Source organism: Malaclemys terrapin, chromosome 13 (assembly GCF_027887155.1).
Source record: "Malaclemys terrapin pileata isolate rMalTer1 chromosome 13, rMalTer1.hap1, whole genome shotgun sequence".
Classification (NCBI taxonomy): Eukaryota; Metazoa; Chordata; order Testudines; family Emydidae; genus Malaclemys; species Malaclemys terrapin.
The window spans coordinates 41,183,423-41,239,589 of NC_071517.1; the positions used below are offsets into that span (position 1 = coordinate 41,183,423).

A 56,167-nucleotide genomic window follows, 5' to 3' on the forward strand; every position below is an offset into this window, starting at 1 on the left:
CCACAGTCTAAGCACATGTGGGGTCTCTCTCCTTTGTGGATTCTCTGATGTGAAACAAAGGCTGACCTCAGTATGAAACTTTTTCCACAAATTAAGCAGTTATGGGATCTGTCTCCTGTGTCGATTGCCTGATGTCTAACAAGATGTGACCTCTGTATGAAACTTTTTCCACTGTCTGAGCAATAATGGGGTCTCTCTCCTGTATGGATCCTCTGATGTGTTATAAGATTTGATTTGTTTGTGAAACTTTTCCCACAGTCCAAACACTTATGGGATCTCTCTCCTATGTGGATAGCCTGATGTCTGACAACGTATGACTTCCATATAAAACTTTTTCCACAGTCTAAACATTTATGGAGTCTCCCTCCTATGTGGCTTATCAGTGCTACCTTCCAATTCAAGTAGTTCTTGCCCTCCAGGCATTGATAGGGTTTCTGTCCTGTGTGGTTTCTCCCATGGTTATTAAAATATGAGCAGTTATTGAAGTTTTCCCCATGAAGTGATTTGTCTCCAGTATGAATTGTCTGAGGCATAACAAGCTGTGGTCTCAGAACGAATGCTTTTCCATAACCAAGGCATTCATAGCATTTTTCTTCCTTCCGGGTTGTCTGCCGGGCTGTGGGATCCCTGTATCCTTCCCCACAGCTAATAGATTAATCAATTTGCTCCCTTGAGTGGTTTCCCAGAAGCCTCTCTAACCTCTGCCAATTTTCCCACTCTTCTCCCTGTTCCAAGCATTGGGAAAAATTCCCTTCAGCTCTTCCCACAAAGGTCCCCTCTGGTTCCACTTCCCCTGCTGGGAGAGAGACAATCCAGTCAGGAGTCATTGTGCCTGGGAGAAAGAAAGAGGAATAGCATGGAGGGAAAACCCAACATATTAAAGCTGAATTTGAAATTAAGGTTTTATAATAGGATTCTACCTCCACATCCCACCCAAAAATTCACAGAGAAGAAACATTGGGAAGGAAACTCCTGCAGGTAACAGGACAGGTGGAAAGCAATGTCAGTCATATCTGCTGACTACAGCCCTGCCCTGGGTGAGATGAGGAAGAACTGAGGGCACTTACTGATACCACATTTGTGGGATTCTCCACTTTTTCCTTCATTCACTAGATGGTTTGTGTGTCAGTCCTCACCTGTGCAGGCACCTCTCAGGATCTCTGTTTCCTCACAGGCCTAATGATTGGGCACTCATGGCTCTTCCCCTCATTCCAGGTGGGAGATAAGTTCAGGTTTGGGAAGGGGGAATCCTGTGCAGGAAGTGAAATCAGACCAGATCAGGGTGTGTGGAGGATTGAGAGAGTGTCTGTTAGAAAGGACATTCCATGGGTGGAACCTGTCCCTGTGCTCTGCTGGCAGAACATGGAATTGAAGAGGATGGGAACATGGTAACTGAGCCACCTTTGGGGAGGCAGACGTCTGGGGAGGTGGGGGGAATTGTGACGCCCTCACTAGGAGTTCCTAGGATCTGTGCTCTCTGGGGGCCCTGCTGACGCATACCCAGCTCTGGAGTTAAACCCCTGCCCATTTCTAAACCGGCAGAGCCCAGAGCCCTCCACATGGCTGGAGCTGTTACCAAGGAGGGAAGTGAACAGGGATTGTGTGTGTGAATGAGAAACAACACAGACAGGACAATACAGGGCTTCTCCGCCTGGAAAGCGAGGAGGGTCAGATTGGGATGATTCAGTATATCTGGTAGGTTTTGACACCCTGTTCTCACTGGAGAGTGTATGGAGATGCAAGTCTCTTTCACACAGCAGCTGTGCATTACGGAGCCCATTCCCCTCCAATCTAACTGACCAGGGAAGAACCTGACCAGTCTCAGACATGCAGACCCCAGGACTCCACACCCTATCCAATTCCCCCTGTCCCCTGACTGCCCCGACCCCTATTGAAACCCCCCCCTTTTCAGGCCCCCCGAGATTCCCACACCTATCGAACCACCCCCTGCTCCCTGCCCCTGGAAACCCTGCCCCTTATCCAACCCCCACCCCTGACCGCTTACTGTGCTGGTCAGAGCACCAGGACTAGTAGCTGTGCAATCCGGCTGGAGCCAGCCACACCACCACGCAGTCTAGAGCACTGGCGGCATGGCAAGTTGAGGCTGTGGAGAAGGGGGGACAGCAGGGGAGGGGCCAGGGGCTAGCCTCCCTGGCCAGGAGCTCAAGGGCTGGGCAGGACGGTCCCGTGGGCCAGATGTGGCCCACGGGCATAGTTTGCCCACCTCTGCACTAGTCACAGGGAAAAATAAGCAAAACAGAGAAGCTCTGGGAGGGCCAGAAAAGCAGAAATCCCCCCACACCCTGCTCAGAGCAGCCAGGAGGCTTCAGGGGGTGGGGTGAAGGTGAGAGCTCCTTTTCCTTCACAGCAGGTGGAGCAGGGCAGGGTCTTCTCATTTCCCACACGCCTGCCAGCCACAGGCTGATACGAGAAGCAGAGCTCTGAGCCAGGGAGAGGGACAGGAATCCCAACAGCTTCCCTTTGTATTTCACAGCAGCTAGTGGGGTGTTTCCAGTGTCAGAAATGGAGGAATGTCCCCCTCCACCCCTAGCCAATGGGCCTGTTCACAAAATCAGGCCCAGGTTGATCATTTTCCAGCAGGTTTATCACACCCTGTCTCCAAACTGCCTCACACTGTGTGTTTCGTGCCCCTCCCCCTCTACAGCAAATCCTCCTCTTCCCCCACCCCGCGCAGCTCCCTTCAACTCCCCTACCTGAGCTGTCTCAATCACAGCCATTTCCCTTCTCTGTCCCCTGGAAGACCGGATGATCTGGAACAAAATGTGGATGTGATTCTTTAGCTTGTCAGGGCGAGAGGGGCAATGGGAGAGGTTACAGAAGGGGCTTGTGTCCATGTCCCCCGTCTCTCCCTGCAGACAGACGCTCTGAACTCTGCCACACTGGGAAAACCCTCAGTCACTTTATCACAATACAGACCTGCCCCCCCCACCCCAGCACTGAACACCCTGCAACACCAGTAGGTCCCTAAAAGGTGTCCTTTGTGCAGAGTCATTTCTCTGCCTGGCTTCAGCCCTTTTCCCAGGTCTCTCCATCACCTGGGAGCTCAGGCTCAGGGGCTCGTATAGTTAGAGTGGTTCCAGCCACTGGAGAAAGTGCTCCTGGGCTGGTTTCAGAGGGGTGTGATGAAGCTGGAATGGTCTTAATGGTTTCTCTGAATATCATGTGTGTGCCTCAGTTTCCCCATGTGTTACTCAAGTATCAAGCTGGTGGGATACGGGTGTGTGATCATTGCGGAGACCTCTAGAGGGCAGGTGTGATTGTAGAGTGGCTGCCTGGGCATAGAGAATGGCCAAAATTCTGTATCCTGGAAGCGATGGCCTGACCCCGTCCTCTGCAAGGAACTAGCCAAAGGTGTGGGAGAACAAAGAGATAGGGGGAGGCCAGGTGACCTGTTTTCCTGGGAAAGAGAGAAAGCACGGAGGAGGGGCAGCTGGATGTCACTGAAGATGGGGGGCTGGAATCGGGTCAGTCTCTTGGTTTGGGAATCAGCGGGGAGAGCCCAGGGCCGGATCCGGTCTCTGGATGCTCCCCAAGATGGACTTTGATTTCTATGTTAACAAGATCTGTTCTATACTGTGTTCCCAGCCTGCCTCCCCCAGCCCCAGGTTCACCCCCCGCCAGCTGTACCCTGTTCTTATCCCTGGCTCCTAGTCCCAGGCAGAGGCACTGAAACAATCTGTACAGTGTGTGTGTGTGGGGGGGGCACTGAGAGCCATTGAGAAACCCCTTCAAGCCAGGGGGTGTGGCAGGGCCCCACCAGCCTAGATCCAGCACATCTGCCACCACCATCCCCCACCATGATTGTGCCCCTGATCCCCTCTCCTTTCCCACCTCCCAGCTGGGGCCCCCCACCCTGCATTCAGTTTGGCCCCTGCCAACCAGAGGGCTGGGGAGGGAGGACAGCTATTGGACACCAGAGGTTGTACCAAGTAGACTCCTCAAAAGTGGGTGTGCTTGTCCTGGCTTGTTGCTCCAAAGCTCTGTAATAAAGTTATTTTACTGGAAGGGTGTATGTGGCATACATTGAATAATAAGACTAAAGTACTGTATAATGGCAATGTGTATGTGTTCATTGTTGGGAAAAGGTGTATGAGTGAAGAGTGGAAGTTTCTTTTGTAGGTTAAAAGAAGCCAAGAAGGGGAGAAGGAAATAGAACAGAACAAATTAACTAAAAAAACAATAGCTAGCAAGCTCAGTCCAAAGATAAGACACTGGCTCCGTTCAAGGACACTGCTCACAGCTAAGACTTGGCTGACAACCGAGAAGGGGGGGCTTGAATGTGCCCAAGCAGCTGTAAAATCTGCAAAACACTGCCAGGCATTAATGAAATGTGTTAGTTTCTTTTCTCACAGGTAAAAGAAGCGCTACCCAAAGACCCTCGCAGCCCTGCCACTCCTTGGAACCAGGAGAATGGATCTATGTAAAGCTCCACCAATGAAAGACTGCTTTGGCTCCACACTGGAAAGGCCCTTACCAAGTCCTGCTGACTACCAACACTACTATGAAGTGCCAAGGATTGACTGCCTGGACCCATGCGTCTCACTGCGTCTCCTTTTGATATTTCTTTTCTTCCTTCTGAACAGCAGGAGAAAAGGACAAGGTGATGTGCTGGTAACCTCTCCCTTGTCCAGTGACAGAGCTAACCTGCATTCAGTATTTGATACAGAAACCAAAGCACTACAGGGTGATGTGCTGGTAACCTCTCTCCTGTATGATGCTGAGCCACGATTCCTTCAGGAAAGAAGGAGGAATACTCACTCCGCTGAAATTGCCAAAGTCCAGGAATTCCTGACTACAAAAGACATTAAGAACTGACCCTGGTGAAGAAACAAAAAATTATACACTGGCAGGAAGAAACTTTTGGGACTCATGTTTGGGAATGTGGTATTGATTGAATTTGGGGGTGTGACAGTGTACCCCATAAGGCTTTATGGGGAGGGGGTGCTTATAAATGTATGTATGACATAACTGGAATATGTTTTGTGCTGCCTGTGCCATATAACATATCTCCGTAAGGGTTATGATCTACTATATCTATTCATCCTATTTGTACATATATATCATTTCCTACTCGAGGTTAAGAATATGGGCTGTATGCTTGCCTGATTTCTAAGTAAGCTTTGTGAGGCATTTGGTCAGCTTCTTTAGGAAGGAATTCGCCAGGTTAAGTACCTGATCAGGAGACACTTAGGGAACAATGCATCTTGGAATGCTCCAATCCACATGAGAAGTCTTCCTGGAGACATGCAAGATGCCATGTGGACAATGGCGTCGGCCTGCAAAGACTGAGTCATGCAGGGGCATGTGACTTGCCCAGGTGACTCCAAAACTCCATCTTGGAGCTGGGCTTTGCATAGGAGGGAGGAGGGGGGTCTCCACCCACAAGAGAGAGTCTACTTAAACCTGTGGGAGACCGCTCCATTTTGTCTTCAGCTCGCTAAAGAAGGAACCTCTCCACACACACACCCCCCAGATACTTGAAGGAGACTGAAACAAAGGACAGTAACTGCAGGGGGTGTGAGTGATAGCTGGACCCAGGCTAAAAGGAGATTCGCCTGTAAAAGGGAGCACTCTGGAACTGGTGAGGAAATTATCTGTATTCAGTTTAATTAGGCATAGATCTGCGCATTTTATTTTATTTTGCTTGGTGACTTACTTTGTTCTGTCTGTTACTACTTTGAACCACTTAAATCCTACTGTCTGTATTTAATAAAATCACCTTTTATTTAGTAATTTACTCAGAGTATGTATTAATACCTGGGGGAGCAAACAACTGTGTATATCTCTCTATCAGTGTTATAGAGGGCAGACAATTTATGAGTTTGCCCTGCATAAGCTTTATGCAGGGTAAAACGGATTTATCTGGGTTTAGACCCCATTGGGAGTTGGGCATCTGAGTGCTAAAGACAAGCACACTACTGTGAGCTGTTTTCAGGTAAACTTGCAGCTTTGGGACAGGAGATTCAGACTCTGGATCTGTGTCTGGAGCCAGACGGGAGTGTCTGGCTCAGCAAGACAGGGTGCTGGAGTCCTGAGCTGGCAGGGAAAACAGAAGCAGGGGTAGTCTTTGCACATCTGGTGGCAGCTCCCAAGGGGTTTCTGTGATCCAACCCGTCACAGGGGGTTTATTCCACAGGCTGCGCCCTGTGTTTTTGGATAAGTCCTTCAGCATGTATTGCCCTACCTAACTGGATTTTAAATGACAAATACCAAAGGCACTTTGTTGCCACTGCCCCCGCCAACCCCTCCATTACACTATTACCCCTGTAAAACATCTAAATACAGACAATGCCATATATCTGATAAAACCCAATGGCCAATGCCTTCACACTTTAGTGATTTATTTAAATATTGTCTGAAAAAGTTTATTTTTAAGGTTCAGGGTATCCCATATAAGCGAACAATTGAGTGGAAAAAGACTGGCCAAAGGAGATAAAAGTATATGACATCACTACAAATGAGCTTCAAGAATTTGAAATTAAGGTTTTATAATGGGGTTGATATAATGGCCATTCGAGGGGTCTGTAGTATATCAGGGGGAAGGGGTCCTTGTTGTTTTGGTTACCCAATTAGTAAATAATCAGACTCATACTCAGAGAGTGTGTTCTGCCACTGGAAATTTTACCAGTATTGAAATGATCTCAGTAAGTAACTAAGGCTTGGTCTACACTAACCCCCCAAATCGAACTAAGGTATGCAACTTCACCTACGTGAATAACGTAGCTGAAGTTTCAAGTACCTTAGTTCGCTCTTACCTCGGTCCACACGCGGCAGGCAGGCTCCCCCGTCGACTCCGCGGCTCCCCATTGACTCCGCGGTACTCCTCTCGTCTAGCTGGAGTACCGCAGTCGACGGCAAGCACTTCCAGGTTCGACTTATTGCGTCCAGGTTGGTGTGGGCTTCCACATACTGAATCCTGCCGTGTCCATGGGAAGGATGCATGTGGGACTGGATTATTCACCATGACATCTGGGAGATTAGACCACCTGGTAATGCCTAGCCAATTTCTTGTTAGTGCTCCTGGAATAACACCTGATATTTGGATTGGAATAGGGAATCAGTGGACATTTTGGCCCTTGGAACTCCTGCAGCTTCAGTATGTAAGGAAATTGAAGCAAGGGGAAGCTGTCACAATCAGGGCCGGCTCCAGGCACCAGCTTGGCAAGCAGGTGCTTGGGGCGGCCACTCAGGAGAAGGGCGGCAGGTCCAGCTATTCTGCGGAAATTCAGCGGACGGTCCCTCACTCCCGCTCACGGCTTTTTTTTTTTTTTTTTGGCTGCTTGGGGCAGCCAAAACCCTGGAGCCGGCCCTGGTCACAATGTTTAACAAAGTTTGTTGAGCAGATATGGGACAAGGAACTACCCTGACAGGACAGTTGCTATTCCAAGCTAATGATAGCTGCGTATACATTAAGGCCACCTCTTTGCTAGACTTACATTTTAATCTCACCACGGCCACAGTAAATCACATTATTTATTGTCCAGCAGACAAAGCCCTACAATTAGATCTTAGGTATCAGATTTCTTTTAATTGGACCACTTTGATATCCGACCAGTTTCAAAATTTACGCTTACTCCTACCAGAGGTTCAGAAAATTTCTGACTTAGAGTCAAATCCATGTGCTTCAGAATATATATCAAATGAAAAACATGATTTCATACGGCCTATAGAGTGTCTATTTTGTGTACTAATTATGATGTGATGTGCTATGTAACTAAGGCAGTGAAACAACCCCATCATATTATTACAATGGGGGCATTACTGCTTGCATTCCTTTTGTTTAGTTTAGGAATATGTTGTTGTAAGGCAGTGGTTCCCAAACTTTAACAACCTGTGAACCCCTTTCACTAAAATGTCAAGTCTTGGGAACCCCCTCTTAAAAATAATATTTCCAGGGATTTTCTCCTTTACCTGAGTATAAATTATAAAAGCAGTGATCTTGGAAATATAAAATTTATTTTTGTGACATGCTTATTGAATGATTTGAGGACAATTTCCTGAAGGGACCCTTACCCTTAAAGAGCTTTTCTGGCTCCGACATTTACATTTCTACACAGGGTGGTTTGGCCCACAGAAATAAAAAAAGGCACATCTTCCATGTGTTTTTGGACCAATGGAAAAAACCAGGTACAATTCAAGTGACTTTTAAAATTGCCTATGAAACCGAGTTAACAAAATAAATGAGCTTATGAATGACCAGAAAATATAAGTCTCAAGTGAAAAAAACTGTAACTGGGCTTCTTTGCAAAGAAATTGTAAGTGTTCTTACAGGAAAAGCCACAAACTGTCTGGAAAGGAAGAGTAGACTGAATTACTTGCCTCAGTGAAATTAAATATCCAGAGAATTGCTGGGCCTGTGATGATGATGACTGGGGCTTGCTCACCTGTGGCTCCCCCTCCCCGTGCTGTGGAGGCATGGCCAGCCAGGTCTGCATCTGCAAGCAGGCCCCCTGCCTCAGGTGCACCTCCCATTGGCTGTGCTGGCCAATAGACTGGGAGCCTCCCGACCAATGGGCTGGGGGGCGGGAGCAAAGGGGGCGATTGTAGGGAACTCTGGAGTAGGGGAGGCAGTGGGGGAGGGAATTGTCTGGCACAAAGGGGGGACTCTCTGGAGGGGATGACAGGGGCACAGGGGCCATTGGGGGGTCTCTCAGGGGGGCAGAGGATTGTGTGGGTCTCTGTGGGATGGGGGGAGTGATGGACGGAGCCAGCCACAGCCCGGGTCTGCTCTGCGGGGGGTGGGGGGTTGCTATAGCCCCCTCAGGAAGCCCCCTCTGTCCTGTGTATTTTATGCCACCCTGGGGTGCCCATCGCTGCTCCCTTCCCCCTCCCCCGGCTCCATCTGTCTGTCCCCACAACTCACCAGCTGTGTCTGTCTCTGTCTGACAGTGACAGGCTCCTTCTGCTCTCTCTCTGCCTGGGGCTGAGAGCTGCTGCCTGGGGCTCCCTCCCCCTCCCTGCTGGGGAGGCGTGGCCAGGCAGCTCTGGCACCACCCACTGCAGATCCCATTGGCCGGGGTTCCTGGCCAATGGGCTGGGAGCCAGGTCAGAGCTGGGGCCTCTCAGCAGCTCACAGTGATGGGGGGGGAGAGCTGCCCCCGAGATGAGCGCGCCCCACATTGCCGACCCATGGCACGGGGATCCCCAAAGCACGGGGCCTGGGGCCCAAACATTGGTGGAGCTGGGTCCACCTTCAGGAATATTGGTGGAGCATGGGCACCACGGGGCCATATAACTCGCCACCTATGGGTGCTGGGGCATATTCCTGTGAAAGTGAAACTAAGCCAGTTCCAGTGCCCAGAGAGAGCCATGGCTGCAGAGCTCTATGCTTTTCATGGAGATGGATTACCAGGAGTGCTCCAGCCATGGAGTCCGGGCGCTCTACGTGCCTTGCCAGTGTGGACACCTCAGGAGTTAAGATGCCCGGGGCTGATTTAATGCGCTCTAACTTGCAAGTGTAGACAGGGCCTAAGTTACCCTGAGTAGACCCAGGTTCAGTTCCCTGCTCTGTGTGAACTCAGGCAAGTCACTTATTCTGTCTGGTCCTGACTTTCCCTTTTGTAAAATGGGGGTAAGAGCCCTTCCCCATCTGCAGCAGGGCGAGGCTCAGCACATTGAAGTTTGTGCGGTGCTCAGGTAGTGCCGTGATGGGGGCCAGAGAGGGGCCTGCAATAGCTACAGAAGTGCAGCTGTTTCCTGTTTACGTCAAATCACAAAACATCACATTGGGGTTGTTGCAAACTTTCCTGATTTCACACTGACTCCTTCACTTGCTGGTGTTCTTCTTAATGCCCCAGCTCCAGCAATCCTGTGATTATGTGACCATCTCAGCTCTCACTTCAACGAAGGTCAGTTTCTCACTCTCATGGCTGAATATAAAAAATTGACAATGTGACCAGAGCGAAACCTGAAAGCTCGGAAACAAAGAAACATACGATCCAGAATGTAATTTTTTAGAAGAAAAAAACCTCATTTCCTTCAACCAATCTCATGATCTTTGATTACATGCTGCTGGCAATACTGCCTTGGCAGTGGTCAGTTTCTGTTGTCAGGCCTCTTGTCTCCAGTGTCGGAGAAAAACTGAGTTCTCACTGTTTTTGTTTAGGTGCAGCAAGTCAGAGGCTTTATTATTAACTCTCACATGTGCAGAGGAGAGAGCAAGTAGGTCTCTCTCTGGTAACTAATTACAGCAAGCATTTATACCTTTTATTACAGAAATAATGAGGGACAGCTGCATTTTGTTTATACATAGGCCATCTTGATATCTCATTTCCTTACTTGTTTTGACTCTTGCCTACATACAATTAGTTTCTATACCTTATTTACACAAGGTCTTCTACACCTTATCTATACTGAGGTCACAATGACTTCTTACACAGCTCTTTCTCACCCGTCTCACACAATCCTCACACAATCCTCGCTTCTACAAATCTCGCGTTATCAGGGTTATCAGGGTCACAGCTAGCTTGACTCTTGCTAACAAAGACTGTCTCTTGCTAACGAAGCCTGACTCTTGCTAACAACCATCATGCATTGCAGTTCCCTTCTGTCAGTTCTTTTCTCTGCTTCCACAACCCCCCCCCTTTTGTACTTCTAGTACAACAAACATTCTCAAATCTCTATTTGCATCAAGTCCTGGACTTCAGATTCTAAATTAGATGCTTCAACCTTAGGGGTTTTGATTGGATGCAATGATAATGCATGATTAGCATGAACATGAAAGGTATTACTATTATTACGTCTTTTACAACAACAATAACATAATCCTAAACTAACTAATAACAATACAAGCAATAACATTCCCATAGCAATACTATAATGGGGTTGTTGTACAGCCTTTGTCATAAAGCACAATACATCATATTTAGTACATAAGGTAGATACTCTATAAGCAGTGTGAAAGGCATACTTTTCTACTTGATATACATTTTGAAGCATGTGAATTTGCCCTTGTACCTCAGAGATTTTCTGAATCTCAGGTAACAATGAAAGCAAATTTTGAAATCTATCAGATAGTAAACTAGTCCAATTAAAGGGTATCTGGAACCTAAGGGCTACTTGAAAAACTCTATCTGCAGGCCAGTAAATGATATGATTGCCTGCAGTGGTAGTGAGATTAAAATGTATGTCTTGTGATATGGTGTCATTAACATACACACAGCTATCATTAGCTTGGAAGAGTAAGTGTCCTGTCAGGGTAGTTCCTTGTCCCCTACCCTCCCAGCAAACGTAGTCATAGACAGTGACAACTTCTCCTGGCTTCAGTTTACGTGTACACTGAAGCTGTGGGGGTTCTAATGGCCAGAATGTCCACAGGTTACCTAACCCGATCCAAATGTCAGGTGTAATCCTAGGAGCACTAACTAAAAATCGATTGGGCATACCAGGTGGTCTAATTTCCCAGATGTCTCGATGAATTACCCAATCCCATATGCATCCTCCCCATGGACCCGGCAGGATACGGTATGTGGGAGCCCACACCCCCTGTACCGGTCCATACGCTTGGAAGGAGCACTGAGAACGTCCACACTTCCACCCAGAAAGTTTCCAAGTATGTCTCCATGGCCACAGGTCAGATGGCACTCCTGACGTGTCTGTAAGGGCAGTGGGCCAAGCCTGGTGCTCTAGATCATTCCGAATGGCCATTAGCTGGTCATTCAAGAAATCCTGAATCTCTGAGCATGCTAGATCCCACTGCAATGCCTTCCCAGCCTCAGTGATATTCAATACCATCTCTGTCAGTAACTTCTGGGTCATAGAACTAAGGGCAGAGATAACATGTAACTCACCAACTCCAGCCTGTACCTGGGTTAGTTGTGCTCCAGAAACAAGGCCTATGGCCTTCTCTAGTTGGCCCAATTTCTCATCATTGGAATGTGTAGTACTGTTTGTATCTGGATAAGTTACAGTGGTGGTGGCAAGGGTCAAGGGACTAGTGGTAGGTGTAGTCTTTGTGGTGGCAAGGCGTTTTTGACATTTATCATCTGAAAGCCAATTAGGGAGGGCAGTGCATCCTGAAGGTATCTGTCCATAAGCACAAAGCCCTGATCCTGGAAAGAATCCACCCCACCACTGGACCCCACATTCCCAGGAACGTTCCCCACAGTTCCCTCCTTGCCAATAAACAATACTTCGTTTCTTCCACCAGGGCCAGTTCTTAATGTCTTTTGTAGTTAGAAAGTTCTGGACTTTGGTGGTTTCAGCAGAGCGAGTGTTTCTTTTTTTCTTCTTCAAAAACAGTTGTGATTCACCATAATACCGGGGAGAGGTTACTAGCACTTCACCCTGTACTGGTGTGATTCCTGTAAAAGAATTCAAAGGCACAGTAGATCTGTCAGTGGACAAGGGAGAGGTTACTAGCACTTCACCTTGTCCTCTTTCCCTGCTGTCCAGGAGGCACAGCAGAGTTAGCAGGAGAAATAGGCTGATCAGCAGCTGGAGAATCCTCTCCAGGCGGAGGGGTCTTTTTGCAGTGCGAAGCATGGGTCCAGGTGGGCAGTCCTTGGCACTTCACAGCAGTGTTGGTAGTTAACAGGACTTGGAAAGGACCTTTCCAGCGTGGAGCCAAGGCAGTCTTTCGCTGATGGACCTTTATGTAGACCCAGTCTCCTGGTTCCAGCGAGTGGCAGGGCTGCACAGGATCCTTGGGTAGTGCTTCTTTCACCTGTGTATAGAAAGACTTAACACATTTCATTAGTGCCTGACAATACTTAAGCATTGTGTCATCCATTAAATGAATGTCCATCTGAGCTAGGGTCAGTGGGGGCGCAGTTGGTAGTCTCATCGGGCGCCCTGTCAGAATCTCATGAGGGCTGAGTCCAGTCTTTCGATTGGGAGTGGCCCTCATACTCATTAGTGCCAGAGGAAGGGCATCTGGCCACTTCAAGTTTGTTTCAGCACAAATCTTGGCCAGTTTATTTTTCAGAATTCCATTCTGGCGTTCCACTGTCCCAGCAGACTGCGGATGGTGGGGACAGTGAAGGTTGTGTTGAGTCTGCAAAGCTGCACATAACTCTTTTACAATCTGTCCAGTAAAATGAGTTCCACGGTCACTGTTGATACTCACAGGGATGCCAAATCGTGGTACAAAATCTTTAAGCAGAAGTTTCACAACAGTCCTGGCATCTGCTTTCCTGCAGGGAAAAGCTTCAACCCAATTTGAAAATACATCCACCAAAACCAATACATATTCATAGCCACAACATTTAGACAGTTGAATAAAATCAATCTGAATATTTACAAAAGGTCCCCAAGGGGGAGGGGGAGCTGCCTGCCTAACTTTAACAGCTTTACCAATGTTATGCTGCTGACAAATCACACATTGTTGACAGTAGTGATGTGCAATGACTGGGAACCCGAATGCACACCAATCTCGGTTAACTGCAGCAACCATCCCCCCTTTGCTCACGTGAGCCATTCCGTGGTATACACGAGCAAGATAGGGCATTAGCATCTTCGGTGCAACCAGGCGACCAGCTGGGGCACGCCAAAGATGATCAGGGTGTAGAATACAGCCATTAGCACTCCATAAACGTTTCTCAGCTGCCGGTGCTGCTTCCTGGATCTTGGCCAGATCCTCAAGGGAGGCTAGTGGAGGCTGTTCAATCAAAGCACAAGTATATTCAGCCTGAGGTGCAGAAAGGGCCGCTGCTTTGGCTGCAGAGTCTGCCAAAGCATTTCCACGGGTAACTTCATCATGAGGGGTCTGGTGAGCTGTACATTTCACGACAGCTATAGCTTTGGGCACTAAAAGAGCATCTAAAAGAGCAGAGACATACAGACTGTTCTTAATAGGAGAACCAGTGGATGTAAGAAAACCTCTATACTTCCAGAGCAACCCATAATCATGTACCACTCCAAAAGCATAACGAGAGTCTGTATAGATTGTAACTGCTTGATCCTGAGCGAGAATGCAGGCTCGAGTTAAAGCCACAAGTTCGGCCACTTGAGCAGAAAACACAGAAGGAAGGAAAGCACTTTCAATAACAGCATGTGCAGAACACACAGCATAACCAGCAACCAATTTGCCCTTAGAATCTCGCAAGCACGAACCATCTACAAAGTAAATAAGATCAGGATTTTGCAAAGGCACATCTAGTAAATCATCTCTTGGACGAGAGAGAACCGATGTCACAGACACACAGTCATGTGGGTCTCCGTCTTTGGGCCCAGGCAACAAGGAGGCAGGATTTAGAACAGGGCAACGAGCCAAAGTAATATGAGATGAAGACAACAAGACAAGCTCATATTTTGTAAGACGAGAAGTGGATAGATGCTGTGTCTTAGATTTTAACAAGAGAGCAGCCACAGCATGAGGGACAGCAACAATCAAAGGAGATCCTAAGACAATAGATTCAGATACCTGAACAGCAAGAGCTGCTGCAGCTACAGCATGCAGGCAAGGGGGAAATCCAGCTGCCACAGCGTCTAGGGCAGTACTGTAATAAGCAATGGGACGGTGTTTGTCTCCGTGCCTTTGCGTTAATACAGCCAAAGCAAACACATTACGCTCATGACAGAAAAGAGTGAAGGGTTTAGCATAATCAGGAAGTCTCAGGGCTGGTGCACTGGACAGACTTTGCTTGATAGCAACAAAAGCTTGTTCAGCCTCTGGAGACCAAGGAAGAGGCTCAGGGGTACCTGACTTAGTCAGATCCTGTAAGGGTTTAATCATTGTTGCATAGCCTAAAATCCATTGTCTACAGTACCCAGTCATGCCAAGAAAAGTACGCATTTGAGAAATAGTTCCAGGCCTCTTAAAGGAACCTGGAGTGCATGTGCCACACTTCTAGTAAGATAACGGGTACTTTCCTCAGAGGGATTAGAATCAGGGGAGCTACTGGGAGGCTCAGAATCACCTCTTTGTGGTGAAGAGGAGGCTTCTCTCCCAGGGGAAGAGAGAACAATGTGTGCAGCTGATACATGCGGTGGTGAAACTGGCACTGCCGGGTGAGATTCGTTAGCAGACCCAGGCTGTGCAGGGGGAGGAGGCAGCACGGGCTGCTGCTGCTGCTGCTGAATGTTACTGAAGAAATCTAAAATATCCTCAGCAGTTTCCTCCTCACTGTCAGATCTAACTAATTGGGGATAAAGGGGAGCAGAAGGAATTGCTTGAACGGGATTAGGATACACAGGAGCAGAAGGAATCGCTCTAGGGGGTAAACAGCTGGATGCCTTGCATTTAAGCTGTAAATGTTGCACTTGAGCTTTTAACTTTTCCTGGGAGTCCTTTAGACTCCGCACTCGAGACTCGTGGAGTCTCTTTGTTGCTTCCTCCCACCAACAGACAAATTGCTCCCACTGTGTATCAGAGGCTTTTGGTGAAGCCAGAGTTTCTTTAAGGTATTTAAGTTTGTCTAAATCAAAGGTACCTTCTAGTGGACATTGTTTAGATGGATTAGCACGCGTGTAAAGATTCCAATTATCTAAATACCTGCAGGTTTTCGGGCCATAATGTACGTACATGAAATAAGCTGGGGTACCCTTAGGGGGTGAAAGGGAAGACTTAGACTGTCCCCCACCCATTTTCCAATCACACACTCAAAGGGGGAAGGATGCCCTGTCCGCGCTAGCGGCTCATAAACTAAGGATCTCTCCCTACAGGGTATTCACACAGGAGTGACTAACGAGGATAGCCATGACCCCCTACACCTCCCTTCAGCAAAGAGCGTCGGCTAATCTCAGAGAGAAAGCGCCGCTTACTCTGTTGCATCCAGTGAGATGGTCAGACTGTCAGTGGCTCACACGGAGAGGAAAAGGGGAGGGAAGATGGGTGCACACACTCCTAGACCCAGGTAGCCTCCTCGCCGGACGATGCCAGGCCGAGTCAACCTACATGGGTCGGATGTCCTAAAAGATCCTCTAGTTACCGGGCTTGCGTTAGAGTAGTTCTGGTCACGAGCCAAAAGACTTCGCAGAGTACTCTGGGCGTCTTCCGGTAACACTCAATTCACACTGTGTACACACACACACACACACACACACACACACACACCCCAACATACCAAGGCCTTATACCAGGTACTACTCCTGAGTACCTCCAGGTACTATTCCCAAGTACCTTGATGCATCACTTGAGGCGGTAAAAACCCCTCTTGAGGCAGTAACAACTCCTCAATACAGGTGCAAACCCTATGCACCTAGCATATGCTTACAGGGGGCGGCAAACAATTCCCCTATTACGCCGCTCAGCATCTGACCTTGCTGCACAGTCAATAAGTTCGGATGGCGTGAGCCCAACAGGGGCAGACGGCCCCACGGACAGTCCTCCTCCGACACCCCAATAGAGATTTCAAAAGGTCTCTTACCTCTATTGTGGCGCCATGGGGTTCGAAGGGGAACGATCCGTAGCAGCTGCCGTTGCCTCAGTGGGCGTTGCCATCCCGGACGAGCCCCCAAATTGTCGGAGAAAAACTGAGTTCTCACTGTTTTTGTTTAGGTGCAGCAAGTCAGAGGCTTTATTATTAACTCTCACATGTGCAGAGGAGAGAGCAAGTAGGTCTCTCTCTGGTAACTAATTACAGCAAGCATTTATACCTTTTATTACAGAAATAATGAGGGACAGCTGCATTTTGTTTATACATAGGCCATCTTGATATCTCATTTCCTTACTTGTTTTGACTCTTGCCTACATACAATTAGTTTCTATACCTTATTTACACAAGGTCTTCTACACCTTATCTATATTGAGGTCACAATGACTTCTTACACAGCTCTTTCTCACCCGTCTCACACAATCCTCACACAATCCTCGCTTCTACAAATCTCGCGTTATCAGGGTTATCAGGGTCACAGCTAGCTTGACTCTTGCTAACAAAGACTGTCTCTTGCTAACGAAGCCTGACTCTTGCTAACAACCATCATGCATTGCAGTTCCCTTCTGTCAGTTCTTTTCTCTGCTTCCACACCAGCAAAGGCTCTAAGGACCTACATAAAAAAATGAAAGTTCTAATTTATCTCTTTAGTTCACCGCCAATCCTGGGGGGGCTGTGCTCATTTGCTGCTTGGACCCACAGTCCAGCTCCATGCGCATTCCCACACCTTGGCCTCTCTATTTCCTTTTCCATTAACTCTGCTGTTTTAGATAAATGATCACACTAAATTAGGGGCTTCCCATGGGTAGCAGATAGAGATTTAAGGCCTGAGTTCTCAGTGGCACAGGATTGCTAACCCCAAACTTTTGAAAATTATGAGTCAGGACCCTGAAAATGCTGTGATTGCCTTTTATGAAACATACGCATAATAATAAATGTTGAATTCTTTCTACAGGAACTCTTCACTTAACATTGTAGTTATGTTCCTGTAAAATGCAACTTTAAGTGAAACGATGTTAAGTGAATCCAATTTCCCCATAAGAATTAATGTTAATGAAGGCGTTAGGTTCAGGGAATATTTTTTCACTAGACAAAACACTAATATATATATATATATATATATATATATATATACACACACACACACACACACACACACACACACATTCACAGTAAAAGTTTTAAACAAACAATTTAATACTGGTACACAGTGATGATTATTGTGAAGCTTGGTTGAGGTGGAGGAGTCAGAGGGTGGGATATTTCCCAGGGAATGCCTTACTGCTAAATGATGAACGAGCAATTGGCTGAGCCCTCAAGGGTTAACTCTCACACTCTACAAGGCAGCAGAAATGAAGGGAGGGGAGACAGCATGGCAGAGACAGAGACACACACTGTGTGTGTATGTGTGTGTGAGAGAGAGAGAGAGAGGCGCATTTCCCCTTTAAATAAGCTGACCCACTCTTAAGTACGCTGCCTTGTTAAGTTAATCAGCAAGCTGCTGCCAGGAAGTTCCCTCCATCATGAGCCCTGTCATGTGTCCCCCTTGATCTATGGAAGATGGGGTAAGCGGGGTGAAGGAGCAAGGGGGAGGGGGGAATGCCCTGACATTAGCCCCCCCTCTTTCTTCCCTCCCCCCAACACAGCAAGCAGGAGTCTCAGGGAGCAGCTCCAAGGCAGCGGGCAGGAGCAGCACATGGCAGTGGGGGGAGGGACAGCTGAACTCCGGGCAACTGGGAACTTAGGGGAGCAGGGAGCTGATGGGGCGCTGCCGGCCCACCCTGGTTCCAAGGTCCCACCAGCTAGCTGTAACGGGCTGCTCTTCCTGCAAGCAGGGGACAAAGCAGGCGGCTGCTTAAGGACGCTAGAAGGGAGCATTGCACAACTTGAAATGAGCGTGTTTCCTAATTGATCAGCAACGTAACAATGAAACATTAACCGGGACGACTTTAAGTGAGGAGATACTGTATTTGCCTTCTGGCTTCTCAGATCTTTAAAATGCGATCTGAGCGCAGCCTAAAGTTTTTCTCTGCAACCAAGAAAGCCAGAAACTTCCTTTGTTTAGGAAAGGAAAGCCAAGAGTCTCACCTCATAATATGCTTCCAGGAGCTGGGGCTTTAACAAACACAACAAATACAATGAGACTCATTATAAAATCATGAGTGTTGGAAACACCGCATCTCTACACTGAGCCAGAGCTGCCTTACTGTACATGAGAATCAGGCCTTTGAAACATTGATATCAGCTTAACCTAGGTTTTGTCCTGTGAGTTTCATATCACTGGACTTGGAAGAATTAGACTTTTATCGGTTGATGTCTGTAAATGTTGATTTCACACAAACCAGGAAAAAATACTCCCATTGCTAATAACTGAAATTTACCAATAGGCCCAGTAAGAACAATGCTGCCTGATAACGTATTAGACATTGATTTAAGGATATTTCCTTTGCATATTTTGACATGTGATGTTGACAATCTCTATTTTAATGGGTATGAAGCTTTAACTTTTTGAATCTGTCTCTACTGTCATTAAATAGTTATTGTCTGACCCAAATATTGTCTGATCCCGCCCTAAATCTCCCACCACTGTGAACATTTAAATTGATAACAATTGGAATGAAATGCTTAAAGGCCAGATTTTTGTGAAAGTTTAAATCAATAAATATAAAATTGCTTAAAAATAAAAATTCTGCCAAGCCTGACTATCCCACCTTAGACACACAACTCCACACAGGGAGCCATGGCCATAGAGAACCCCCAGGAAAGTCTCCAGGAGGAAGCTCCATGTCCCATTTGTCTGCAGTATTTCACAGAAGCTGTCACTCTGCAGTGCAGGCACGTCAGCCAGTGCTGGGAGGGATCCGATACAGCCGTCTCCTGCCCTCAGAAACTGTGCAACAGAGAAACATCAGGCTGAACATGCAGCTGGCAAACATGGTAGAAATCACCAATCGGCTGAGTTTACAGGCAGCGAAAGGAGCAGGAGGAGACGGGTTGTGTGGGGAACACCAGGAGACTCTGAAACTTCTGTGAAGAGGATCAAACCCCCATCTGTCTGGTTTGCCATCTGTCCTGGGCTCACAGAACTCACACGGTGGTTCCCATAGAGGAAGCTGCCCAGGAGTACAAGGTAGGGAATTGCTGTCACGTTTAATGGGTAATGACTTTGGATTTTAATTACAGGCTAATTTCACTGAAAGTTGCCTGGCACAGGCATGATGCATCATTCAGCTCTGTAAACCCTTCATGGTATGGGAGATGCTGCAACAAAATAACTGATTTGACAGAGAGGCAACAGAGGCAAGTCTGTAACGATAACTGATGTGGGGAAATGTCCTCTGAGATTCTGATGGGAATTCCTGAAAATCTTCATCATATACAGTTTTCTACCAATCCCAAACAAGCAGACACATCACCCACCAAGTTAATGATACTTCAGTTCTTACCCAAATACCCGCTTACAGCCAATTCTTGATAATGAAACAACCATTTATTAAAAGAAGAATAGACAGTATTGGCTAAAAGGTCATTAGACATACAAATGCAAACAGAGTCCTTAGGTCAGTTTCACCATAGAGATGGCACGTTAGAATTGAAGAGAGTCCTTTTCAGTATCATTTCATCATGTTCTAGTCCAATATCCAAATGTTCAATATCAGGGCAGTCCAGAGGGGACTGAAGATCTCAGTCTTACGACTCAAACGCCTCCTAAATAAAGCTTTAAAAGATCTGAGATAAAAGGATCAGGTCTCAAGAGTTTATATAGACATTTTTGCAGCCTCTCGATAGCAGGCAGTCCTTGGGTGAACAATAGGTTTTGGAAGTAACCTCCTACTTCACAAACATCACAGGTAATAAAACTACATGGATTAACATAAGGTAATTAGCAACAGAGGGTCCTGTGGCACCTTTAAGACTAACAGAAATATTGGGAGCATAAGCTTTCGTGGGTAAGAACCTCACTTCTTCAGATGCAAGTCTTGCATCTGAAGAAGTGAGGTTCTTACCCACGAAAGCTTATGCTCCCAATACTTCTGTTAGTCTTAAAGGTGCCGCTGGACCCTCTGTTGCTTTTTACAGATTCAGACTAACACGGCAACCTCTCTGATACATAAGGTAATTAATTATCCATGAAGCCGTTCATAGACAGTTTACCACAAACTTTAAAGAGCTATATATATACACAATGACATTATTACACCCAAGTTTAATCTAAATGTTAACATTTCCCTCTTGTATGGATTGCTTGATGTTTAACAAGGCCGGACCTCCATATGAAACATTTTCCACAGTCTAAGCACTTGTGGGGTCTCTCTCCTGTGTGGATTACCTGATGTGCCAGAAGATTTGATCTTTGTTTGAAACTTTTCCCACAATCTAAGCACTTGTGGGGTCTCTCTCCAGTGTGGACTGTCTGATGTGCCATAAGATATGATCTTTGCCTGAAACTTTTCCCACAGTCCAAACATTTATGGGATTTCTCTCCAGTGTGGATTAACTGATGTCTAACAAGAACTGACCTATGTATGAAACTTTTCCCACAGTTTAAGCATTTATGGGATCTCTCTCCGGTGTGGACTGCTTGATGTTTAACAAGGTCTGACCTCCGTATGAAACTTTTCCCACAATCTAAGCACTTGTGGGGTCTCTCTCCAGTGTGGATTGCCAGATGTTTAACAAGGTCTGACTTCCGTAGGAAACTTTTTCCACAGATTAAGCACTTGTGGGGTCTCTCTCCTGTGTGGATTACCTGATGTGCCAGAAGATTTGATCTTTGTTTGAAACTTTTCCCACAATCTAAGCACTTGTGGGGTCTCTCTCCAGTGTGGACTGTCTGATGTGCCATAAGATATGATCTTTGCCTGAAACTTTTCCCACAGTCCAAACATTTATGGGATTTCTCTCCAGTGTGGATTAACTGATGTCTAACAAGAACTGACCTATGTATGAAACTTTTCCCACAGTTTAAGCATTTATGGGATCTCTCTCCGGTGTGGACTGCTTGATGTTTAACAAGGTCTGACCTCCGTATGAAACTTTTCCCACAATCTAAGCACTTGTGGGGTCTCTCTCCTGTGTGGATTACCTGATGTGCCAGAAGATTTGATCTTTGTTTGAAACTTTTCCCACAATCTAAGCACTTGTGGGGTCTCTCTCCAGTGTGGACTGTCTGATGTGCCATAAGATATGATCTTTGCATGAAACTTTTCCCACAGTCCAAACATTTATGGGATTTCTCTCCAGTGTGGACTGCTTGATGTTTAACAAGGTCTGACCTCCGTATGAAACTTTTCCCACAGTCTAAGCACTTATGAGGTCTCTCTCCAGTGTGGACTGCCTGATGATTAAGTAGGATTGACCTCTGTATGAAACTTTTTCCACAGTCTAAGCACTTATGGGGTCTCTCTCCAGTGTGGACTGCTTGATGTGCCAGAAGATTTGATCTTTGTGTGAAACTTTTCCCACAGTCCAAACATTTATGGGATTTCTCTCCTGTGTGGATTATCTGATGTTTAACAAGGGTTGACCTCTGTATGAAACTTTTCCCACAGTCTAAGAACTTATGGGATCTCTCTCCAGTGTGGATTGCCTGATGTGCCATAAGATTTGACCTCCGTATGAAACTTTTCCCACAGATTAAGCATTTATGGGGTCTCTCTCCAGTGTGGATTGCCTTATGTGCCATAAGATTTGATCTTTGTGTGAAACTTTTCCCACAGTCCAAACGTTTATGGGATTTCTCTCCTGTGTGGATTATCTGATGTTTAACAAGGGTTGACCTCTGTATGAAACTTTTCCCACAGTCTAAGCACTTATGGGATCTCTCTCCAGTGTGGATTGCCTGATGTGCCATAAGATTTGACCTCCGTATGAAACTTTTCCCACAGATTAAGCATTTATGGGGTCTCTCTCCAGTGTGGATTGCTTTATGTGCCATAAGAGTTGATCTTTGTGCAAAACTTTTCCCACAGTCCAAACATTTATGCGATTTCTCTCCTGTGTGGATTGCCTGATGTTTAAGAAGGTTTGACCTCTGTATGAAACTTTTTCCACAGTCTAAGCACTTATGGGATCTCTCTCCGGTGTGGACTGCTTGATGTCTAACAAGGTCTGACTTCTGTATGAAACTTTTCCCACAGTCTAAGCACTTATGAGGTCTCTCTCCTGTGTGAACTGCCCGATGATCAAGTAGGGCTGAACTCCGTATGAAACTTTTTCCACAGTCTAAGCACTTATGGGGTCTGTCCCTAGTGTGGACGCCTTGATGTTTAACAAGGTTTGACCTCCATATGAAACTTTTTTCACAGATTAAGCACCTATGTGGTCTCTCGCCAGTGTGGATTGCCTTATGTGCCATAAGATTTGATCTTTGTGTGAAACTTTTCCCACAGTCCAAACATTTATGGGATTTCTCTCTTGTGTGGATTGCCTGATGATCAAGTAGGGTTGACCTCCGTATGAAACTTTTCCCACAAATTAAGCACTTATGGGGTCTCTCTCCAGTGTGGATTGCCTTATGTGCCATAAGAGTTGATCTTTGTGCGAAACTTTTCCCACAGTCCAAACATTTATGGGATTTCTCTCCTGTGTGTATTGCATGATGTTTAAGAAGGGCTGACCTCCGTTTGAAACTTTTTCCACAGTCTAAGCACTTATGGGGTCTCTCTCCGGTGTGGACTGCTTGATGTATAAGAAGGGCTGACCTCCGTATGAAACTTTTCCCACAGATTAAGCACTTATGGGGTCTCTCTCCAGTGTGGATTGCCTGATGTACAACAAGGTGTGACTTCTGTATGAAACTTTTCCCACAATCTAAGCACTTGTGGGGTCTCTCTCCAGTGTGGACTGTCTGATGTGCCATAAGATATGATCTTTGCATGAAACTTTTCCCACAGTCCAAACATTTATGGGATTTCTCTCCAGTGTGGATTAACTGATGTCGAACAAGAACTGACCTATGTATGAAACTTTTCCCACAGTTTAAGCATTTATGGGATCTCTCTCCGGTGTGGACTGCTTGATGTTTAACAAGGTCTGACCTCCGTATGAAACTTTTCCCACAATCTAAGCACTTGTGGGGTCTCTCTCCAGTGTGGACTGTCTGATGTGCCATAAGATATGATCTTTGCATGAAACTTTTCCCACAGTCCAAACATTTATGGGATTTCTCTCCAGTGTGGATTAACTGATGTTTAACAAGAACTGACCTATGTATGAAACTTTTCCCACAGTTGAAGCATTTATGGGATCTCTCTCCGGTGTGGACTGCTTGATGTTTAACAAGGTCTGACCTCCGTATGAAACTTTTCCCACAGTCTAAGCACTTATGAGGTCTCTCTCCAGTGTGGACTGCCTGATGATTAAGTAGGATTGACCTCTGTATGAAACTTTTTCCACAGTCTAAGCACTTATGGGGTCTCTCTCCAGTGTGGACTGCTTGATGTGCCAGAAGATTTGATCTTTGTGTGAAACTTTTCCCACAGTCCAAACATTTATGGGATTTCTCTCCTGTGTGGATTATCTGATGTTTAACAAGGGTTGACCTCTGTATGAAACTTTTCCCACAGTCTAAGCACTTATGGGATCTCTCTCCAGTGTGGATTGCCTGATGTGCCATAAGATTTGACCTCCGTATGAAACTTTTCCCACAGATTAAGCATTTATGGGGTCTCTCTCCAGTGTGGATTGCCTTATGTGCCATAAGATTTGATCTTTGTGTGAAACTTTTCCCACAGTCCAAACATTTATGGGATTTCTCTCCTGTGTGGACTGCTTGATGTCTAACAAGGTCTGACCTCTGTATGAAACTTTTCCCACAGTCTAAGCACTTATGAGGTCTCTCTCCAGTGTGGATTGCTTTATGTGCCATAAGATTTGATCTTTGTGCAAAACTTTTCCCACAGTCCAAACATTTATGGGATTTCTCTCCTGTGTGAATTGCCCGATGATCAAGTAGGGCTGAACTCCGTATGAAACTTTTTCCACAGTCTAAGCACTTATGGGGTCTGTCCCTAGTGTGGACGCCTTGATGTTTAACAAGGTTTGACCTCCGTATGAAACTTTTCCCACAAATTAAGCACTTATGGGGTCTCTCTCCAGTGTGGATTGCCTTATGTGCCATAAGAGTTGATCTTTGTGCGAAACTTTTCCCACAGTCCAAACATTTATGGGATTTCTCTCCTGTGTGTATTGCATGATGTTTAAGAAGGGCTGACCTCCGTTTGAAACTTTTTCCACAGTCTAAGCACTTATGGGGTCTCTCTCCAGTGTGGACTGCTTGATGTATAAGAAGGGCTGACCTCCGTATGAAACTTTTCCCACAGATTAAGCACTTATGGGGTCTCTCTCCAGTGTGGATTGCCTGATGTACAACAAGATGTGACTTCTGTATGAAACTTTTTCCACAGTCTAAGCACTTATGTGGTCTCTCTCCAGTGTGGATTGCCAGATGTTTAACAAGGTCTGACTTCCGTATGAAACTTTTTCCACAGATTAAGCACTTGTGGGGTCTCTCTCCTGTGTGGATTCGCTGATGTAAAATGAGGTGTGACCACCACATGAAACTTTTTCCACAGTCTAAGCACTTATGAGATCTTCCCACAGAGGTCCCCTGTGATTCCCCGTGCCCAGGAACTTCCTGCTGTTGATTCCCCTCCTCGTTCTCACTCACTCTCTCATCACCTGCTGGGAGAGAGAGAATCCAGACAGAAGTCATTGTGCTGGGGAGAAATTAAAAGGAATAGCAGCAAGGAAAATCCCCAAACCCCTGAAGCTGCACAGATGGAGCAATTGGATTCTGCCTCCACTTCCCACCCAAAAGTTCACAGAGAAGGAAAGTTCAGAAGGAAACTCCTGCAGGTAACAGGAGAGGTGGAAAGTGATGTCAGTCATATCTGCTGATTGTAGACCTGCCCTGGGTGAAATGAGGAAGGAACTAAGGGCACTTATTGATACCACATTTTTGGGATTCTCAAATTTGTCCTTCATTCCCCAGATAGTTTGTGTGTCAGTCCTCACCTGTGTGGGCGCCTCTCGGGATCTCTCTTTCCTCACAGGCCTGGAGATCGGGCACCCACGGCTCTTCCCCTTGTTCCAGCCGGGTGATCAGGTCTGGTTTGGGAAGGGGGAATCCTGTGCAGGGAGTGAAATCAGACCAGATCAGGGTGCATGGAGGATTGAGAGAACGTCTGTCAGAAAGGACATTCTGTGAGTGGAACCTGTCCCTGTACTGTGCTGGGGAATGTGGAATCTAAGAGGACGGGAACGTGGTCACTGAGACCCCCTCGGGGGAGGCAGACATATGGCGAGGTGAGGAGAATTGTGATGCACACCCAGCTCTAGTGTTAAACCCCTGCCTATTTCTAAACCCGTGGAACCCAGAGCCCTCTACATGGCTGCAGCTGTTCCCTAGTAGGAGGGAGAAGAGGGATTCTGTGAGCGACCGAGAAACAACACAGACAGGACAATACACGGATTCTCCACCTTGCAAACTAGGGGGGTCAGGATGATTTAGTATGTGTCTTAGGTTTTGACACCCTGGTCTCATTGGAGAGTAATGAGGGAAGAACCTGACCAGAGTCAGACACACAGATCCCCCCACACACCAACTTCCAATAACCAAGGGGCCAGAATTCCCTTACCCAGCGAGGTCACCATCTCGTAGTTCTCCCACATGACATCCCTGTAGAGGGCTCTCTGAGTGGGGTCCAGCAGAGCCCCCTGCCCCTGGGTGAAATACACAGCCACCTCCTCGAAGGTCACCAGCATCTGAAACAACAAGAATCCCCCACTCAAAACCTGCTGCCCCACCCACAATACCACTAGTCATGGGAGGGAGAGACAGAGAAGCAGAATCCTCCCCGCACGCTGCTCAGAGCATCCAGGAGGCTTCAGGGAGTGGGTAAAAGGTGAGAGCTCCTTGTCCCCCCCACAGTACATGGAGGTGGGCAGGGTCTTTTCATTTACCACATGCCTGCCAGCCACAGGCTGATATGGGAAGCAGAGCTCTGAGCTGGGGACAGGGAGAGGAATACCAACTGCATCCCTTCGTATTTCACAGCAGCCTCTGGCCAGTGGGGTCAGGCTCCAGCACTGGGAGTCTGGTCAGTTTTCCCAGCCCTGCCCAGCGGGGTGTTTCCTGGTTTAGAAATACAATACCCCTCCCCCACCACCAAAAGCTCCCTAAAAATCGCCTACCTGAGCTGGCTCCATCACAGACATATCCCTTCCCTGTCCCCTGGAAGATGGGACAAACTGGAGCGAAACGTGGGCGTGATTCCTCAGCCTGTTGGGGCGAGAGGGGCGATGGGGGAGGTTACAGAAGGGGCTTGAGTCCATGTCACCCCCTGATTTCCCCCAGGCTCTCTCTCTGCAGACAGATGCTAAGATTCTAGGACTCTACCATGCTGGGAAAAAACCCAGTTAGTTCATTACCACCCCGGCTGAAGGGATATTAAAGAAGGGATTAACAGTGATTCCCCCAAGTGACAGTGACCCCCTCATAATTTGTCCCCCACACTTTAATATCCAACAGTTTCACGAAGTACCAAAATCTCTTGGGTCTTCTGTTAAAACTTGTAAGCTACTGTCTGTAGAAACCATTGATTATATCTATCCTGTGAAAGATACTTTACTACTATGTAAAACTTACAAACAAGTTAACTGACTTTGTTCTTGAAGTAATTGATACAATGCAAACAAACACTATAAGCCGTTAAGTGACTTTCACTTCATTCAATGGCTCCTAGGACAGACCCCCACCCTCTGTGATTAAAGGGCCGGGAGTCTCAAATGAATTAGCACACACCCTGAAAGTGGTGGAGACAGTAAATTAAAATATGGTTAAGATATGGAATGTATGCTGATGAATGCTTGATATACATGAATGGTTAGGGAGGTGCCAGTCTAGAAAAGGAGTATCCATCGGCCGAAGAATGTGTCGAGTAGGACCACCAGACAACCCCCGGAGGGTAAACTGGGATCCACCTCATCACCTGGAAGGATGAGAAACACAAACTTTGGACAGTGTGGAGCCACCAGGAATGTGCCACTTTGGACAGGAATGTGCCATCTGCTGATTGAGTCAGCAACAGCAGGATGAAACAGCTTCCATAGACTAACATAGGAATTAATTCCTATAAGAATGGACTCTAAAGACTGATGACTTTGAGTCTCTGGTTCTGCTGCCAGCCTCCAGGGGCATCAGGTGCACCTGACACAGACTTGGCTCCATCCTCATGACCAAGATACTTGGCCAGTAACTTGGCATGAGCAACTTCTAGGCTGGTAACTATGACACCTATACAGAACTTGAATGAATGGTTGTGTGAATGAATCTCTCTCTCTCTCTCTCTATATATATATATATGTGTGTGTGTGTATAAGAAATAAGTAGTCAAACAACATTGTTTACTTTTATCTTTTGCTTTATCAGTATATTTACAATAAATGTGGCATCTTTGCCTTATCCCTCTTAATAAGATCCTGCTGGTTTTTATTCTATTCGTATAACACGGCCAGGCCCCCACATCCCCCATTAGAACTAAACCCACCAAGTCCCTCCTAAACCTCCCCAGAACAGCATCTCTGAGCCAAACGCTGGAAAAAGAGCAGAATCAAAGGAGTCACTTTAGGGCACTGCCCCACAGTGTATTGTAACCCCTCTAGCTCTCCCCCGTCTCCCTCAGTCCTGCGGTGCTCAGCAGAGTGAGCAACTGGCTTTTCCTCTCTCAGCTCCTCCCCTTGTTCCCAGGAGAGCTGACTGCCCCGGGGGTGCAGGGAATGGATCTGGGCAGGGCTGGGAGCTGGGAACCTCCCTCCCCACTTCTTGCTCCTGCTGCCCTTCAAGTCTCTCCGCTCTCCCCTTTTATCTTCTTCCCTCACCCTGGGAGAACGAGCGACTGCCCCATTGTCGTGGGCCTTTGCTCTCCTTAGGCAGCTCAGCCACTGACACTGGTAATGGGGGTTGAACCCGGCTCTGTCACTGAGGGCAGCAGCTCTGGGACTCCCAGACACAGGGAGCCCCTCCGCTTGTAGGCCAAACTCACCAGCTGGTCCCTGAAAGGGGCCCTTTGTACAGAGTCATTTCCCTGCCCGGATCCAGCCATTTCCCCAGGTCTCTCCATCACCTGGAGGCTAAGGCTCAGGGGCTGGTATTGTCAGAGTGGTTCCAGCCACTGGAGAACGTGCCCCTGGGCTGGTCTCAGAGGGGTGTGATGAAGTGGGAATGTTCTGAATGTTTTCTGTGAATACTGAATGTGTGCCACAGTTTCCCCACGTGTTACTCAAGTATTGAACTGGTGGGATACAGGTGTGTGATCATTGCAGAGATCTCTAGAGGGTGGGTGTGACTGCAGAGTGGCTGCCTGGGCACAGAGAATGGCCAAAATTCTGTATCCTGGCAATCTATGGCCAAAAACGGTCCTCTGCAAGGAGGCAGCCAGCCGAAGTTGTGGGAGAACAAAGAGAGAGGAGGAGGCCAGGTGACCTGTTTTCCTGGGAAAGAGAGAAAGCATGGAGGAGGGGCAGCTGGGCGTCACTGAGGATGGGGGCTGGACGTGGGTCAGTCTCCTGGTTTGGGACTCATCGGCGAAAGCCCAGGGCTCAGGGGTCTGGATTCCCCGCCCAGATGGACTTTGCTGATTGCTTCTGATTTCTGTGCTAACAAGCTCTGTTCTGTGCTGTGTTCCCAGCGACCAATAAACCCGTCTGTTTTCCAAGCTGGCTGAGAGTCACCGCTGACTGCGGAGGTGGGGTGCACAGCCCGTGTGAGGAGCGGGTCAGGCTTTTCCTTAGGCTGCCCCCGGGGTTCTGGCTGGGGCCATATGCCCTCCGTGGGATCCAGGGATGGGGAGGCTGGGGCCACATGCTTAGCAGGTGGGGAGGTTCTTGGGGGTTCTCAGGGGCTGGGGTCCTGCCCCTACACTGGGTGTAGGGGGCTTGCCTCCCTCAACCCTAGGTTCACCCCCCGCCAGCTGTACCACGTTCTTATCCCTGGCTCCGAGTCCCAGGCAGCGGGGCTGAAACAATCCGTACCATGGGGGGCGCTGAGAGCCATTGAACCAAACTGTAAACACTGGATAGGATGGAAACCCCTTCAAGCCAGGGCGGCACTGTCCAAGGGGCGGCACTCCAGCCTCCCCCCCTTTTTTTTTCCCTTTGGGCGCAAAAAGCCGGAGCCGGCCCTGAACCAAGCTGTTCCCTGTCACTGAGGCTTTCAGGCTGCGCTGGAACTGACGCTGCAGTTCTGGCTGCAGTCGCTAGATGGCGCTCATGGCAGCCGGAGTCGCACAGGCTGGACGGCAGAGAGGGGCTCAGCTCCGGGGGATGATGCTCCGGCTCTCCAGCGGCCGGGCAGCCTGACCTGCAGCCCAGCCTGGGGGTGAGGAGCCGGGGCGGGGGGAGGGAAATGGGGCCGGGATGCAGGGAGGGGGGAGGGGTCCTGCTGCTGCTCTGAGTCTCCCCAGGGCGGCGCGGCGTTTCCCCGCCCGAGGGGGCTGTGCAGGCGCCGCCGGGCTGGGCAGGGGGCGGATCCCGGCTTGCGCGCTGATAGGGCGAGTGGCTGGGCAGCCCGAGCTGCCAGGGAGCTGCCGCCTCCTGCCTCCGGACCCAGCCCGCCGGCGCACCTCCCCCGCCTCAGCCCCGCGCTGCCTGCCCTGGGCGGGGAGAGACAGAGCCCGGCTCCGAGCACCAGGGGGTCAGTGTCTGTCCTCTCGGCTCTGCCTGCAGGGGGCCGGGGAAGCAGCTGTCAGCGCCTGCCCCTCTCAGCCCTTGTACCCCCCAACCCGCTCGCAGCCCCTCCTCTTGTACCTCCCCCCATCGCTCCTTCACCGCACCCCTTCCCCTTGTACTCTCCCTTCACCCGCACCTCTCCCCTTGTACCCTCCCCCAGCCCTCTCCTCCCGCACCTCCCTCCTCCCCTGCACCTCTTCTCCGGCAACCCTCCTGATACCCCCTCTCCTCCTCCGTGAGTACATCACACCCCGCCTCTCTGCCAGTGTACAGCCCCCAAGCACCCCACACCCACTCCTCTGCCTGAACCGTCTTTACTAGCTCCCCATCCCTTTCCGGGTACAAGGTTTAAGGGTTAGTCCCTATGCCTTCCATGTGCATTTGGAGCACTAAAGATGGGGTTGCGGGGGACGGGGGAGGGGGTGAGATTTATACTAAAGTGAAATAAAAATAGGAGAAATGGTTTGATCCCCACTGCAAGTGTAAACAGGGATTGGTGTGGTGAACGAGGAGGTCACGTTTCGGGGGGGGGGAGCCCAGGGCTGGGGCGGCAGGGGGTGTGGGAGGGAACTGGTGAGAGGGGGAGCCCAAGGCTGGAGTGGGGGACAGTCAAAAAATGTTTTGCTTGGGGCTGCAAAAAAACTAGAGCCGGGCCTGCCCTGAGCACCTCTCCTTCCCCGACCCCCAGCTGCCCCCCCCTGCATTCAGTTTGGCCCCTGCCACATTCTGCCCCCCTCAGATCTCCCTGAGCTGCAGCCTCCGTCCAGATCAGCGAGGCCTGGGGCAGGGAAACAAAGCAGCAGATAGTGGGTGGGTGATAACGTGATCCTGCCCGCACACACCGGGAGCTGGCGGCAGCTTTCCCGGGCCCAGGGCGGGAATCGCAGCCAGCTCCGCTGGGAGCAGCCTGGGGCCAAACCTCCCCCTGCAGCCGGGCGGGTGTCTCTTACCTTCCCTCCGAGCGGGGCCCCCCTGGGGCAGGGGCCGGGCCGGGAAGGGGCCTGGCCGGGCTGGGGGCTCTGCCCTGGGAGAGGCTCCTGGGGAGCAGCGGGAAGGGCCCTGCTGGAGATTCCCCTCTCCCGGCTGCAGCCAGGGCTCCGGGCTCCCAGCACCAGCCGCCGGGGCTCGGGGATCTCGCCAGGAGCCTGGAGCCAGAGTCCCCGCAGCGGCTGCGAGTCACTTCGTGCTGCCGGGCCTGAGCCCAGCGATCGCTCCCCCCAGAGCCGCCTCCCAGCTGCTCCTGGGTCCTAGCGATCAACCGACTGCTTTGACTTCTTCTCTCTGTGTTCAGCTTCTGTTCCACTCACAGGCTCTAAGGTCAGAAGGGCCCATCATGAGCATCTAGCCCGGGGATTCTCACAACCAAATTTTTTGGCGGCCTCAGAGTAAGGCCAGCAGCTGTCACTGGTGGCCGCTCCGACACATTTTCCCAAAATACTTAATAAACTTTAGGAGAAACCAGTAAACATGCACAGAGGTAGACGGGGAAACTTTCCTGATTTAAACACCACCCGGGTGGAATCGAATAGTAGAAGGATCTGAGTCCTCACTCCCTTCACCCAGAGCCTGCCTCACCTTGAGGGCTCCCCTTCCACTCTCCTGTGTGGCAAAGTCCTTATAACCCCGACAAGGCTGGGCCCAGGCTTCCTGAGGGGCTCGCCCCCCAACCTGGTTGTGACCACTCAGGACACGGGCTAGAGCATCCCCACTCTGGGTACTTTCTTCGCTATGGACGCTTCCCTGACCTCTTCCCTGGCCATTGTCTATAGTTCAGAACAAATGCAATTTACAAAACAGCAAGTAATAAAAAATCAGGACACAATCAGAAAGGCGAAAGGAAAACTCTTAGCCCCACTCTGCAGGGCCGGATTAACTTTTTGTGGGCCCAATGCCTAACCTATTTGTGGGCCCCCACGGGGCAAGGTGCAGGAGGCGGAATGGTCAGTCTCCAGAGGGAAGGGCAGGCGGGCAGGGCACAATGAGGCACAGTACAACAGGAGCAGCGCTGTTCTGCGCAGCCCAGCAGAGGACACTGTTTACAAACCAACCCAGCTTCTCCCTCTGCCCCCGCTTCCTTTCTCCCCTTCTCTTCCCCATCCCATGCCCCTTGCCCACCACTCCATCTCCCCATTCCTTCCCCCTACCCCTTTCCCCCCTGACCATGCTTCCCCTTTTGGCAAGAAGAGCCATTCTCCTCCCCAGCTGCTCCTCACTCTTCCTCTGCCTCTTGCACGTCTCCCCTGCTCTCCCCAGGTGTGTCCATCTCTCACTGCATGGCTGAGAGCCCCGCTGCTGGAGCAGGCTGACAGCTGGCAGGGATGCTACAGAAACAGTGGCACGAACTCTGTTCTGAATATCAGCAACTCCTCAGTGTCCAACTCTGCAATTGGCTCTCCGGGTGGAGGGGAGTCGGCTGAGCGCCAGTGTACAGATCTCTCTCCAGAGCCACTCCAGCTCCAGTCTGCCAGATCCCAAAACTCCAGTTTTGTCAAAATCAAAATGTTTTGCAGCAGTATATAGATTTTGGTGACATTTTTAATCATTTCAGTTCCTGTTGCCAACATGGTATAGCATCATATTTCATAAAAGGTGAACTGCAAACCAAAATAAACCTCTGGGATCAAAATGAAACAATAGGAGGGGTCTGAACTGAAGCTTTTTTGTTCCCTTTTGAAATGTTTTTTTTTTTAATTTCAAAATTGCCAATATTCAACCAGCTCCAGTTCGGTAGTGTTCCTATTCTAAAGTCATGGGGAGCGAGAGACACACTCGTGGGAAACTGAGGCACTGACAGAGGAGCAGGGAATTCACAGTGGAGGCAGGAACTGACTGTCCCTCGCCAGAGCCCCAGTCATGTGTTTTACCCACAAGCCATACAATAGCATTTAACATCCCTGTGGTGGGAAGAACATCTCAACAGCCCAACACTGTGGCATTTAATTTCAAAAGGGGGAACTATGCAAAAATGAGGGGGTTAGTTAAACAGAAGTTAAAAAGTACAGTGACTAAAGTGAAATCCCTGCAAGCTGCATGGGCGCTTTTTAAAGACACCATAATAGAGGCCCAACTTCAATGTATACCCCAAATTAAGAAACACAGTAAAAGAACTGAAAAAAAAGGCACCGTGGCTTAACAACCATGTAAAGGAAGCAGTGAGAGATAAAAAGACTTCCTTTAAAAAGTGGAAGTCAAATCCTAGTGAGGCAAATAGAAAGGAGTATAAACACTGCCAAATTAAGTGCAAGAATGTAATAAGAAAAGCCAAAGAGGAGTTTGAAGAATGGCTAGCCAAAAACTCCAAAGGTAATAACAAAATGTTTTTTAAGTACATCAGAAGCAGGAAGCCTGCTAAACAACCAGTGGGGCCCCTTGATGATCGAGATACAAAAGGAGCGCTTAACGACAACAAAGTCATTGTGGAGAAACTAAACGGATTCTTTGCTTCAGTCTTCACGGCTGAGGAGGTTAGAGGGAGTCCCAAACCTGATCCGGCTTTTGTAGGTGACAAATCTGAGCAATTGTTACAGATTGAAGTGTCACTAGAGGAGGTTTTGGAATTAATTGATAAACTTAAAATTAACAAGTCACCGGGACCAGATGGAAGTTGCGGAACTATTAACTAAGGTTTGTAACCTGTCCTTTAAATCGGCTTCTGTACTCAATGACTGGAAGTTAGCTAATGTAACGCCAATATTTAAAAAGGACTCTAGAGGTGATCCCGGCAATTATAGAACGTTAAGTCTAACGTCGGTACTGATGAAATTAGTCAAAACAATAGTTAAGAATAAAATTGTCAGACAAATAGAAAAGCTCTGTGGTAGGAATTATTTGGGGGCAGGTCTCTGGGCTGGTCTAGAGGAGGGCAGATGAGATTATATCTCTGTGATCCCTTCTGGCCTTGGAATCTAGGCATTAGTCTGATTTCTCCGCTTCCTGGGAGGTTGAACACATGGAGTGGGTCTGATCTCCCTGGGGGAAGCAGGAATTACACTGATGCCCAGCGTGGAGGCAGAGCTGGGGCTGTGGACTAAAAGCGATCACGTGGATTCACATCGCAGCTCGCTCTGCCTTCCCCGGCACCTGTGGAATGCAAGAGGCGCTGAAATCCAGCGCCTTTCAACACTAAGGGGAGTGGGGGGGACCCCAGCCTCTCCACATACAGATGCTGATCAGAGCGATCACATATGTCAATCAAGTTTCACATCTATAGCAGAGGGGTGATCGCAGTGGTGCAGGGGGACACTGGAAAGGTATTTCTCTGAATCCAATGGATGTGAAATCAGCTGTGCACTAACGCTGATGGCTCCCACCTCCGAAGGGCCCCCGCCAATCCATGCTGATACCTGCAGGAGAGAGCAGGGGGGTGAAGAAGAGCGGGCCGGTACTGCCACTGTGAGAGCCTGGGGGAAGCACAAACAGCACCTGTGGGATGCCAGGGCAGCTCACTGTCTGTCCCTCCCATGTCCCAGGCCTCCTGCCCAGGCCCTGACTGTGCTGCAGGGATTCTGTGGCTCAGACACGTGCTCTGGCGGTGGCCACACGCCGTCAGGCTCTAGGTAACAGGACCTTTTTTCCCAGTGTCCCCAGAAAGGTACAAATCCAGAGGACAAATAAAAAGCCTCCGAACTTGGTAATCTCTGTAACTGATTGGGGGGGACAGGGAGTGGTAAACTCATGATCTTTGAGCACTTCTGGCTGCTGACCTAGTTCTGTCCCTGCCCTCCCCCAGGGTTCCACGGGGTGCAGGCCATGGACTGGGACACCCCCGGGGGGCGGGGAATTCCAGTATGATGAGGATGACTTCATCAGCTTCCATATCCAGCCTCAGGCCCCTTACCCATGTCTGCATCCTGACTCCCCCTTTCCTGGAGTCATGGCCCTGCTCCCAGCCCCACCTCAAGGGGGTGGGGGGGCACAGACAGGGATAAGGGGGGCACTGCACCCCTACTCTAAAAAGCATTCCACTGGGCCCAGAGCAATTCTAGCCTCTCCCCCTGTGCTTTGTGGGCCTTAACCAGTCATGGCGGCAGCCGGGATGCTGGGCGGGGGAGAGAGCTGGGATCCTGGGTGGGGCCTGTGTTGTGAATTCCTTTAACATTTAACCAATACAATGTTAATAGTTGAAACAGTTACTTCTTTAAAATGTTATTCACATCCCTAGTCTGGACACCTGCCTTGTAGCTTCTGAGCCCTTAGGCAGAAACCTCCACCTACCCCCAAAGCGTCAGTGATATTTGCGGTAAAAGAATTCCCCTCTGTCTGGGTGGGGCAACCGCTCCCCTTCTCCTTCCCCGTGGGTTGGGGGAGCTGTCCTTGTATCTCTCCCTCTCCTTCTCCCCGACCCCTACCATCTTTCCCTCCCTCCCCCAGCCAGTCTCCATTGGCTCTCACAGTCTACCCCCAACCTCCCCCGACATTCCTCCTTTCCCTCACAGTGACCCATCCCCCCCCCCCCACACACACACAGTTTCCTTCTATTGCAGCCCTGTTCCCATCTGGCCCATAAGTCTTCTCTATTCCCCTGCATTGCCCCATCCCCCCTTAGTACCCTGCCCTGCCCACTGCATCCCCTTCCTGCCCCTGACCCATCCCTCATCCTCCCTCAATCCCCCTTCTACACCCCTCCCCCTCTTAACCCTCTTTCAGCTCCCTCCAGGTGTGGCTGTCCCAGCCCCCAACACATCGTGGGTTGGCTTCCTCCCTGCTCTGCACACAGTGGTAGCTGGCGGGTGTCGAATAGGAAACTGTTCCCTGTAGGAATGTGCTACCTGTACCAGTTGCTGATCTGTAAGGGGTTTGTAAGAAACTGCTATTGGGAAAAAACTTCTCTCTGATGGAGCAAATGACTACAGATAGCAGTTTGTCCCCTGCACTCATGGCAGGACTAAGTATTATCTAGACCATTCCTGGCAGGTGTTTGTCAGCTGCATGACTCCCCAACCAGGCGAAGGCAGCGGTGCCTCCAGGCACCAGTGCACCAAGTGTGTGCCTGGGGCGGCAAACCGCGGGGGGCAGCCTGCCAGCCCCTGCGAGGATGGCAGTCAGGCTGCCTTCAGCGGCTTGCCTGCGGGAGGTTTGCCAGTCCCGCGGATTCGGCGGCAATTCGGCGGCAGGTACACTGAAGCCGCGGGACTTGGGATCTCCCGCAGGCATGCCGCCGAATCCGCGGGACTGGGGACCTCCCCCAGACAAGCTGCTGAAGGCAGCCTGCCTGCCATGCTTGGGGCGGCAAAAAAGCTAGAGCCACCTCTGGCCCCACCCCCTCCATGGTCCCACCCTACTTCTCCTCTTCCCAACAAGGCCCTGACCCCTGACCAGGCTGGGAACAATGGCCCCTGTGGACAGCCCCTGATGCTCCACCTGGCCTGGGCTGAGGTCTAGGGGCCTTGAGATCAGCCCTGGTACATATCCTTGCTCTCCAGAGTGCACCGCCCAGGGCAGATGGAGAACAGGCTCTAGCTTCTGGCCAGGGGGCAGGGCCTTGTGGGAAGAGGAGCAGGTGTGGAGCCATTGAGAGGGGCCAGGACTGGGAAGAGGCTGGTGCCACAGGCATGGGCTGTGCTACACAGGGGGGAGCTGATCAGCTACACCGCCACAAAGCACTGCCATGCTCCACGCCTGCAATGCTCCACGCCTGCCCATGGCCCCCTTCCCTCAAACTATGCCCAAGTTAAAAAGTAGGGGGGGCTGGACATCCCACTTTTAAAATTGGGGGAGGGCATTGGCCCCTAGTCCCCCATATTCCAGTGTGGATCTCCTCGCTGTTTGATGTGTGTGTTTTTAGGGCTGTGTGTGTCATGGTCGCTGTCAGTTTGTTGGTAACTTTAGCTGCAATCTCATGAAGATGTTTTCTCTGGAATTGTCTCATAATTTAAAAACAATCTAAGCTGCAAACTCACCCTGTCTGCGTGCTCCTAGGGATCCTCCTCTTTTTGTCTCTAGTGCAGACGGCAGAGTGTCTGGAGGGGGGAAGGAGAAAAGAGGTGAGATTTCAGGCTTTTATATTTATAACAGCGTCCCCACTCTGATCTCCTAGAATTGTGTTTTAATTATGATAGAGAAACATACCGAGACACACTCCAGTATTTAATATAAAAAGGTCTGAAACCGTCTCTTTCCTCTCTCATTCAGGCATCTCCCAGCAATTGTGTTAGGAAAAAAGATTCTTTTCCCCCAAGAATCAGGCAAGCACAGACAATACTGAAGGGGGTTTATTTATGGTACCGGGAAGACTGACAAGCAGCTTCAAAGATATGGTGCTATAGTGGCCAGTTATATACATTCTCTTATCAATTCATTTGCATTTATCTGTGCATACAGAGACTGACATTGTTACGAGTCAAAAGAGAACCCTGAACAAAGATAAAAATAAGAACAATACGTACATATAGAGGCCATCCTAATTGCATCAAACAGCTATGACTACCTTACTGGGGAAGGAGGCGGGGTGTGGGGGGGTAGAGATTAGTACTTACAGATATCCAGTGGGCTGTGAACGGAGGGTTTATTCTGTTCTAAGAACTAAGTTACTGGGTGGGCATTAACCATATAAGCTTATCAATTGTCAGTGCCGTTTGTGCTACTGAAATATCCCTGCTTGCTTGTCTCGTCCTGATCCTGTTTTCCTCACTGAACTGTCGCTTTCCATGGGCACAAGCTTTGTTCCTTCTTACTGATAAGCTGAACTAAGTTATCATGTATTGACAGAAACTATGTCCTTGCTTCTCAGCAGTTTCTGGCTTTTCTGCTGCCTGAATTTTAACTCCTTCCTGGCAAATGGAACCAAAATCCTTGCAGCCTCACAACCATCCCAGGACAGACAATGTATAAGTGAGATTTATTTTCCCCTCCCATCCAGGGCCGGCTCTAGGCACCAACAAAACAAGCAGGTGCTTTGGGCAGCATATTTGCAGGGGGCGGCATTCGCGCCATCCTTTTTTTTTTTTAACTCACTTCCTCCCTTCTCACAACCCTGCAGAAGCGGAGCCATTGAGCAGCTGGGGATCCAGCATGGGAGCTGAAAACCTGCAGGCCCCTCGGAGCTATAGTTCCTTGCCTAGCTCCCTGCCTATAGAGCCAGCCCTAGAGCAGGGAAAGAACTACATTTCCCAGCAAACCCTTGGCTGCTATCAACAGGAAAGGGAAGGAGTATGGTAGCTGAAACCTCATGCTGCAGCTTGTTGTGAAGGGAGAGCTCACTGCTAGAGCGGGGTGGCCTGGGAAGTGTGCCCAAGGAGTAGAAGGCTTTGGCCCAGATATCCCCTTCAGAAGATATCCCCAGACTGGATTAGGGATCCTGGTGTGACCTCACCTTGCAGCCCCCAAAGAAGGAATTGGGTGGACTAAATGGACAGTGCCCCGTCTATCTGAAGCCTAGCAAGGGAGGTATGTGGATCCCACTAGAATTTAAAATGAAAAGTAAGGGAGGGGAGGCTCTGCTAGAGGACCTGGGCAGCTTTAGATACAGTATCAGGCACTCAGGAGGATTTCCACTTCTGAGCCATGGAAGCAGAAACTGACTCTTCCTTTCCAGATTTAGCTAATATTCAGAAAGGGAATCTAGCACCTGCCTTCCAGATTTGAACACCTCAAAATCCAGGAGTGCTCAAGCTCAATTTGGGCAGCTGTTACTTCATTTCTCCCAAATCAAATATACTGATCCACTGTAATTTACTGAAGAAAAAGTAGGATAAAATTGAGCAAGAAATGCTTCCCAGTGGTTTTTAGGACTGGAATTGCTATTTTCAACAGCCATTGCCTTTTTTTTTTAGTTTAATTTGTTTGAAAGGAAGACAGTGATATCGCATTGGTAAATTCCCCATAGAAACAAAGAGTGGAACAAAAGAATAATAAAGGCACCTCAACTTTTCCTCATTTATGTAGGACAGTCTTATAATATGCATCCAGATATCCTCCAATCACACAAGCTGAAAATGGTTCCACTTTACTGCAGTTCTGTAACCATATGGGAACCAATCCTGTCTGTGTTCTGTGCACATCCAAAATTCCTGCTGAATGACCCGTCCTGGGAGCTAGTTACCAGTGACCCAGGGCTGAGGTGGCAGGAGGGTGCAAGTTGGGGGAGAGCCCAGGGATGGGGCAGCAGCGGGGTGGGGGGAAAGGGGCAGCCCAGGGATGGGGCAGCAGGTGGGCACGGGGAGGGGAGCCAACATTTTTTTTGCTTGGAGCAGGAAAAAAACCTAGAGCCAGCCCTGGGCAAAGGGAGGCTAAGCAATGGTGGTTGAAGCATGAAGGGATTTTGTTAGTCTCTAAGGTGCCACAAGTACTCCTGTTCTTCTTTTAGCACATCTGGCATGTAAATATCTTGCAACTCAAACTGAAACAGTGTCATAAAATTGCCTCTTCTCACTTGCAGCATTATCGCCTGCAAATGGAAACAAACCTGTTTGTCTAAGCGATTGGCAGAAAAAGAAGTAGCACTGAGTGGACTTCTAGGCTCTAAAGTTTGTAATTGCTTTATTTTGAGTGCACTTATATAACAAAAATAATCTACATTCTAAGTTACACTTTCATGATAGGGAGATTGCACTACGGTACTTGTATGAGGTGAATTGAAATACACTATTTTTGCTTTTCATGTTTACAGTACAAATATTTGTAATAAAAATAATATAAAGTAAGCACTGTACACTCTCTCTTCTTTGTTGTGAGAGAAATCAATAGAAATTAAAATGTAGGAAAACCTCCAAAAACATTTAACAAATTTCAGTTGGTATTCTATTAATTTTTCTACTCACAATTATTTTTGAGTTAATCATGATTAATCAACCACACTATTATTTCTTCCATTTTCTTAACAATACAAGTTTACATTTCAAAGTTCTAGTCTCTATTACTTGGAATAGCCCCAAATACCATTTAAACACTTTTCGAACATGTCTCTAAAGGCTGAATCTGGGTCAAATATCCTGCAAGGTTCTTAACTCTTTCAGGACAGGTTGCAGGGCTGAAGAATGAAATCACCCTTTTAATAAATTATACCTACCAATATGGCTCTGTATACTTGCAATGAAATTACTGTAATGAAACCACCTTTTTTAATTAATGAAATTGTCTATTTATAAATGAAACGGTGTTAACCACCTTTGGACAAATTATGAGTTAGTAGCTTTCTCTGTGTTCAAATTAAATGTGCCATGTTGCCTTCTCCCTCAAACAAGACTCCAGTGAATTCTCCAGTGTTTAATGAGGGGGATCTCAGTGTGCAACTTTTGCCACAGTCCAAGTACTTGCTCTTGGGTGGATTTTCTCCTTTAAAACAAGGACTGATCGGTTTATGAAATGTTTCCCACTGTCTAAGCACTTTTGGGGTCTCTCTCCTCTGTGGATTGCTGGCTGTTTAACAATGTTTGACCTCCGTATAAAACTCTTTCCACAGGCTAAGCAGTTATGGGGTCTCTCCCCTGGGTGGATTCACTGATGGAAAACAAGGGCTGGCATCTATTTGAAATGTGTTTCCACAGTCTAAGCACTATGTGTCTTTTGCCTGATGTTTAGAAGGGCTGATCTGTTTCTGAAACCTTTACCAGAGTCCAAGCACTTATGGTCTTCCTCCTGTATGGATTGCTTGATGTTTAATAAGGGTTGACCTCTGTATAAAACTTCTGCCACAGTTTGAGCACTGATGGGGTCTCTCTCCTGTGTGAATTCTCCAATGTACAGCAAGGCCTGACCTCTGTATGAAACTTTTTCCACAGTCTAAACACTGATGGGGTCTCTTTCCAGTGTGGATTGCTTGATGTTCAACAAGATTTGACCTCCGTATGAAACTTTTCCCACAGTCTAAGCACTTATGAGGTCTCTCTCCAGTGTGGCCAGTCTGATGACTAAGTAGGATTTGACCTCTGTATGAAACTTTTCCCACAGTCTAAGCACATGTGGGGTCTCTCTCCTTTGTGGATTCTCTGATGTGAAACAAAGGCTGACCTCAGTATGAAACTTTTTCCACAAATTAAGCAGTTATGGGATCTGTCTCCTGTGTCGATTGCCTGATGTCTAACAAGATGTGACCTCTGTATGAAACTTTTTCCACTGTCTGAGCAATAATGGGGTCTCTCTCCTGTATGGATCCTCTGATGTGTTATAAGATTTGATTTGTTTGTGAAACTTTTCCCACAGTCCAAACACTTATGGGATCTCTCTCCTATGTGGATAGCCTGATGTCTGACAACGTATGACTTCCATATAAAACTTTTTCCACAGTCTAAACATTTATGGAGTCTCCCTCCTATGTGGCTTATCAGTGCTACCTTCCAATTCAAGTAGTTCTTGCCCTCCAGGCATTGATAGGGTTTCTGTCCTGTGTGGTTTCTCCCATGGTTATTAAAATATGAGCAGTTATTGAAGTTTTCCCCATGAAGTGATTTGTCTCCAGTATGAATTGTCTGAGGCATAACAAGCTGTGGTCTCAGAACGAATGCTTTTCCATAACCAAGGCATTCATAGCATTTTTCTTCCTTCCGGGTTGTCTGCCGGGCTGTGGGATCCCTGTATCCTTCCCCACAGCTAATAGATTAATCAATTTGCTCCCTTGAGTGGTTTCCCAGAAGCCTCTCTAACCTCTGCCAATTTTCCCACTCTTCTCCCTGTTCCAAGCATTGGGAAAAATTCCCTTCAGCTCTTCCCACAAAGGTCCCCTCTGGTTCCACTTCCCCTGCTGGGAGAGAGACAATCCAGTCAGGAGTCATTGTGCCTGGGAGAAAGAAAGAGGAATAGCATGGAGGGAAAACCCAACATATTAAAGCTGAATTTGAAATTAAGGTTTTATAATAGGATTCTACCTCCACATCCCACCCAAAAATTCACAGAGAAGAAACATTGGGAAGGAAACTCCTGCAGGTAACAGGACAGGTGGAAAGCAATGTCAGTCATATCTGCTGACTACAGCCCTGCCCTGGGTGAGATGAGGAAGAACTGAGGGCACTTACTGATACCACATTTGTGGGATTCTCCACTTTTTCCTTCATTCACTAGATGGTTTGTGTGTCAGTCCTCACCTGTGCAGGCACCTCTCAGGATCTCTGTTTCCTCACAGGCCTAATGATTGGGCACTCATGGCTCTTCCCCTCATTCCAGGTGGGAGATAAGTTCAGGTTTGGGAAGGGGGAATCCTGTGCAGGAAGTGAAATCAGACCAGATCAGGGTGTGTGGAGGATTGAGAGAGTGTCTGTTAGAAAGGACATTCCATGGGTGGAACCTGTCCCTGTGCTCTGCTGGCAGAACATGGAATTGAAGAGGATGGGAACATGGTAACTGAGCCACCTTTGAGGAGGCAGACGTCTGGGGAGGTGGGGGGAATTGTGACGCCCTCACTAGGAGTTCCTAGGATCTGTGCTCTCTGGGGGCCCTGCTGACGCATACCCAGCTCTGGAGTTAAACCCCTGCCCATTTCTAAACCGGCAGAGCCCAGAGCCCTCCACATGGCTGGAGCTGTTACCAAGGAGGGAAGTGAACAGGGATTGTGTGTGTGAATGAGAAACAACACAGACAGGACAATACAGGGCTTCTCCGCCTGGAAAGCGAGGAGGGTCAGATTGGGATGATTCAGTATATCTGGTAGGTTTTGACACCCTGTTCTCACTGGAGAGTGTATGGAGATGCAAGTCTCTTTCACACAGCAGCTGTGCATTACGGAGCCCATTCCCCTCCAATCTAACTGACCAGGGAAGAACCTGACCAGTCTCAGACATGCAGACCCCAGGACTCCACACCCTATCCAATTCCCCCTGTCCCCTGACTGCCCCGACCCCTATTGAAACCCCCCCCTTTTCAGGCCCCCCGAGATTCCCACACCTATGGAACCACCCCCTGCTCCCTGCCCCTGGAAACCCTGCCCCTTATCCAACCCCCACCCCTGACCGCTTACTGTGCTGGTCAGAGCACCAGGACTAGTAGCTGTGCAATCCGGCTGGAGCCAGCCACACCACCACGCAGTCTAGAGCACTGGCGGCATGGCAAGTTGAGGCTGTGGAGAAGGGGGGACAGCAGGGGAGGGGCCAGGGGCTAGCCTCCCTGGCCAGGAGCTCAAGGGCTGGGCAGGACGGTCCCGTGGGCCAGATGTGGCTCACGGGCATAGTTTGCCCACCTCTGCACTAGTCACAGGGAAAAATAAGCAAAACAGAGAAGCTCTGGGAGGGCCAGAAAAGCAGAAATCCCCCCACACCCTGCTCAGAGCAGCCAGGAGGCTTCAGGGGGTGGGGTGAAGGTGAGAGCTCCTTTTCCTTCACAGCAGGTGGAGCAGGGCAGGGTCTTCTCATTTCCCACACGCCTGCCAGCCACAGGCTGATACGAGAAGCAGAGCTCTGAGCCAGGGAGAGGGACAGGAATCCCAACAGCTTCCCTTTGTATTTCACAGCAGCTAGTGGGGTGTTTCCAGTGTCAGAAATGGAGGAATGTCCCCCTCCACCCCTAGCCAATGGGCCTGTTCACAAAATCAGGCCCAGGTTGATCATTTTCCAGCAGGTTTATCACACCCTGTCCCCAAACTGCCTCACACTGTGTGTTTCGTGCCCCTCCCCCTCTACAGCAAATCCTCCTCTTCCCCCACCCCGCGCAGCTCCCTTCAACTCCCCTACCTGAGCTGTCTCAATCACAGCCATTTCCCTTCTCTGTCCCCTGGAAGACCGGATGATCTGGAACAAAATGTGGATGTGATTCTTTAGCTTGTCAGGGCGAGAGGGGCAATGGGAGAGGTTACAGAAGGGGCTTGTGTCCATGTCCCCCGTCTCTCCCTGCAGACAGACGCTCTGAACTCTGCCACACTGGGAAAACCCTCAGTCACTTTATCACAATACAGACCTGCCCCCCCCACCCCAGCACTGAACACCCTGCAACACCAGTAGGTCCCTAAAAGGTGTCCTTTGTGCAGAGTCATTTCTCTGCCTGGCTTCAGCCCTTTTCCCAGGTCTCTCCATCACCTGGGAGCTCAGGCTCAGGGGCTCGTATAGTTAGAGTGGTTCCAGCCACTGGAGAAAGTGCTCCTGGGCTGGTTTCAGAGGGGTGTGATGAAGCTGGAATGGTCTTAATGGTTTCTCTGAATATCATGTGTGTGCCTCAGTTTCCCCATGTGTTACTCAAGTATCAAGCTGGTGGGATACGGGTGTGTGATCATTGCGGAGACCTCTAGAGGGCAGGTGTGATTGTAGAGTGGCTGCCTGGGCATAGAGAATGGCCAAAATTCTGTATCCTGGAAGCGATGGCCTGACCCCGTCCTCTGCAAGGAACTAGCCAAAGGTGTGGGAGAACAAAGAGATAGGGGGAGGCCAGGTGACCTGTTTTCCTGGGAAAGAGAGAAAGCACGGAGGAGGGGCAGCTGGATGTCACTGAAGATGGGGGGCTGGAATCGGGTCAGTCTCTTGGTTTGGGAATCAGCGGGGAGAGCCCAGGGCCGGATCCGGTCTCTGGATGCTCCCCAAGATGGACTTTGATTTCTATGTTAACAAGATCTGTTCTATACTGTGTTCCCAGCCTGCCTCCCCCAGCCCCAGGTTCACCCCCCGCCAGCTGTACCCTGTTCTTATCCCTGGCTCCTAGTCCCAGGCAGAGGCACTGAAACAATCTGTACAGTGTGTGTGTGTGGGGGGGGCACTGAGAGCCATTGAGAAACCCCTTCAAGCCAGGGGGTGTGGCAGGGCCCCACCAGCCTAGATCCAGCACATCTGCCACCACCATCCCCCACCATGATTGTGCCCCTGAGCCCCTCTCCTTTCCCACCTCCCAGCTGGGGCCCCCCACCCTGCATTCAGTTTGGCCCCTGCCAACCAGAGGGCTGGGGAGGGAGGACAGCTATTGGACACCAGAGGTTGTACCAAGTAGACTCCTGAAAAGTGGGTGTGCTTGTCCTGGCTTGTTGCTCCAAAGCTCTGTAATAAAGTTATTTTACTGGAAGGGTGTATGTGGCATACATTGAATAATAAGACTAAAGTACTGTATAATGGCAATGTGTATGTGTTCATTGTTGGGAAAAGGTGTATGAGTGAAGAGTGGAAGTTTCTTTTGTAGGTTAAAAGAAGCCAAGAAGGGGAGAAGGAAATAGAACAGAACAAATTAACTAAAAAAACAATAGCTAGCAAGCTCAGTCCAAAGATAAGACACTGGCTCCGTTCAAGGACACTGCTCACAGCTAAGACTTGGCTGACAACCGAGAAGGGGGGGCTTGAATGTGCCCAAGCAGCTGTAAAATCTGCAAAACACTGCCAGGCATTAATGAAATGTGTTAGTTTCTTTTCTCACAGGTAAAAGAAGCGCTACCCAAAGACCCTCGCAGCCCTGCCACTCCTTGGAACCAGGAGAATGGATCTATGTAAAGCTCCACCAATGAAAGACTGCTTTGGCTCCACACTGGAAAGGCCCTTACCAAGTCCTGCTGACTACCAACACTACTATGAAGTGCCAAGGATTGACTGCCTGGACCCATGCGTCTCACTGCGTCTCCTTTTGATATTTCTTTTCTTCCTTCTGAACAGCAGGAGAAAAGGACAAGGTGATGTGCTGGTAACCTCTCCCTTGTCCAGTGACAGAGCTAACCTGCATTCAGTATTTGATACAGAAACCAAAGCACTACAGGGTGATGTGCTGGTAACCTCTCTCCTGTATGATGCTGAGCCACGATTCCTTCAGGAAAGAAGGAGGAATACTCACTCCGCTGAAATTGCCAAAGTCCAGGAATTCCTGACTACAAAAGACATTAAGAACTGACCCTGGTGAAGAAACAAAAAATTATACACTGGCAGGAAGAAACTTTTGGGACTCATGTTTGGGAATGTGGTATTGATTGAATTTGGGGGTGTGACAGTGTACCCCATAAGGCTTTATGGGGAGGGGGTGCTTATAAATGTATGTATGACATAACTGGAATATGTTTTGTGCTGCCTGTGCCATATAACATATCTCCGTAAGGGTTATGATCTACTATATCTATTCATCCTATTTGTACATATATATCATTTCCTACTCGAGGTTAAGAATATGGGCTGTATGCTTGCCTGATTTCTAAGTAAGCTTTGTGAGGCATTTGGTCAGCTTCTTTAGGAAGGAATTCGCCAGGTTAAGTACCTGATCAGGAGACACTTAGGGAACAATGCATCTTGGAATGCTCCAATCCACATGAGAAGTCTTCCTGGAGACATGCAAGATGCCATGTGGACAATGGCGTCGGCCTGCAAAGACTGAGTCATGCAGGGGCATGTGACTTGCCCAGGTGACTCCAAAACTCCATCTTGGAGCTGGGCTTTGCATAGGAGGGAGGAGGGGGGTCTCCACCCACAAGAGAGAGTCTACTTAAACCTGTGGGAGACCGCTCCATTTTGTCTTCAGCTGGCTAAAGAAGGAACCTCTCCACACACACCCCCCCCAGATACTTGAAGGAGACTGAAACAAAGGACAGTAACTGCAGGGGGTGTGAGTGATAGCTGGACCCAGGCTAAAAGGAGATTCGCCTGTAAAAGGGAGCACTCTGGAACTGGTGAGGAAATTATCTGTATTCAGTTTAATTAGGCATAGATCTGCGCATTTTATTTTATTTTGCTTGGTGACTTACTTTGTTCTGTCTGTTACTACTTTGAACCACTTAAATCCTACTGTCTGTATTTAATAAAATCACCTTTTATTTAGTAATTTACTCAGAGTATGTATTAATACCTGGGGGAGCAAACAACTGTGTATATCTCTCTATCAGTGTTATAGAGGGCAGACAATTTATGAGTTTGCCCTGCATAAGCTTTATGCAGGGTAAAACGGATTTATCTGGGTTTAGACCCCATTGGGAGTTGGGCATCTGAGTGCTAAAGACAAGCACACTACTGTGAGCTGTTTTCAGGTAAACTTGCAGCTTTGGGACAGGAGATTCAGACTCTGGATCTGTGTCTGGAGCCAGACGGGAGTGTCTGGCTCAGCAAGACAGGGTGCTGGAGTCCTGAGCTGGCAGGGAAAACAGAAGCAGGGGTAGTCTTTGCACATCTGGTGGCAGCTCCCAAGGGGTTTCTGTGATCCAACCCGTCACAGGGGGTTTATTCCACAGGCTGCGCCCTGTGTTTTTGGATAAGTCCTTCAGCATGTATTGCCCTACCTAACTGGATTTTAAATGACAAATACCAAAGGCACTTTGTTGCCACTGCCCCCGCCAACCCCTCCATTACACTATTACCCCTGTAAAACATCTAAATACAGACAATGCCATATATCTGATAAAACCCAATGGCCAATGCCTTCACACTTTAGTGATTTATTTAAATATTGTCTGAAAAAGTTTATTTTTAAGGTTCAGGGTATCCCATATAAGCGAACAATTGAGTGGAAAAAGACTGGCCAAAGGAGATAAAAGTATATGACATCACTACAAATGAGCTTCAAGAATTTGAAATTAAGGTTTTATAATGGGGTTGATATAATGGCCATTCGAGGGGTCTGTAGTATATCAGGGGGAAGGGGTCCTTGTTGTTTTGGTTACCCAATTAGTAAATAATCAGACTCATACTCAGAGAGTGTGTTCTGCCACTGGAAATTTTACCGGTATTGAAATGATCTCAGTAAGTAACTAAGGCTTGGTCTACACTAACCCCCCAAATCGAACTAAGGTATGCAACTTCACCTACGTGAATAACGTAGCTGAAGTTTCAAGTACCTTAGTTCGATCTTACCTCGGTCCACACGCGGCAGGCAGGCTCCCCCGTCGACTCCGCGGCTCCCCATTGACTCCGCGGTACTCCTCTCGTCTAGCTGGAGTACCGCAGTCGACGGCAAGCACTTCCAGGTTCGACTTATTGCGTCCAGGTTGGTGTGGGCTTCCACATACTGAATCCTGCCGTGTCCATGGGAAGGATGCATGTGGGACTGGATTATTCACCATGACATCTGGGAGATTAGACCACCTGGTAATGCCTAGCCAATTTCTTGTTAGTGCTCCTGGAATAACACCTGATATTTGGATTGGAATAGGGAATCAGTGGACATTTTGGCCCTTGGAACTCCTGCAGCTTCAGTATGTAAGGAAATTGAAGCAAGGGGAAGCTGTCACAATCAGGGCCGGCTCCAGGCACCAGCTTGGCAAGCAGGTGCTTGGGGCGGCCACTCAGGAGAAGGGCGGCAGGTCCAGCTATTCTGCGGAAATTCAGCGGACGGTCCCTCACTCCCGCTCACGGCTTTTTTTTTTTTTTTTTGGCTGCTTGGGGCAGCCAAAACCCTGGAGCCGGCCCTGGTCACAATGTTTAACAAAGTTTGTTGAGCAGATATGGGACAAGGAACTACCCTGACAGGACAGTTGCTATTCCAAGCTAATGATAGCTGCGTATACATTAAGGCCACCTCTTTGCTAGACTTACATTTTAATCTCACCACGGCCACAGTAAATCACATTATTTATTGTCCAGCAGACAAAGCCCTACAATTAGATCTTAGGTATCAGATTTCTTTTAATTGGACCACTTTGATATCCGACCAGTTTCAAAATTTACGCTTACTCCTACCAGAGGTTCAGAAAATTTCTGACTTAGAGTCAAATCCATGTGCTTCAGAATATATATCAAATGAAAAACATGATTTCATACAGCCTATAGAGTGTCTATTTTGTGTACTAATTATGATGTGATGTGCTATGTAACTAAGGCAGTGAAACAACCCCATCATATTATTACAATGGGGGCATTACTGCTTGCATTCCTTTTGTTTAGTTTAGGAATATGTTGTTGTAAGGCAGTGGTTCCCAAACTTTAACAACCTGTGAACCCCTTTCACTAAAATGTCAAGTCTTGGGAACCCCCTCTTAAAAATAATATTTCCAGGGATTTTCTCCTTTACCTGAGTATAAATTATAAAAGCAGTGATCTTGGAAATATAAAATTTATTTTTGTGACATGCTTATTGAATGATTTGAGGACAATTTCCTGAAGGGACCCTTACCCTTAAAGAGCTTTTCTGGCTCCGACATTTACATTTCTACACAGGGTGGTTTGGCCCACAGAAATAAAAAAAGGCACATCTTCCATGTGTTTTTGGACCAATGGAAAAAACCAGGTACAATTCAAGTGACTTTTAAAATTGCCTATGAAACCGAGTTAACAAAATAAATGAGCTTATGAATGACCAGAAAATATACGTCTCAAGTGAAAAAAACTGTAACTGGGCTTCTTTGCAAAGAAATTAGACTGGGAGCCTCCCGACCAATGGGCTGGGGGGCGGGAGCAAAGGGGGCGATTGTAGGGAACTCTGGAGTAGGGGAGGCAGTGGGGGAGGGAATTGTCTGGCACAAAGGGGGGACTCTCTGGAGGGGATGACAGGGGCACAGGGGCCATTGGGGGGTCTCTCAGGGGGGCAGAGGATTGTGTGGGTCTCTGTGGGATGGGGGGAGTGATGGACGGAGCCAGCCACAGCCCGGGTCTGCTCTGCGGAGGGTGGGGGGTTGCTATAGCCCCCTCAGGAAGCCCCCTCTGTCCTGTGTATTTTATGCCACCCTGGGGTGCCCATCGCTGCTCCCTTCCCCCTCCCCCGGCTCCATCTGTCTGTCCCCACAACTCACCAGCTGTGTCTGTCTCTGTCTGACAGTGACAGGCTCCTTCTACTCTCTCTCTGCCTGGGGCTGAGAGCTGCTGCCTGGGGCTCCCTCCCCCTCCCTGCTGGGGAGGCGTGGCCAGGCAGCTCTGGCACCACCCACTGCAGATCCCATTGGCCGGGGTTCCTGGCCAATGGGCTGGGAGCCAGGTCAGAGCTGGGGCCTCTCAGCAGCTCACAGTGATGGGGGGGGAGAGCTGCCCCCGAGATGAGCGCGCCCCACATTGCCGACCCATGGCACGGGGATCCCCAAAGCACGGGGCCTGGGGCCCAAACATTGGTGGAGCTGGGTCCACCTTCAGGAGTATTGGTGGAGCATGGGCACCACGGGCCCATATAACTCGCCACCTATGGGTGCTGGGGCATATTCCTGTGAAAGTGAAACTAAGCCAGTTCCAGTGCCCAGAGAGAGCCATGGCTGCAGAGCTCTATGCTTTTCATGGAGATGGATTACCAGGAGTGCTCCAGCCATGGAGTCCGGGCGCTCTACGTGCCTTGCCAGTGTGGACACCTCAGGAGTTAAGATGCCCGGGGCTGATTTAATGCGCTCTAACTTGCAAGTGTAGACAGGGCCTAAGTTACCCTGAGTAGACCCAGGTTCAGTTCCCTGCTCTGTGTGAACTCAGGCAAGTCACTTATTCTGTCTGGTCCTGACTTTCCCTTTTGTAAAATGGGGGTAAGAGCCCTTCCCCATCTGCAGCAGGGCGAGGCTCAGCACATTGAAGTTTGTGCGGTGCTCAGGTAGTGCCGTGATGGGGGCCAGAGAGGGGCCTGCAATAGCTACAGAAGTGCAGCTGTTTCCTGTTTACGTCAAATCACAAAACATCACATTGGGGTTGTTGCAAACTTTCCTGATTTCACACTGACTCCTTCACTTGCTGGTGTTCTTCTTAATGCCCCAGCTCCAGCAATCCTGTGATTATGTGACCATCTCAGCTCTCACTTCAACGAAGGTCAGTTTCTCACTCTCATGGCTGAATATAAAAAATTGACAATGTGACCAGAGCGAAACCTGAAAGCTCGGAAACAAAGAAACATACGATCCAGAATGTAATTTTTTAGAAGAAAAAAACCTCATTTCCTTCAACCAATCTCATGATCTTTGATTACATGCTGCTGGCAATACTGCCTTGGCAGTGGTCAGTTTCTGTTGTCAGGCCTCTTGTCTCCAGCAAAGGCTCTAAGGACCTACATAAAAAAATGAAAGTTCTAATTTATCTCTTTAGTTCACCGCCAATCCTGGGGGGGCTGTGCTCATTTGCTGCTTGGACCCACAGTCCAGCTCCATGCGCATTCCCACACCTTGGCCTCTCTATTTCCTTTTCCATTAACTCTGCTGTTTTAGATAAATGATCACACTAAATTAGGGGCTTCCCATGGGTAGCAGATAGAGATTTAAGGCCTGAGTTCTCAGTGGCACAGGATTGCTAACCCCAAACTTTTGAAAATTATGAGTCAGGACCCTGAAAATGCTGTGATTGCCTTTTATGAAACATACGCATAATAATAAATGTTGAATTCTTTCTACAGGAACTCTTCACTTAACATTGTAGTTATGTTCCTGTAAAATGCAACTTTAAGTGAAACGATGTTAAGTGAATCCAATTTCCCCATAAGAATTAATGTTAATGAAGGCGTTAGGTTCAGGGAATATTTTTTCACTAGACAAAACACTAATATATATATATATATATATATATATATATATATATATATATATATATATATATATATACACACACACACACACACACACACACACACATTCACAGTAAAAGTTTTAAACAAACAATTTAATACTGGTACACAGTGATGATTATTGTGAAGCTTGGTTGAGGTGGAGGAGTCAGAGGGTGGGATATTTCCCAGGGAATGCCTTACTGCTAAATGATGAACGAGCAATTGGCTGAGCCCTCAAGGGTTAACTCTCACACTCTACAAGGCAGCAGAAATGAAGGGAGGGGAGACAGCATGGCAGAGACAGAGACACACACTGTGTGTGTATGTGTGTGTGAGAGAGAGAGAGAGAGGCGCATTTCCCCTTTAAATAAGCTGACCCACTCTTAAGTACGCTGCCTTGTTAAGTTAATCAGCAAGCTGCTGCCAGGAAGTTCCCTCCATCATGAGCCCTGTCATGTGTCCCCCTTGATCTATGGAAGATGGGGTAAGCGGGGTGAAGGAGCAAGGGGGAGGGGGGAATGCCCTGACATTAACCCCCCCTCTTTCTTCCCTCCCCCCAACACAGCAAGCAGGAGTCTCAGGGAGCAGCTCCAAGGCAGCGGGCAGGAGCAGCACATGGCAGTGGGGGGAGGGACAGCTGAACTCCGGGCAACTGGGAACTTAGGGGAGCAGGGAGCTGATGGGGCGCTGCCGGCCCACCCTGGTTCCAAGGTCCCACCAGCTAGCTGTAACGGGCTGCTCTTCCTGCAAGCAGGGGACAAAGCAGGCGGCTGCTTAAGGACGCTAGAAGGGAGCATTGCACAACTTGAAATGAGTGTGTTTCCTAATTGATCAGCAACGTAACAATGAAACATTAACCGGGACGACTTTAAGTGAGGAGATACTGTATTTGCCTTCTGGCTTCTCAGATCTTTAAAATGCGATCTGAGCGCAGCCTAAAGTTTTTCTCTGCAACCAAGAAAGCCAGAAACTTCCTTTGTTTAGGAAAGGAAAGCCAAGAGTCTCACCTCATAATATGCTTCCAGGAGCTGGGGCTTTAACAAACACAACAAATACAATGAGACTCATTATAAAATCATGAGTGTTGGAAACACCGCATCTCTACACTGAGCCAGAGCTGCCTTACTGTACATGAGAATCAGGCCTTTGAAACATTGATATCAGCTTAACCTAGGTTTTGTCCTGTGAGTTTCATATCACTGGACTTGGAAGAATTAGACTTTTATCGGTTGATGTCTGTAAATGTTGATTTCACACAAACCAGGAAAAAATACTCCCATTGCTAATAACTGAAATTTACCAATAGGCCCAGTAAGAACAATGCTGCCTGATAACGTATTAGACATTGATTTAAGGATATTTCCTTTGCATATTTTGACATGTGATGTTGACAATCTCTATTTTAATGGGTATGAAGCTTTAACTTTTTGAATCTGTCTCTACTGTCATTAAATAGTTATTGTCTGACCCAAATATTGTCTGATCCCGCCCTAAATCTCCCACCACTGTGAACATTTAAATTGATAACAATTGGAATGAAATGCTTAAAGGCCAGATTTTTGTGAAAGTTTAAATCAATAAATATAAAATTGCTTAAAAATAAAAATTCTGCCAAGCCTGACTATCCCACCTTAGACACACAACTCCACACAGGGAGCCATGGCCATAGAGAACCCCCAGGAAAGTCTCCAGGAGGAAGCTCCATGTCCCATTTGTCTGCAGTATTTCACAGAAGCTGTCACTCTGCAGTGCAGGCACGTCAGCCAGTGCTGGGAGGGATCCGATACAGCCGTCTCCTGCCCTCAGAAACTGTGCAACAGAGAAACATCAGGCTGAACATGCAGCTGGCAAACATGGTAGAAATCACCAATCGGCTGAGTTTACAGGCAGCGAAAGGAGCAGGAGGAGACGGGTTGTGTGGGGAACACCAGGAGACTCTGAAACTTCTGTGAAGAGGATCAAACCCCCATCTGTCTGGTTTGCCATCTGTCCTGGGCTCACAGAACTCACACGGTGGTTCCCATAGAGGAAGCTGCCCAGGAGTACAAGGTAGGGAATTGCTGTCACGTTTAATGGGTAATGACTTTGGATTTTAATTACAGGCTAATTTCACTGAAAGTTGCCTGGCACAGGCATGATGCATCATTCAGCTCTGTAAACCCTTCATGGTATGGGAGATGCTGCAACAAAATAACTGATTTGACAGAGAGGCAACAGAGGCAAGTCTGTAACGATAACTGATGTGGGGAAATGTCCTCTGAGATTCTGATGGGAATTCCTGAAAATCTTCATCATATACAGTTTTCTACCAATCCCAAACAAGCAGACACATCACCCACCAAGTTAATGATACTTCAGTTCTTACCCAAATACCCGCTTACAGCCAATTCTTGATAATGAAACAACCATTTATTAAAAGAAGAAAAGACAGTATTGGCTAAAAGGTCATTAGACATACAAATGCAAACAGAGTCCTTAGGTCAGTTTCACCATAGAGATGGCACGTTAGAATTGAAGAGAGTCCTTTTCAGTATCATTTCATCATGTTCTAGTCCAATATCCAAATGTTCAATATCAGGGCAGTCCAGAGGGGACTGAAGATCTCAGTCTTACGACTCAAACGCCTCCTAAATAAAGCTTTAAAAGATCTGAGATAAAAGGATCAGGTCTCAAGAGTTTATATAGACATTTTTGCAGCCTCTCGATAGCAGGCAGTCCTTGGGTGAACAATAGGTTTTGGAAGTAACCTCCTACTTCACAAACATCACAGGTAATAAAACTACATGGATTAACATAAGGTAATTAGCAACAGAGGGTCCTGTGGCACCTTTAAGACTAACAGAAATATTGGGAGCATAAGCTTTCGTGGGTAAGAACCTCACTTCTTCAGATGCAAGTCTTGCATCTGAAGAAGTGAGGTTCTTACCCACGAAAGCTTATGCTCCCAATACTTCTGTTAGTCTTAAAGGTGCCGCTGGACCCTCTGTTGCTTTTTACAGATTCAGACTAACACGGCAACCTCTCTGATACATAAGGTAATTAATTATCCATGAAGCCGTTCATAGACAGTTTACCACAAACTTTAAAGAGCTATATATATACACAATGACATTATTACACCCAAGTTTAATCTAAATGTTAACATTTCCCTCTTGTATGGATTGCTTGATGTTTAACAAGGCCGGACCTCCATATGAAACATTTTCCACAGTCTAAGCACTTGTGGGGTCTCTCTCCTGTGTGGATTACCTGATGTGCCAGAAGATTTGATCTTTGTTTGAAACTTTTCCCACAATCTAAGCACTTGTGGGGTCTCTCTCCAGTGTGGACTGTCTGATGTGCCATAAGATATGATCTTTGCCTGAAACTTTTCCCACAGTCCAAACATTTATGGGATTTCTCTCCAGTGTGGATTAACTGATGTCTAACAAGAACTGACCTATGTATGAAACTTTTCCCACAGTTTAAGCATTTATGGGATCTCTCTCCGGTGTGGACTGCTTGATGTTTAACAAGGTCTGACCTCCGTATGAAACTTTTCCCACAATCTAAGCACTTGTGGGGTCTCTCTCCTGTGTGGATTACCTGATGTGCCAGAAGATTTGATCTTTGTTTGAAACTTTTCCCACAATCTAAGCACTTGTGGGGTCTCTCTCCAGTGTGGACTGTCTGATGTGCCATAAGATATGATCTTTGCATGAAACTTTTCCCACAGTCCAAACATTTATGGGATTTCTCTCCAGTGTGGATTAACTGATGTTTAACAAGAACTGACCTATGTATGAAACTTTTCCCACAGTTGAAGCATTTATGGGATCTCTCTCCGGTGTGGACTGCTTGATGTTTAACAAGGTCTGACCTCCGTATGAAACTTTTCCCACAGTCTAAGCACTTATGAGGTCTCTCTCCAGTGTGGACTGCCTGATGATTAAGTAGGATTGACCTCTGTATGAAACTTTTTCCACAGTCTAAGCACTTATGGGGTCTCTCTCCAGTGTGGACTGCTTGATGTGCCAGAAGATTTGATCTTTGTGTGAAACTTTTCCCACAGTCCAAACATTTATGGGATTTCTCTCCTGTGTGGATTATCTGATGTTTAACAAGGGTTGACCTCTGTATGAAACTTTTCCCACAGTCTAAGCACTTATGGGATCTCTCTCCAGTGTGGATTGCCTGATGTGCCATAAGATTTGACCTCCGTATGAAACTTTTCCCACAGATTAAGCATTTATGGGGTCTCTCTCCAGTGTGGATTGCCTTATGTGCCATAAGATTTGATCTTTGTGTGAAACTTTTCCCACAGTCCAAACATTTATGGGATTTCTCTCCTGTGTGGATTATCTGATGTTTAACAAGGGTTGACCTCTGTATGAAACTTTTTCCACAGTCTAAGCACTTATGGGGTCTCTCTCCAGTGTGGATTGCTTTATGTGCCATAAGAGTTGATCTTTGTGCAAAACTTTTCCCACAGTCCAAACATTTATGCGATTTCTCTCCTGTGTGGATTGCCTGATGTTTAAGAAGGTTTGACCTCTGTATGAAACTTTTTCCACAGTCTAAGCACTTATGGGATCTCTCTCCGGTGTGGACTGCTTGATGTCTAACAAGGTCTGACTTCTGTATGAAACTTTTCCCACAGTCTAAGCACTTATGAGGTCTCTCTCCTGTGTGAACTGCCCGATGATCAAGTAGGGCTGAACTCCGTATGAAACTTTTTCCACAGTCTAAGCACTTATGGGGTCTGTCCCTAGTGTGGACGCCTTGATGTTTAACAAGGTTTGACCTCCATATGAAACTTTTTTCACAGATTAAGCACCTATGTGGTCTCTCGCCAGTGTGGATTGCCTTATGTGCCATAA

At 48.1% G+C, this 56,167-nt stretch overlaps 3 protein-coding genes and 1 long non-coding RNA gene across 6 annotated transcripts in view; all 4 read right to left on the minus strand.

Moving 5' to 3' along the window:
* Positions 1-20,350: 20,350 nt before the first annotated feature.
* On the minus strand, positions 20,351-21,876 carry LOC128847532 (zinc finger protein 585A-like; the record flags this gene model as incomplete). Its single annotated transcript, XM_054047025.1, has 1 exon — positions 20,351-21,876. A coding segment is annotated over one exon (1,323 nt), but the record flags the coding sequence as incomplete, so codon positions are not given.
* A 201-nt stretch (positions 21,877-22,077) lies between these two features.
* Positions 22,078-31,257, minus strand: LOC128847498 (zinc finger protein 585A-like; the record flags this gene model as incomplete). Its single annotated transcript, XM_054046958.1, has 5 exons — positions 31,016-31,257; positions 26,532-26,619; positions 25,976-26,102; positions 25,353-25,466; positions 22,078-25,016 (listed from the first exon to the last, which is right to left on the minus strand). Coding segments are annotated over exons 2-5 (3,204 nt in total), but the record flags the coding sequence as incomplete, so codon positions are not given.
* Positions 31,258-33,660: 2,403 nt separating this feature from the next.
* LOC128847542 (uncharacterized) lies at positions 33,661-38,118 on the minus strand. 2 transcript variants are annotated; one of them, XR_008446912.1, is made up of 3 exons: positions 38,019-38,118; positions 36,965-37,024; positions 33,661-34,408 (listed from the first exon to the last, which is right to left on the minus strand). It is a non-coding gene; the product is annotated as an uncharacterized LOC128847542 (long non-coding RNA). The 2 variants fall into 2 exon arrangements; XR_008446911.1 differs by lacking the exon at positions 38,019-38,118 and adding an exon at positions 37,541-37,713.
* Positions 38,119-54,243: 16,125 nt separating this feature from the next.
* The window catches only part of LOC128847496 (zinc finger protein 91-like), a 6,177-nt gene continuing 4,253 nt past the window's right edge, over positions 54,244-56,167 (minus strand). For both annotated transcript variants that reach the window (XM_054046955.1, XM_054046954.1), the window contains exon 4: positions 54,244-56,167. This exon is cut by the window's right edge. In XM_054046955.1, the coding sequence (XP_053902930.1) occupies positions 54,447-56,167 (1,721 nt within the window). In that variant the 3' untranslated portion in view covers positions 54,244-54,446.